Source organism: Cibotium barometz, chromosome 20 (assembly GCF_041138505.1).
Source record: "Cibotium barometz isolate CiBa-2024 chromosome 20, ASM4113850v1, whole genome shotgun sequence".
Taxonomy (NCBI): Eukaryota; Viridiplantae; Streptophyta; class Polypodiopsida; order Cyatheales; family Cibotiaceae; genus Cibotium; species Cibotium barometz.
In genome coordinates this window covers 14,790,312-14,862,400 of record NC_141065.1, presented here as the reverse complement: position 1 = coordinate 14,862,400, position 72,089 = coordinate 14,790,312, and the positions used below count along the sequence as shown (strand labels likewise).

At 39.2% G+C, this 72,089-nt stretch overlaps 1 protein-coding gene across 2 annotated transcripts; it reads right to left on the bottom strand.

Moving 5' to 3' along the window:
• Positions 1 to 29,932: 29,932 nt before the first annotated feature.
• Positions 29,933 to 51,128, bottom strand: LOC147627564 (ATP synthase small subunit 6-A, mitochondrial-like). Of its 2 annotated transcripts, XM_086814478.1 has the most exons (5): positions 50,967 to 51,128; positions 31,726 to 31,780; positions 30,453 to 30,582; positions 30,319 to 30,364; positions 29,933 to 30,190 (listed from the first exon to the last, which is right to left on the bottom strand). In XM_086814478.1, the coding sequence occupies exons 3-5, from the start codon at positions 30,568 to 30,570 to the stop codon at positions 30,187 to 30,189; spliced, it is 168 nt and encodes a 55-aa protein (XP_086670604.1). In that variant the 5' UTR covers positions 30,571 to 30,582; positions 31,726 to 31,780; positions 50,967 to 51,128; the 3' UTR covers positions 29,933 to 30,186. The 2 variants fall into 2 exon arrangements, with proteins under 2 accessions (XP_086670604.1, XP_086670603.1); XM_086814477.1 differs by lacking the exon at positions 31,726 to 31,780 and having other exon boundaries at positions 50,967 to 51,127.
• Positions 51,129 to 72,089: the final 20,961 nt, after the last annotated feature.

Here is a 72,089-nt window from a genome sequence, read left to right as displayed (position 1 = left end):
ACTGCGCTGCGAGGTGATATGCTTAGTGGCACCACTGTCAAAGTACCATACATCTGAATCTACTGCAGACATACATGTGTCATGCAAAGATGGGTCATAACTGCACTGCGCATTGAATGCCCATTCTGTATCTTGAACAACATTAGCAGATTCATTGTTAGAAGGAGAGGCATCTGCAACAACAGCCATACCAGCCTCTTTCTTTTTAGCCTCTTTCGCAGCCAGCTTAGGACACGCTTTGATGACATGATCATTTCCCTTACAGTACTTGCAAAATGTCTTCTGTTTGTCACCCTTCTTCTCATCTTTGTCTTCCTTCTTTGGTTGCGCAGCATTTGCAGATTTCTGCTTACTAGAAGAAAAGCCAGCTTTACCTTTCCCGCTTCTCTGACTAGCAACGAAAGCTTGATCTGCGACACGCATAATATTCCTGTTTTGCCTTGACTGGTCTTCTTGCAGCAAAACAGAAACTAACTCCTCAAATGATAAGGCATTGGGATTGCCTTTCATCATCAAGCGAAGAGTGGAAGCAAAACCCTGATAAGAATCTGGTAGACCATTCAAAACAGTCTGCACAAGTGAACTGTCTGACAGGATTTCATCTGCAAAAATGAGCTGCTCTTTGAAATCCTTGATCTTTGTCAAAAAGCTATCCATAGAATCACCTTCGTTCATATGCTCACTCTCCAATTGTTTTCGGAGGTAAGCAACACGAGCCTCATTTCTTGCCTGATACAATGTGGCAAGTACATCCCAAGCATCCTTAGAAGTCCTGCAGGAGCGAATATGTGGGATAATGGTACGTTTGACAGACAGCGCAATCAAGGCATGAGCCTGCGCATCTCTACCATCCCAACGAATCTGCTCTGCTGAAAGTGGTGGTTCTCGAACAGCTGCTACAGCACTTGTGCCTGCACCATCATCAACAGTACCTGTTTCTGATGTGTTTGCAGCATTCCCAGCCACAATAGGACGTGCATCAATACCCTGCACAATGTTCCATAACCCCTTTGCTACCAATACATGTCGCATCATATATGCCCACAATGGATAGTTGGTGCCATCCAACTTATCCTCAGCAGCCATCGACCTGTGCTATGTAGCACAGCCCAAAACAGACGAATGGGCACCTGTCCTGCAGATTTTAATCTTGACAGAAAATCTGCACAGTAGTACGATTTTGCCTGCGCAGTACTTGGAATGCAAAAACGGAGGGCGAAATGACTTCAGATCAAAATTCTGAAACGAACGAGCCCTACGCGCTCTCCCACGGCATATACTAACCTGCAGACGCTCGTGAAACCTCGTCGCAATCGGAGGAGATGAAGCGGCAGGTGCCGGTGATGCTGCCCGGGAGGAGGAAGCCTGCTCTGATACCAATTGTTGGAATTAGGGTTGCAGGAATGCACACACAACTTCAAGAAGATGAGGAAGCTTGAGTACAACACAGTAGTGTATTATGAGTGCCAAAAATGAAAGATAACAAGCCCTAGAAGATAATGGGCGTATATACAATGCACGGGAGAAAAAACCTCCTAGTGAGGGAAAAAGTGCCCCGGCGGTCCTAAGTGTGTTCACACACATCACTACTATAATATGGTAACAAATATCCACTACTATTAGTATTATTATTAAAATTCTATGAGTAGAGTCTTACTATTGTATTGCCATTACTATTAGGATTCTATTAGTACTTTTACTACTAGTAAGATTGTATTGGTCTATTAAAACTTTTTATGAGCTATTAGTACTATTAGTTTTATTACTAATAGTAATAATAGAAGTACTATTAGTACTAATAGTACTATTAGGATAGTATATACTAAACAATTTAATATTGATAAGTCATTCATTAGGTATGCTTTTATTAAAGTATTTCTACTATTAATGTAGGTGGCTTTTTATGTTTTTTAATATTGTTATGTTGTCTTTTCCTCTCTTACTAGATGGAACTCCATCCAACAATCTTTCTCAATGATGTTTTTCCATCCATCACGTAATGTTTGTTATGCCTTAAACTTTGTAGTAGTACACTTTATGATGTAAAACTCCACACCCTCAGAATTCCCAACTTTTGCGTTAACAACAAAATCGTCCCCAATGTTCACACCATCACTGAGAATCTCATGGTGTCCTTCTTCATAGGTGGCATCGTCAAAGATTTCATCATTCATGTGCACACTTGGTGCTACGGGCTCGATGATACGATATTCCCATTGTTGCACATATGCTTTGTTGCAACATCTTTTCCATGCACCATGTATGCAAGCACTACAAAAACATGATAAATTTCATGCTCTAATGCTAGTGTTATTAGTCATTGAAAACCTATTAACACAATGTATAGAACGTGTTTTATCAATAGTATGGCAATCCCATAAAACTAATATGTCAACCTCTATAGACTTCACCTCCCAAAACAATCTAGCCACAGATATTTCCTTTGATGGGTAGGAAGCTTGAGCTGCATTTGACAAATTTGATCGAAGAAAGTTGACCATGTAAGTAGCACACTCTAGTCACACAACATCCACTTTTAATTATTCATGTGTGAGGGATCTCTTCACAATAGCCCCTGCTCCATCCTGCTCACCCTTACCATGTCCCGAGCCAAAAAAAGTCTATGTCATCTTCAAGCTAGTCAAACCAAGATATTCGACAAAATAAAATGGTCTCTTTCCCTTGAATTGGGATGCTGCGCCGTTTGACCAAACATAGTGCTCTCATAATAGCACTCCTTGTTTCTCCAAGTGTGTATAATGAAACATAAAACAATGTTGCACAAACATAGTATCATGCTTCATATCATCAGAGATGAAGAAATGGACAGTTTTTTGAATCTCACCCTTAATTCGAATGTACGTTATGTGCAAAAGCATGCAACAATAAGAATCCAAGAGACCTACATGGACCTCCATGCAACACATACCTCTAGCCTTTAGGACCATGAATGACAAAAACTTGATATTATTATGGTTGTGTTTTTCCTCTTATACAAATAGCAACCCTCTTATATAAAAATCTAAGGCTCTATATCTTGTAATTTAATATTTTTCTTATTTACCCTCTTGACATTATGTAGTTCTCTACCCATGTTGACCACATCACTCATCCTACTCTTGTTGTGCTGTTCTTCCTTATCCTTGAGCTCAACCTTCTCAACCCAACCAACCACTATCCCCTTCCAACAACTCGTGTTGACCACACCGCTCACCCTACTCTTTCCATGCTCTCCATAGCCTTGAGCTAGCCAAACAAACCTCTATTCCCTTCCAACCCATCTCCTTATTCTCAACTTTGTTGGTTGTGTTGGTGCTTTGTTCAATTTTTTCTTCAAAACTATTTTGATTTTGAAGATAAAAATGGCTTCATTGAGCTTTTGCCTCTGATGATGAACTTCTCAGCTGATGATGCCATGTTTATTATGATAATGGAATAGCTTAGAGAGTAGGGCCATGAAGTCGTTAACATTATTTAATCTTGCAGGCCATCCACGTAATCAATACCATCCAATGGGGATCCTCATCCTATTTGAGCTAGGCCACAAGCATATCGAACACATGAAAAGCACCATAGGAGAAGACATTCATGTGGCCTACTCACCAATAGAGCTCACTAAAGAGGAACTTCAAAGTGACGATGTGTGTCGACATCTTCTTTGAAAGCTTCACCTCTAATGAGAAAGATGAAGATAAAGCAAAGGATGCTGCAAAGAATTCTAGAGACCAACTAACCTTCTCTACATCAGTAGCACCTGGTCATTCCTAGCCCCCAATTGACACAGTACCCTCGGCCCCTCCACCCTCTTTTACACCTAACTCTCCTCAAGACCCCATCATTCAACAAATTTCCCTCCCTCTTTCCTTTCCTTTTCTAATCTTGAATTCACTTCTATTTCCTCTTTGATTTTTTAAAAAACCTTTCCTTTGATACTCCTCCTCCTCCTCCTCCTTCTCTTCCCATTACACATACTAACCCCACTAAGTCACATGATGTTATGCAGCTTTTGAGTCCCAAACCTTGGGACTGCTCCAATCGGTCAATTAAATCAACAAGAGCCGCCCCAATACCTGAGGATTCATCACAGCCCTAAGACTCCTTAGTCCACAAAGAGGATTAAACCCACCACTGCTGTTGTTTTGATGCTCCCATTTCATAAAGAGAAATTATCAAAGCCCAACCCATGGGAGCGGATGACCCGAGGCATCTACCTATTGGATGCTATCACAACCTATATAAGAGCACAAATTCCCAAATCATCAACTAAGTCATGAAGAGGTTATACATATACTAGAAAGTGGACAAGTTTCCATCTACATGAGGAGGGTATCCCTACTTACACAAGGAATCATATAAGATGACAAGATTTACAACCCACACAAAGTATCCCATTCTTAAAGGGGATTAAAGACCTAGCAAATTATTGTGTCATGTGACGCGTGTCAACTCATAATACAAGCCTTGGAGAAAATTTAGCACCTTTAAGAATTAGGGGGGCATATTATAACTATCCATACTTTAAAGATTGTCTCCCCTCTCAACAACAATGAAGGTCCATATGAAGAACTTCATCAATAAATATTATTCCATAGTGCCAAATCTAGCCATTGTTATCACATGCCACTTCTTTTAGCTCAGTGCTCACACCATTGAGAAGACCCCCCTAAAAAACAATGGGAAGATTAGCCCAACGTAGTGTTTAACATGAACACTAGCCCGACTTTTAGGTAACAACTTCACTATTATGAACATGTTAAATATTTTTGTGGGCACAATATGCCGAACATCAACTTTTGGAAGGATATGCATTGTTGAAATGGACGGCTATCTAACAAGCCTCTCCTACATTCCTCCCATGACACTAGAGGAGTACGCCTACCTATGGTGATGCAAGAATCCGATCTCAGTGATAGGAAAGGAGGTTTGTTAAATAACCACTTTGATTAACATTGCCCAACTCTTTCGATTGTCCCAAACTTCTTTAGATTACATTTATATCTTTTGTATCTTGGCACAATTATTGACAAAGGGGGAAATTATTGAGCTTGAAGACAATGAGGAAGTTAATAGAATTTATTATATTATAGAAAAGGATGTAATGTAGCTAGTTAAGTAAAACCAGGGATTGTTTGTTTGATGGTCATTCTCCTTCTTTCTCCCATACTTTCTTGCTTTGTTTGAATTACTTTATTCATAACTTATTTGGAACTTGGATTTTAAAAAACACCTCTAGAGGAGAATATGTTACTTGAATTGATAAATTAAAGAGGAATATACATTATGTATACCATTTTAGTTTATTCACTATATCCTTTTTTAGTAATAGTTCAAAATCCTATTGGGGTATTTGATTCTAAATTAGGTAAAAGAGGAGAACTCGATGATATAAATTATTGAGTGATGTCAAGCCTTATGGAACCAAGTAATCTCATGCAATATTGGAATTCACTCTATTTTAGGTGACTATTCAAAGTCAGTTTATAGAATTAGACACCCCTTTTCTTATAGATTTAGAAGAACAACTTATATAGGTTATCTCTAAACATTACCTGGGTTCAGTAGGAGAAGGAAAAAAACAAGAGTATTATCGGATTGACTTTTGCTTCTATAGATTTTTGAACATGAGAAATCCTTTAAAAGGTTTTCTAGAACACCATGCTAGGTTAAAGTTATTCTCTACAACTTTAATAATGAAATTTTCTTTTTTCACTGCATGATGCTTCATGCATGCCATGCTCTCCCTCCCTCTCTTGCTTGTACCTCTTTTGGTCATCTCTCTCTCTCTCTCTCTCTCTCTCTCTCTCTCTCTCTCTCTCTCTCTCTCTCTCTCTCTCTCTCTCTCTCTCTCTCTCTCACACACACACACACACACACACACACACACAGAGCCACTCAAGAGAGCTAATTTGCTCCAAAATTTAACTATATGTTAACTAGCACAAATGAGATGCTCTGATTTACATGAATTTAAAAACTGGCACCAAAATTCGACTATTAGGCTAACTAGCATAGATAAGCACAAATGAGATGCTCTGATTTACATGAATTTAAATACAACAAGGTATGAAGAAGCTAGGTGCCTTTGGCATGCATGGGTATCACAAAAGATGATGGTCTCTCTCTCTCTCTCTCTCTCTCTCTCTCTCTCTCTCTCTCTCTCTCTCTCTCTCTCTCTCTCTCTCTCTCTCTCTCTCTCTCTCTCTCTCACACACACACACACACACACACACACAAGCACACACACATGCACACACACACACACACACACACATGCACGCAAGTGCACACACACGCACACATTCAATTTCACGCAAGCGTACACACACACACATTCAATTTCACAAGAGCAAGCTATGGGCCTGCTTTTCTTGCCATTTTCCTCTCTATAGAAACCCTAACTAGGCAGCCTTATTCTTTAATTTAGAATTGTGCAGCTCTCTCTCTCTCTCTCTCTCTCTCTCTCTCTCTCTCTCAATAGAGAAAAATCCTCTATTTCATGAGAGCAAGTTGTGGGCCTAATTTTCTTGCCATCTTCCTCTATGTAAAAACCCTAACTAGGAAGCCTTATTCTTTGCCTTAGAATTATGTAGTGCTCTCTCTCTCTCTCTCTCAAAGTAGAGAGAAGCTATATGTCTTCCTCTTGTACATTGAATGTTAGGAGACATTACTATAATATACGAGATTTTGTAGTGAAAGTTCAGGTGGGGAGAGTGCACATGGAAGTTATATGTCGGCCTTGTGTACAATAAGGCTTCTCTATGCCTTGTTGTGAGGCCATGGGGGTAGAGGCCCATAGGTGTTAGTAGGTGGTGAGATGGCACATAGGGATGGGGGTTGGATGAAGGGGTGGGCATCTTGCCACATCAATAACTTCTTGACCTTCATCTATAAAATCATTAATTAATGCCCATGTTGAGCGGGCATTAATTAATGAAATATCAAGATAGGTGAATATGCAATGAATAGCTATGCTTCCTTGGGCTAAGGAAGGGGGAATTCACTCTATAAAAAACCCATATAGCATGTCACAATGCAAGCATGTATTAGAAAATACCCCTATATTTAGTTTTTTACATTTTTATACAATTGTTTACCTCCCTTTTGTAAGTATACATATTTACCTCACTTTTGTAAGTATACCATCTTACATGTGTGTGTGTGTGTGTGTGTGTGTGTATACATATATAATGAATATTCTAAGTTGACAATAATAAATATCACCAAACTCAAGAGAGAGCTCATGAAAACGAAGTGTGTTTATGCATTATATCTTTATAACAAAGAAGAGGTTATGGATGGTGATAAGGAAGTAATGCATGAGTTTGAATAAACTATGAATGTACATACATCCATACACACACACACATATGCACAAATATATACATTCTTACATATATATATGTGTGTGTGTGTATGTACATGCGCATGCACGCGTATATATATATATATATATGTGTGTATATATATATATGTGTGTGTGTATATATATATATATATGTGTATATATATATATATATGTGTATATATATATATATATGTGTGTATATATATATGTGTGTATATATATATATGTGTGTGTGTGTGTGTGCATGCGTGCGTGCGTGCGTGCGTGTGTGTGTATGTATATGTATGTATGTATGTATGTATATATATATATATGCACGCATATATATATATATATATATATGTGCATATATATATATATATATATATATGCACGCGCATATATATATATATATATATATATGTACATATATATATATATGCATGCGTGCACGTGCGTGCATGCGTGTGTGTGTGTGTATGTATGTATATGTATGTATGTATGTATGTATGAATGTACATACATGCATACATACACACACATGCACAAATATATACATTCTTACATATGTGTGTGTGTGTGTGTGTGTGTGTGTGTGTGTATGTATATGTATGTATACATATATAATGAATATTCTAAGTTGACATTGACCAATAGCACCAAACTCAAGAGAGAGCTCATGAAAACAAAGTGTGTTTATACATTGCATCTTTGTAACAAAGAAGAGGTTATGGATGGTGATAAGTAATGCGTGAGAGTATGAATTAACTCTTGGATGAGTCCAAAGATGTGTTTCAAATGCCCGAGTTTACCACAACAAGAGATATTGATCATCGTATTAAGCTTGAACCGAATGCAAAGGTGGTTAACAAGCCCATATATAGACTCTCTAAGGTGGAAAAGGATGAAGTTGCAAGGAAAATCAAAGAACTCTTAGATACAAGATGGATTGAACCAAGTCAATCACCATTTTCTTCACCCAAACTTTTGGTGAAGAAGAAAGATGGAACATTCCGTATGTGTGTTGACTATCATGATCTCAACAAGGTCACCATCAAGAATAGGTTTCTAATATCTCATGTGAATGAAATGGAGCGACCATAAGCTAAGATTTGGAACAAATCATTATGTTGATTAACATGCAATTAGCAAGAAATCATATACAATGCCTAAGTGATTTAGCCTTTTACCAAAGGATGGAAATAGCCTCCCATAAGCCAAGGTATGGTAGCTCTAGGCTCCAATGTACTTTCCAAAAGTCATATGATCAAAAGATACAAATGAAGATCCATGAGCTCCTTTTATAGTTGATCCCATGCCCAGGCCCTAGCCAAAGTTCCTATTTTATTACAAACCATTTCTTCCCCAAAGATTTTATCCTCAAAATCTACTCTATGTATACTTGGATACATTCTCCAATATACATCAATGGAGAGTATGATAATGAGCTCATAATAGGCTGCAAATGCATCGATCAAGTAGCCAACATTCTCCTCAATGTATACACTTCTCTAATGATAACCATAAAAGTCCAATATCAATGAGGAGAAGCCTTCAAATGAACTTCTGCAAAATCTGTCTAGGAAATTCTAGCATGTATACTTCCTCATGAAATCCTTGTAAATCCAAAGAAAAGCATACCACACGTCAAAAAACACTCTCCATAGATAAAACTTGTTGTGGAACGTAAGAAAGTGGTGGCCATGTAGCCTTATCCAAGGGTAAATGCTTCCATTTGATGAGAAATTCTTCAATGCTCCTATTCCTCAATTCTCTTGTTCTCCTCCCAACAATCCTCTCCGTCTCGTATATGATATGCCCTTCTTCATCCATGGGTGAAAGGTCCTCCATCACTTGAGGTATAGGCCCCATAAATTTTTAAAGATTAGATACATGAAATACATTATGGATTCTTGTAGAAGTGGGCAAATCAAGGTTGTAGGCCAAGTCACCAACCTTCCTGAGCAAATCAAGGTTGTAGGCCAAGTCACCAACCTTCCTGATGAGCACTAAATATGGCCCATAATATCTATGAGAAAAATTTAGGTTGGTGGAACCTTTGAGAATGTTATGAAGGCTCTTTGGAAGCTTCAACAAGACATAGTCACCCTCTTGAAACTTCACATTATGTCTATGCTCATCCGCATTAACTTTCATGACATCTTAAGGCTTCTTCCTATTATCCTTGCAAAGTTGAAGAAGTCTCATCCTTTCCAATTCATCTTTGGCTAAAGGATTAACCACATTATCCTCTTGAAAAGCTAAGGATGGCATATGCACTTGATACCCATAAAGAGCTTCAAAAGGAGACATCCCAATGCTAAAACAATTGCTTGAATTATGACAAAATTCACCAAGATGCAACCATTTATCCCATGCAGCTTATATATCATGATAATAGTGTCTCAAGTACACCTCAAGCCACTTGTTAGTACACTCTATTTACCCATACATTTGAGGATGATAGGCTGTAGATAGAGTGATTTGTGTGCCCATGTTCTCATATAAAGATCTCCAAAAAGCTCCCATAAACTTGGTATCTCTATCACACACTATGTTGAGTAGAACCCATGCAAATTGAATACATGCTCCATGAATTTTTTGGCAATTTGAGATGCTCCATATGTGACCTTGGAAGCAATAAAATGGGTTGATTTGGTAAGGCAATCAACCACCACATATATTTGATTTACTCATGCTTATTCTTGGGAAGACCCATAATGAAATCCATTGATATGTGAGTCCACTTCCCATTCAGAATGGGTAAAGGATGAAGTAAACCACCTTGACATCCCTCCACATGCCTTTCTAAAATAAAATTTTGCTCACTCTCATATGTATTCAATACACCAAAATGACCCTCAAGTGGAGAAGAATGTATCTCATAAAGCACCTTTGGTATGCAGGATGTGGTAGAAACAAAATATACTCGATCCTTGTACCATAAGAGGTTGTTGTGAAGCTTGTAATGAGGAATATATTCATGATTACCTTGTTTTAATTTCCTGTAAATGTGGGCAACAACCTCATTTAGGAGGTATTCCTTTTGAATTCCCTTAATCCAATCACTATAAATCTCCATAATTGATGCCATAGTGCAAGCCCACATTTTTTACAATGCAATCATACTACATTGTCCTTGCTTTGAGTATATGGCATCTCAAAATCAAAACTTTGAAGAGTGGCTAGCCACCTCTTTTGCTTGGGAGAGAGAGTTGGTTGGGATAAGAAAAATTTCAGCACCCTATGATCACTTCTCACCTTGAAGTGGGAACCATACAAGTAGTGATGCCACTTCTTGATAGCATGAAGGATAGCAAGTATCTCTTGCTCATAAACATGCAGTGCCATCTCCTTTTCGGTAAGCTTTCTACTCTTAAAAGCAATGACTCCATGCTCTTAATATAAAATAGCCCCAGGTCCTCTTCCACTTGCATCCGCTCTCACATAGAAAGTTTTGAAAAATTTGGGAAAAACAAGAATGGGAGCTAAAGTAAGAAAGGCTTTGAGCTCATTGAACCTTTAGTTGGCAATAGAATCCCAAAAGAAAGCTTCTCTTTTAAGATTGGTGAGTGGTGCCACTATAAATGCATAATGCTCCATGAATCTTCTATAAAGAAAATAACCCCAAAAATCCTTTCAATTGAGTTGAATTACTTAGTGTTGTCTAATCTTTTACACATGCTACCTTCTTTGGATCGGCTCTTATGCCATTCTCTCCCACCAAATGCTCTAGATATTCCACTTCATTGACCATAATGAGCATCTGCTCTCTTTTGTAAATACCTTTTGCTCCCTCGTCACTTCAAACACTTGCTTCACATGAGACAGGTGCTTTTCTTTGCTCTTAGTATATATCAATATATCACTAGCACAAACTTGAACAAGAAAGGAGCCAATAATCTATTCATCAATGCTTGGAAAGTGGTCGGTGTATTTGTAAGACCAAAAGGCATAACCATAAAGTGAAACAGAGTACCCTCACGCATCACTAGTATTATAGGAAATGTAATGTGTGAGTGTTGAGATATCAAGCTCAACTAGTGCTATAGTGGACATTGATGACCCCCTTGGGTGATAGCTTCCACACTTATGCCATACTGGCACGGTTGGTGTGATTATGGTTAATATGCCGCCCAGTGGATGATAGGCTATGTGACATCCACTTTGGAGATAGCTTCCACACTTATGCCACACTGGCACGGTTGGTGTGATTATGGTTAATATGCCGCCCAGTGGATGATAGGCTATGTGACATCCACTTTGGAGTACTAGAGTTATGGCTTAGTTATAGAGCGAGCTCATATAGTCAGGTTCACACTATAGATCGACCACTTTGTATGTTGTAGGAGAGTACTTTTCCTTTATTATTTGTATGTACTTTTATCTTTTAGTTATATGGTTGTAAAGAAGAGAAGAAGATAGAAGCAAATTTAGCTATCCATCTCTCTTTTGTGTTGCACTCTCTTGTGTGGGTGTGTGTGTGTGTGTTTGCTTGCAAGGAACTCAAGCTCTCTCTCTCCTCCACATTCTCTTTAGTGAGACAATATGTAGTGTTGGTGTATATTGATCTCAAATGTAGGTAGAGATGCTTACAATGAGTTGAACATGAACTCATGCCATAATTTCATATCGTTAATCAACTTGACATGGACTCATGCTTCCTTCCATTGTCCATAGTAGCTCCCAAACATCAAAACCACAACCAACAACCACAACTCATGCCAAATATGAGCATATTTCCATCCATTTCTTCATGCATATAAGCCCAATAGCATTCCAAGGTATCCAATGAGTGTAGAAGTCTTGATGAATGCCCTCTTAACTCAATGAAACCACAATGGCGTGTAGATGGCCATGAACGATTGATTCTATAAGCATGTAAATGGCTTCAATATACAATCCAAAGCACCGATGGGACATCCATATCATGTATTGTCATTCAACACATCATTACTTATGCAATTGGCAATCCATAAGATTGAAATTCTATCCAATGATTCCACAATAAGCCTAATCTTGGCTAAATTCCCAAAATGAAAGCTAATACAAGCATTATGGCATAAGCAATACTTCCAATAGCCTTAATGAGTTTCCAATGGCAAGAGGGAAAGGCCATTTTCTGAGAAATTAGGGTTTATTGAGGGAAAGGCCATTTTCTGAGAAATTGGGGTTTATTGAAGAAATCCCTAAATGCCATTGAATCTTGAAAGAAATCAAGATTTGGTAATAGAAACTTGCCAATGGCCCTTAGGAAACATCAATGCTTAGAGTTGATGAAGATTTGCCCTCTCTTTGTGTAGATTTGTGAAGAACTTTTCTCTGGTTTGTCCACTTCAAGAGAGCTCCAAAATCTCCAAGATCGTCAAGAAATGCACCAAAAAAGTCTTCTTTGACCTCCCATGACCATTGCTAAAGTAAATCAACTCTTCTGCTCACACACATAGAATTGAGAGCTATTATTTTAGGGGATTATTAAGTATTGTATGAGCTATCCACGAACTAAATTTCAGCTCATTTTAGTGCTTAATTAAGGTGAAATTTGCCAATTTTTAGCTCGATAGAGGGGTGCCTCGTACTCTTCACACAAAGCTCTATTGGTCAAATCCATTTAGGGGCTTCATCTACCCTATTGGATGACTTGATCTGGAAAATCTTGTAGCTAATTATGATCTACGTATGGAGAATCAAACGTCTCACCAAAATCTATAATTTCTGCAAAATCGGCATCTTGGCTTCATTTCGACAAGCAAGGACACACTACCCTCGGGGTTTTGGGGGGTAAGGAACTCAGCGGTGATGTCCATTTCAGCTAATTTTGGCTTTATATAGCAGATCTCAACTGATCTTCGTGCTTGCAGTCTCTTTGATTAAAGTGTGATTACTGCTTAATTAGTGATTAGACAGTTTTTTAAAAATCTTTTACACTTATCATTTAATCACTCAAATTTGGTGAAATTTACTAAAAATCAAACTCAAATTTTACAGACAAAGCTTAAGTGTTTAATCACTACATAATCACATTATTGGACATTGCCATGGGACTTGTCCTCATTGGTAAGACCTTCCCAAGCCTCATTTGCATCAAGAGGTTTCATATGCTTACACTGACGGTGACTAGTGTCATCATTTTCATCATCTTAATGAGCCTCATTAAGAAGTTTGAACAAATCATTGAAGATATAATGGAAACTTCATCAACAAGGGCTAAACACACCAAGGAGAGCAAGTGGAGCTTCATCGAGCTAAAGCCAAAGACAAACACTTGCACGAGGAACAACCACAAAGAAGGAGCTTCAAACGAGGTTAGCTACATCAAGAAGACTATCTCCACCAACCATGTGGAAGAAGACAATCAAGAAGAAGGTGAAGATAATACTGTTGAGGCCTCACATGAGGCCAACCTTGTTGTTGATAGTGAATGGGCCTTCTAGGCCAACTTATTTGCATCCTTTTTCATTCTACTCATTATGCTTGGTTTATGTTAAACTTTTGCCATTAAGCTAATCTCTCATCATTAGTATGTCATTAGTACTTAAATCATGAGCTTCCTTGTGTACTTTGAGCCTCCATGATTTCAACAATTGGTAGTATGAAAGTAGGAATGAACTTGCCATAAAGAGCTCGAGAGACTTTTGCCTTTGAGTTATTCGAATAACAAGAACAATTTCTAAAATTTCTGCTATGAGTCCCCAAATTCAAAATCTCATCAGAATTATTTAATGCCCTCAATTTGCATCTTGAAACTCTTCTTTTGAAGATGAATAAAAGCAAGGCTAAGGAACCACCGTTGAAGGCGAAGCTAGTCGTGTACCCCTCCAAGATCAAACAGATAGGTAAGGTACACGTTAGGGATCCTAGATATCAATGTCGTGGTAGTACCAGGGTCAAAGGGAAAACTTGTAAGCTCGTCCTCATCACTGGAGATGGATAGAGTGTCTACACATGAGAGGTAAGTAGAGTCACAAACCTTGAAATCTCCAAGATCACTAAAGTCACCCCTATAGGAATGATCTATACCAATCCATGATGCCGCTATATGACCTAGATCCTAAGATAGATCTATCTCTAATAACAATGGATCTACGTAGATATCTAGATTAAATGAAAATCTCTCTAGATCCATATGCATAATCCTCTCTCTCCTATGAGGTCTCACCTCAACAAAGTCATCACTATGCTCATGTGCAATTCTTGATTACCTAAATATATGCACTAAACCCAAAGTGAATGCTGATAGGTATGCTATGAGAGCTAGGAGTAGAGATAGAATCGTTGATATCCTCGTGAATAGAAGACCTAAACGAGTAGCTAACTCATCTAGCACTAGGAACTCAAGTCTATGCTCCTCATGCACTATTGTATGCCCACCAGCATGTAAAGTGTCATCATCCCTAATCTCAAACACGCAAATGGATGCATCCCTAATCAAAAGCTGATCCCCATGATAGTCTAATACATCACTATCTCCTAATGCATCACTATGATCGAGTGAAAGGTAGGTAGACATAGGCGTATCATCAATCATAATGCTCATAATGCTCGCTGTTGCCATCCCTCCCATCAAGATCATGCAAACATAATCTAACTCACACACATCACTCTTGCTAATCTATCACTATCACATACATCATCATCATGTGCATATGTGTTAGTGGCATCATGTGCAAGTGTATCACATGTGTATGTGTGTGATATATCAATATAATCATGTGTATCTGTGTGCAATACATCAATATTATCATGGTCATTTGAATTTGAGTCATCATAGTCCACATCCTCGGGAACATAGTCATAGTGGCTCAAGAGTGTGGGGCACTCAAGCAAGGTTCCATATACGAAGACTTTTCCCATGTGAACAATGCTAAACCATCCGTGTGTCGAGGTGGCAAAGCAATGAAATATTGAAATTTCCATGACCACAACATGTGGACCATCTGTCACGTACTCCCCTCATCAAAAAATACCTCCAGTGATCAGGTATCAATGCCTCGAGCTCAAACAACCACTGATGGCATGAATAATCCGCCATATCATCCCATGAAGTCAGTGCGTGAAGGTCTAGAGGTCTTAGTCTCAAAGTGCAAAAGGTATGTGTGAAAGCGGCAAAAGATATGTGATACCAAGCACAAAATGGCAAGTCAAAGTAGCGATCCCGTAACCATGAAGATAGTGCCAGAGTTGATCTCATGCAATCAAGATCGATAATAGAATCAAAACGTTGGCGATGATGGTGTATATAGTGTCGGTCTCATAAGAGGGATAGAGGTAGTAAGAAACACCCATAGCTATGTACAAACACTCCCCACAAAGCACACAATATGTGTAAACACACTCACAAAGCATTAAGCGTGTAAACAAAGGCTTTAAAAAATCCCACTGTATTATATGAACAAGCCCATAAAAGCGCGAAGCATGTGAATTCCCCTCCAAGTGTGCTTGTGTGTGAACAAGGGCTAGCAAAACACAAATGCATGCGAACAAAGGCCAAAAATCCCCAAGTGTAGTCGGGTGCTCAATTAGAAGTGGACAAAAGAGAATATGAGTAAGGTGGAGTATGGAATGGATGGATGAAAAGATATGGAAGTGGACAAAAGAGAATATGAGTAAGGTGGAGTATGGAATGGATGGATGAAAAGATATGGTGTAAATGGTCTAGTAAACCCTAAAACTAAAGGTTCTGCTTACATTCCCCTCTCATGTTGGTGGCCAAGTTGTCTCCTTTCCTTTGTTGAGAGCTCAGTTAGCTCAGTGGTGCAACTTCTCTTTTTTTAACTCTGTGTGTTAAGCCTTAAAGGCAATGAAGGTGCACTGCACCTATGTGATTAAACCCACCTTTTGCACGACATTGATTTGTTGTTTTTTTCAAAAAGAAATTTGCACTATGCATGTGTGATGAAACCCACCTCCTCTTACACGATACTACTACAGTCGTGCTGAAACGCATTGAAGTTCGCTGTATGCTTATAAAGGGGTTTTGCACTTGTTACAATTTTTTGGTTTGTCTTTCTGTGGTTGATTTGGGATGCCTACTTACCACTATATTCGTAGCTTAGCACTTGGGTGATTCCAAATATTCCATGTGTAGGACATATGAAATTAGGGATAGCTGGAACCAAGTGTTGGATTTAATGCTTATGTGATGTCGTGTAACTTTAGTATGTGTTGTTAATGTGTAATGTGTTTGAATGGACAACTTGTGTAGGTTGGTGAGATTGACAAGCTTTGTGCTCGGAAGCCGAAACGGCGAGGACGTGATGGCAGTGATTTGAGATGAGTAATTACTGGGAAGGTTTTTCTCATTTTTGGTATTATTTTGGCTGTAGTATTTACTATGTGATATTTTGTATTAATGTTGGTTTCCCACTTTTGTTATACTTGGGTGTAGACTTATTGATTTTGTCACACGTGAATTATCGTTTGGGTTTCTTTATGCATTTTTCCTTTAGTGGTTTAGATAGGAAGAATTTATCTAAGCTTTTAGTTAAAGCAACTCCTATTTTTGTAAAGGGCAAGCCCATGCATAAGTGTGCAACTATTTTTGGCATGAGGGCTATTTTATGAATAAAGACATAAATACGCAAGAAGTAGGAGGATGCCGACACTTCTTGGGGATTGGATCCAATATTGTGTTCAAGATGCTACTCTATTTCTTGTTTTTGTTTCAATTTATACTCAACTTGTCAATTTAAATTCAATTCTATGCTTTAGTCCTTGTTGTATTTGTGATTTTATATTATTCTTCAAAAAGTATTTCAAGATCTCGTGTGAGTGGTATCAGAGCAAAAATCTAAAGGCTAAAGTAGTGAAAAACTCAAGAACCCATGGACAAAATCTTGAAGGGTTATGGGAATTTTCTGAGCCTTTGGATCAAGATTTAGATCAAGGGCTATGGTTTAATATCAAATTTGATAAAAAAAAACCACTCTTTTTGAAGAGAAACCACCCTTCTTCTTCCCAAAACCACATTCAAGAATCTTAATCCTCTCCCTAATCTATTAGTATGACCCTAATTTCAGCGAATTCACCCAAAGGGTTGCAGAAGTTTTTTTTTTGTTTTTTGTTTTTTGTTTTTTACAGTAAGCGAGTGGATTTTTTTTCTTTTTCGTTTTTCTCTGAAGCGCGTAACGTTGTTTATTGTTTCGTGGAGAGGATTATATAAGCTTTGGTTAAAGCTTTAATTTAAGGAGTTTAAAAAAAAGAGAGACAAAACCCCTTATGCGCTGGTGGCGAATTTGTGTTTTTTTTCATTAGTGTGCACTATCGTATTGGTTTAGCTGTGAAAAAGTGTGATTAAAGCTTTTAATAATCTTTGCTATGAAGCTTTAGTTAAAACTTTAAAAAGGTTTAATTTTTAGGAGTTTTAAAGAGAGAGAGCCTTATGAGCTCCTTTGTTTGGGCTATGAAGAGGGGTAGTTTAGTAAATTTAAAAAGAAAAAAGAAAAAAGAAAAAGGGCTTATGCTCTAACAGAGCGGAGAGCGGCTCTCTTATAGTTGTGAAGAGTATTATTTTAAAAAAAGACTTTAGCTTAATGTCTAAGCTTTTTAAGCCCAAAAAATCTTATTATTAGTAAAGCTTATGTTATTACAAGCTTAGCATCCCTCTTTATAGCCTACAAAAAAGGAAAGAAAAGTTTTACCAAAGCAAACACCTCAACAATTCGAGAAGATCTTCATAGTGATGCTTCCACAAGTTTAACATTAAAGTTTGGCCAAGTTAAGTTATATATAAAAAAAGAGGTAAAGTAAGCCTTGACCTTTGTTTTATTAAACTGGCCGCCTCCGAGTTTTATCCTTTATTTTATCATCTTTTGGTGTGTTTCAACCGCGTTTAATTTTGACCAAATCGAGCCAAATTAGCATAGCATAAAGAAAGAGTTTAAGTTAAATTTATGTTTCTTATTTAGTCAAAGTTTCATATTCAATATTTTAAAAGGCTTCTAGTTTATGTGATTCAAACTTTTATGATGAGAATAGTGCCTTGATTTTTAACGAAAACACTTTTGTTTTACGAGCTAATTTGATAGGAACTTGAGACGAAGTTTCTATTTCATATACTTGGCTTGGATTAAAAATCCATAAAAGGCCAATCAGTCTTTGAACTGGCCACTCCTTTTGGCTCTTAAAAACACTTTAGGGACACACATTTATCTTTTTGTGGAAAAGCTCATCGACTACTACAAGTCTCCTCCTTGGTCTTTTCTTGATGGATGGGGACCTCTCATCTTATGGACATGTGGAATTGTTTGGGATCTATCAACAAAACTTGTGGATTTGACATCACATCCTTGACCCGTAACGTTTACCTTGATGCTTTATCAAAATTATAGATTTTATTCTTCTTTAATATGGTGTCAGAAATACACATCCACATCCCTAAAACAAAAGAAGAATTTTTGATAATAGCCATTACCCGTCTTATGAATAGTTTTTCTTGTCACCTTAGCAATCTCATTTCACCAACGATTTATATTTTCAGCAGTCATTTAAATTTCCCTTTACTTTTACAATAAGATAAGCATTCTCTTCAAGAATAGGTTGACTCTATTTATGAGTTCTTAGATGGATGCCTGGGTGATTTCAACCTCATCCAATCTTACTTTCAAATATGGGCTAGTTGATATGACACAACTGAGGACAGTTGCTATCCCTGGCAAGATGGATGTTACGGTTTGTTCATTCATCCTTCTGTGGTTAATTAAGGATGCCTAATTACCACTATGTTCGTAGCATGGCACCTGGGTGATTCCAAACATTCCATGTGTAGGATGTATGAAATTAGGGATGGTTGGAACTAAGTGTTGATATTGATGAGCTTTGCGCTTGTAAGCCAGAATGGCTGGGATGTGATGGCGGTGATTTGGCGTGAGTAATTACCAGGAAATTTTTTCTCATTTTTGGTATTTTGGTCATAGTATTTACCATGTGATATTTTGTATTATTGTTCGCTGCCCACTTTTGTTATTCTTGGGTGTAGACTTATTGATTTTGTTACACGTGAATTAGCTCTTAGGGATCTTTATGCATTTTTCTTTTAGTGGCTTGGATAGGAAGAATTTATCTCAGATTTTAGTTAAAGCAACTCCTATTTTTGTAAAGGGTAAGCCCATGCATAAGCGTGCGACTATTTTTGGCATAAGGGTTATTTTATGAATAAAGACATAAATGCCCAAGAAATGGGAGGATGACGACACTTGTTGGGGGGGAGAGATTGGACCCAATACTATGTTCAAGATGATGTTAGGGGGAAGAGATTAGACCCAATACTATGTTCAAGATGATGTCTACTCTATTTCTTGTTTTTGTTTCAATTTATGCTCCTTTTGTCAATTTAAATTCAATACTATAATTTAGTCCTTGTTGTATTTGTTGTGAGTTTTGTATTATTCTTCAAAAAGTATTTCAAGATCCCTCGTTAGCACTTGAGTTGGAGTTGAACACTTTCAACTTCGCTCAAGCTGTAGTAGTTAGGCGATGTTCAATTAGTTGGAGTGGACACTCTCTGTGATGTGCTGAAGGCTTGTGTGGATGAGTACGATCCACCTGTAGTAGTGGAGGAGCTGGTTGTTATGCCGTGGAGAGTAGCTAGTATAGACGTTACTGGGAGCTGGCTATTATGCCGTAGAGAGTAGCTGCTGAACCTTAGAATTAGAGCGAGTAGCTATTGCAGTTACTGCTCATGAGAGGAAATGTTGAAGCTCAACTGAACTTGTATGTTGGAAGCTTGCTTGATTGTGAACGTTGATGCGTCTGCGCGTTGAGCCTTAAACAAGCAAAGGCGATGATGCGTCTGCTGAAAACAAAATGAAGCATTGTTGGGCTGCTGGTTGCATAGCTTGTTTTTTCTGAAAGGTGAGAAGTGATACTTGCTTCGATGATGATGCACAAACGAGGAAAGAAACGATGATGCACTACTCCTCTTGTTTTCTGTTGATGGCATCGAGAGAAGTTGCCTTGTTCGTCGCCTTAGCTAATTTGCTTCAAAAAGGGGAAAAAAAAGAAAGAATAGAAAAGCTTCACAATTCGATTGGGTAGACCACCTAAAGCAAGACTCACCTCCAAGACGCTCTCAATTCCCAACCACTGTAATGCAATGCTTTTTGCTTGCTGCTCCATGTTCCTCTCTGCTATACTGGGCCTTCAGAGAAGGAATGAATGCAACTCTGTTTGAAAGCTTGTGTTAAGCTAAGCAAGCTATCTATTGCAAAGGAATGGAAATCTTCTCTATTTGCAGTAGGAGATAGAGATAGAGATAGAGAGATAGAGATAGAGATAGATATAGATATATATATATATATATATATATATATATATATATATAGAGAGAGAGAGAGAGAGAGAGAGAGAGAGAGAAGGGGTATGTGTGTGAGTGAGAAAGAGAATGGGTAAGACTGCTTCCTCATCCTGAGAGAGAGAGAGAGAGAGAGAGAGAGACAGAGAGACAGAGAGAGAAGGGGTATGTGTGTGTGTGTGTGTGTGTGTGTGTGTGTGAGAGAGAGAGAGAGAGAGAGAAGGGATATGTGTGTGAGTGAGAAAGAGAATGGGTAAGACTGCTTCCTCATCCTCAACTGAAAGACACTCCCTAAGAGCAGCATTGATTTCCTCCTAATATGTCTTAGCTTTAGAGTTGTCTCATCCAAAACAATAGTACTTGGAGTGAGGGCAAAGATCATAGGTGCAAGGAATGAGAAAGGAGAAGAGGTTATGTTGCAGTTTTTTGCTCTCTCTCATAGATGGAAGAGTCCCCTATACAGAATCCAACTGAAGTAAAAGGGCCATAATGGCAATGGTAACACACTTAGGGTTTCATAGATTGATGGTCACACTGTAGAAAAAACTTTAAGGCTGTATCACCGACATGAAGGATCTAGTGCTCTGTTGTTGCTGCAAATCAGTGCTGAACGTCAACAATAGCATTGCATGCATGTATGTATCATGATGGTGTGTTACTGCATGCCAGAATCTCTTGTTTTCTTTAGACTTTATATGTTTGCATTTGATATTCACTTCACCTTGTACTTATCAAAGTAAGTATTGCACAGAAACTTGTTAAGTTGGCAATCATCTGTACCTAGATTTTTGACCCAAATGTTTGTTGCTACTGCTGGCATAGAACTATAATAAAATTGCATTATAGACATTTTCTTGATGAAATGTATCAAAGATATTGCCATCCATTGTGTGTGCTTTGCAAAGAGTGTTTTCTCAACATTTTTTTTATCTTCTCTTGCAATACATCAAATCTGATCAAACTTAACCAAGAATGCACAAGATTGAATTGCATACATCAATATTGCATGAAATTCTTGCATTGATTCAATCCTTTTGCTTTGCATGCACCAAGGTTACATGTAAATTTTCCTTTTTTCTTGAATTTTAGCAAGATTCACAAATCTTGCAACACTTCCATGTTATGTCTTCTCTGTGCCTTAATCTTGATAAAGATCTTATAAACTTTGCACAAAAAGCAAGAAGATTGATAGCAGAGAGTAGGGATTAGATGCTTACAATTGTTTCCAATAATATACACATAAATCTTTGTAATAAACTGGTTTCTGCATAATCTACAATACTCTGCATTGTTTCACACAAAAAATCTTTAAAAATTTATATACAACGACCTTTGAAAATTGTAAATCTTCTCCCATGACTCTGCATATCAATTTGTACTTTGCACAAGAACTAAAAAATATCTACACTGAAGCTTGGAAGACTACACAATAATCTGAAATTTCTGGACCAAATCTTGCACAACAATATGAAATTTCTGTACACTTCTCGAAACTACACCAAGATTCTGCATAGCAACCTTCTCCTTGCAATATTCTTTCAAGAACTCAAAGATTTGACAATCTAGGCTTTTAATCTGGAAGAAATAAGAGCTCAAAGGATTAATCTTTGAAAAAGTATGCTCCCTAATAAGCAAGAAATCCAAAAAATCAAGATAAAAAAGATCAAGAACTTCAAGAAATCAAGCAGTAAAGTGGATTAGGGTTCCGAAAATAGTGATTAATACCAATTCAAAAATGATTAACACAAATTTCATTGTTGCTAATCTTCTTAAATCAAAAAATTAGCAAAACTGAAAACTGTGTAAAAAATCAATTCCAAAAATTGTTAACACTAATCATGGTCAAGAAAATACATTTCTAAAAACTGAGTCAATAGTAATCTGAAAATGATTAACTCCTAATCAAAATATTAAGATCTAAGCTAAGAGCTTTGATACCAACAATGAAAGAAAGCAACATCTAGGTTAGTCTTGGATTAAGGAAAGCTTGAGATATTAGCACTAAGAAAAATGAAAAGTAAGTGTAATGATAGTCCAAAGATATCGAAAGGTTCAAAAGGTATATCAAGGGTACAATAGTCTTAGAACACATGCCTTTTATAGTCCCAAGTCCCATGTGCCGTAATCCCACATGTAAAGGAACCTTAGCCCATGTGCCTAGGCCCATCCCATGTGCATGTGCATCCTAAAAATAGTTTGTTACAAACAACATCTAGGTTATGTGCCTAGGCCCATCCCATGTGCATGTGCATCCTAAAAATAGTTTGTTACAAACAACATCTAGGCCCATCCCATGTGCATCCTAAAAATAGTTTGTTACAAACAACATCTAGGTTAGCCTAATTAGCCTAGATTAAAGAAAGATTGAGAGATTACCACTAAGAGCAATGGAAAGTAAAGAGTACTGATAATCCAAAGATATCAAAAGGTTCAAAAGGTATATCAAGGGTACAATAGTCTTAGAGCACATGCCTTTTATAGTCCCAAGGCCCATGTGCCCTAATCCCACATATAAATAAACCTAAGCCCATGTGCCTAGGCCCATCCCATGTGCACGTGTATCCTAAAAATACTTTGTTACACACTCACCAACAAATCTTAGTGCAGTGAGTGATTCTTGATCAAATCTTTTATTAATCTTGGTTATGTCTTGTAGAAGCGATGTTTCTTTGAGATAAATTACTATAAACTTCAAGAAAACAGTGAATATTACTAAAAACCTATGCAAGAAAGTAAGATTATTGAATCTTGGTGATAATAGTGTAGGATTATGCCAACAGTTATTGATTAAGTGCCATTAAGATAGTATCTTGATCAAGAAAATGACTAATAGTAAAGATTAGTACTAATCTTATGATTAGTGATGTCCCAGCAGCTCTCCTTGGGGAGCACCTGAGGCTTTTCCAAAAGAAGAAGGACGGCACTCTTCGTCTTTAGATGGATCAGAACCACTAAAGTGTTGTGTCATATCTATGCATAGAGCTATGCATAAAAACTCTACCTATATATGCATAAGATTTAATGTATATAGAGGTATATGTACAAAGCTATGCTTAGAAGCCCTATATGCATGCTTATGCATAAGAGCGTATAGCTCTATGCATACAAGCTCTTAAGCATAGATCTATGCATAAGAGCTCTATACATAGAGAGCTCTATACATAGAGAGCTCTTAAGTATAGCTCTATGCATACAAGCTCTTACGAATAAAGAGCTCTATATTCATAAGATTATGCATGAGGGCTATTCATAAGAGTTGTCCATAGAGCTTTTATACATAGGACTCAATGTATGGAGCTTAACATATAGTTGTTATGCATATAGCTATATATAGCTTTTATGCATATAGCTATATATAGCTTTTATGCATATAACTATATGCATATAAGATCTCTTATGCATAGCTCCATGTATAGAACTTTTTTATGCCTATAAATATACAAAAAAATATAAAACCTCACGCACACATGAGGTTGCTATATGGATATGAATATACTCTTACCATGCAATAAATATTGTGCAAACTCATTGGAGCAGAACCTTTAGGTGGACAACTTACATAAATACAAAGAAAAGATAAGGATAAGCCTATAGCTTATGCATATAACTATATGCATAAGCATATGCATAAACTCTATGTGCATAATATCTACATGCATAGATCTATATGCATAAACTCTATGTGCATAAGCTCCACATGCATAGATCTATGTATAGGCTCTTGCATAGAGCTCTATGCATAGGCTTATCCATATGCATATGACAATGCATAGATCTATGTATAGGCTCTTGCATAGAGCTCTATGCATAGGCTTCTCCATATCCATATGCATATGACAATGCATATGCATAAACTCTATATGCACAAACTTTATATGCACAAGCTCTACATGCATAAAGCTCTACATGCATAAAGCTCTTATGCATATGTACAGGCTCATGCATAGAGCTCTTATGCATATGTACATGCATAGAGCTCTATTCATAAGTTTATACAAAGATTTCTTATTCTTATGCATGCACATATGCATAAGATCTCTATGCATGAGCATATACATAGAGCTTATGTACTATTCAAAGATCCCTAAGAATAAAAAATCTTTGTATAAGCTCATGCATAGAGCTCTATGCATGCACGTATGCATAGAGCTCTATGCATGCACGTATGCATAAGAGCTCTGTGCATGAGCTTATACCAAGATTTCTTATTCTTAAGGATCATTGATGACTAGCTCTCTAAATAAGCTCATGATTTTTGAATAACTCTTTGCATATAGCTCTACACATGAGCTTTTGCGTAAAGGCCTTATCTATAAGAGCACTATATATGAGCTTATGTATAAAAGCCTCATATATAAGATCTCTTTGCATGAACTTATGCATAGTTCCTTATGTATACACTCATGCATATAGCTCTATATGCATGAGCTTATTCCACTACAAGGTACAAGGGACCCTAGCGACAATTTTATCGACACTATATGGGCCCTCGACTAGTGTCAATAAAAGTGTCGTATCTAACATGTCACATAACGAAACATATAAAAGGTGAAAAACTTATTAAAATAATGCCATTTATTGTGTCATTTAAGCGACACATTGGATGTAGGATTTTTTATAAATAGAGTTGTGTGGGTTCTTAAATAAGTGCCTCTCTCTCTCTCTCTCTCTCTCTCTCTCTCTCTCTCTCTCTCTCTCTCTCTCTCTCTCTCTCTCTCTCTCTCTCTCTCTCTCTCTCTCTCTCTCTCTCTCTCTCTCTCGCGCGCGCGTCGACGATTACTATGTCGATACTCGGCTTTCATTATTGATGATACGATGATGTCTGGTAGTTGACACTCATCATCGTCGATAATTCCTCTCCATGAAGGTTAGATTACCTTTCTTAATAATATTATCATGAATTTACTAGTATAAGATTAATATCCATATGTGAAAACAGTTTGTTAATATAAATGATAGAATATACAGCTTTAATAAAGGAATTAACAAAAAAGATATAAACCAAAGATCACACTGAATCTGTATATATAAAAATGATAATAAAGTATAAAATATTGATATCCGTCAATGGCTGAGTGACCAAAATAAAAAATGTATATATACAAGTCTTGTAATTACATGGATCCATGTACAAAAGATATGATGGATACGTCATCATGACAAAGTAGCTGATTATATATAAAACTCTCTAGATGGAGGAGTACAAGAAAATAATCTAGCAATAAAACATCTAGTGGTCCTCCTCGTCTGAGCTACATCAATGCCTGCAATCCTCCCTATCATCATCGCCTCTTCCACCCTGCTTGTCTAGGGACGCTTGGGGGATGGCGATGGTCTAGCCTCCTCCAATGAATCATATACAAATCAAATACTTGTTACTATTTAATTAAATACCACATTACTGAGATCAAAGGACGTAAGAAATTTTATGCTATTTGACCACATACCTATAGTACATGCACCTCTCCACATAGTGTGCACTCTATAAATAGCCACCTATATCCATGCTGAGTCGCATCTCGAATCTCATCATGGGTCACAGGACAAGCCTAATATTTAGTCTACATTTTGCAAACAACACTTGTTTATTTTATAAATATGTCTTTATTTTAGTACTAAGTATATATATACACTAGGGACAACTTTTGTAATTACAAAGCGATCAATAAAGCCACCCTTGTTGAGGTAGGTGACAACTCCTCTCCTCATCCTCTCGTCCGTTGCTCGCCTACTGTTGATGCATCCATCTCTTCTTGCTCCTGACCTCTCACATGTGTCTATGTATTACCAAAATTAAGATCAAGAGGATGTGTGTTCTTCCTTCGAGCCTCCCTCCTACATTTTTTAACAATGATAAGTTGTGAGAGTTAAACAAACTTTAAATCAAAATAAGTAATGCGATTCAATAAACAAAGTTTAAATAATGCAACTAAAAAACACACTCGAGATTAAGAAAAATTAATGAAAACTTTGTATTTCAGTCCAAAGCCTCTAGACTTTGTATTTTATGTTTGTGTGAGAGAGATGTATATAAATAAATTGTGATGATTGTGCTTCTCTTTGAATATGCAAGCCGATAGTGACTTTGATGCATCTGTGCACACACCCCCATTTGATCCAGCATCGATGGGATGAGTACCATTATATCCCGCACCAACTCCTGGCAAGCCTTGATCTTCTTTCGACTCCGATGATCAACATGGGAAGCTTTGAATCCCTATAGATTGTGAAGCATTCAACATATTGAACAAGAATGGTCGCTCTTCACATAGGAACCTTGTAATCTACGACTTGGACTAGCACTTGATGGGATCAACACTTCTCCATACAACCATCCAAATGGTCAACCTGGCTTGTTGTATTAGTTAACTACAATATTCCACCTTTCATGGCGATAAAGGAGAACTTGATTCTTAGTCTTCTGATTCCTGGTTTGGTAATTGTTTCCTTGGATTTCTTTTTCCTTTATTTATCATGGTGTATAACAGTGCAAGATTAACTTGTCTATATTCATGAACATGTTAGGAAAGTGCAGTATGAAACATGAACATCTACTTGGCACCTCTTATCAAAGAGCTTTGGCAAGTTTTCAAGATGCATGATAGATCTAGATCAGACGAGAATAAAAAATTCCTTCTATGAGCCATACTCACATGGACCATTCATGACTATCTTTAGGTATGGAGTGTAGCATTTACTTGACATATATAAAGCATTTTCTTACTTATCATTTCTTGATAATCTTGCAAAACATGGGTGGCAGGTCTTGCTACAAAAGGCCATCATGCTTGTCCTACTTGTGTACCAGAACTTGATTCGCTATATGGAGTGAGAACTTGAACAAGTGTGCATGTCCATTTTATAGGACATTTTTACCCATGGATCACTTGTTGAGGATTACTGAGGCACTAACGTTCAATGGCAAAATAGAGAATCGATCCCCACCTCAGATGATGACTCCACAAGATTGGAGTTTAGCATGGACTGCACTTGAAATTTGTAGACAAAAGAATCCAAGGGAGGAATTCATCAAAATGAAGTTCAAAAAGTCAATCTTCTATAGAGTAAAGTATTGCTAAGAATTGTTTCCCTACTAGATCCTAGGAGTTTAGCATGGATTGTGCTTGAAATTTGTAGACAAAATAATCCAAGGGAGGAAACCATCAGAATGAAGCCCAAAAAGTAGATCTTCTATAGACTAGAGTATTGGAATAAGCTGAGAATTGTTCACCTACTAGATTCTATGCACATTTTTTAGAATGTTGCAGAATCCCTTTGGAGGCATCTTACAAGCAAAAAGGACTTGCTCATAATGGTATATAGACAATTTTACATCACATGTAATGCGTAAACTCACACTATCACTCTACTTGTTTGGACAGGCATGATGTTATAGTAGTATGTGGGCTTATGGCCAACTTCTTCGGATCGTGCGAATCGATTTACAACACGTCATGATGGATTTTGGCATTGTTGCCTCATTTCAACAGCAAAGTTGCACTAGTAGTATGGATACAAATCTCGTCGATGTGGTCCCTTGGCTATGTTGGTATGCCATAAGCTATAAAAGGTTCATATGAACCTTAAGGATGATTGGGCATCCTATGCAATCCGTTCTCTCCATGTAGATGTATAAAAGGGAAAAGACCAATTAGAGTTAGCAATCAGTAGCCATCAACAAGTAGCGGTTCAATTAACACATTCACTCCATAAGGTAAAGCTTGAAGTGCAAACAAAAGAAGAGCTTCTTCAAAAGGCTTTGGTCAAGCTTGAAGATATGACAAGACAAGCCCATGACTCCAACAAGTACTCCACTCTCTTACATGCAAGAGAAACTCGTGAGGAGGCTATCATAGCTCTTCTCACTAAAAAGGATGCACATATTGCAGGATTGGAGTAGCAATTGACTCAACAACAGAAGCCGTAAACAGAAGAACCAAATGACAAGGTGAAGTAGCTGGTGGAGTGTACATCATAGCTGGCCTCATTTCCAGTGAGACTTCGAGGGTCCCTCCACACACTCTTAACTTGTTTTTCTCATCAATAACCCTCTCCTTCTTGTAGTATGACATAAATGTTAGTGAGGACTTAATAAGAGGGGATATATACCTCATCTAGCAAAACTCGAACAGGTTTGCAGACCCAACAATTATCATGGTCATTTTGTATAATGATATATATCTTACTAACTATATAGCTATGTACACTTATGCTCTGCACCCCATAGTACTTAATTATGGCATCGAGTCCTCATGAGCTCCATCATTCTTGATAAAGTTGTGAGAAAAGCTAGCCAATGATCAAGTTTATTTTAGTTAGGTTTTATGTTTTGGCACCCAAGTGAATAAGAACCACTTGTACATAAGACACTTCATCATAAAGAAATGCCATAATTTCCCATTGTACTAAGTTCTTACCTTCTCCTTGATCTTGCTCTTTTGTGTGTGTGTGTGTGTGTGTGAGAGAGAGAGAGAGAGAGAGAGAGAGAGAAGAGAGAAGAGAGAAGAAGCTTTTTTTAATCCTTGCACGTCTTTCTATGCTTGGTATGAGCATAGAGAGTGAGAGGTAAGTCCTTGCAAGGAGGTGCAACAAACCTCTTGTTGAAAGCAAAAGAAAGGCTTGGAAGCTTGGAGCTAACAACCACCACTAGAGCTTGGAGCTAGCAACCACTAGTGGAGCTTGGAGGTCAAAGAGATCCTACGCTCAGAAGCAAGGTAAGAGTTCCACAACGATGGTTGCCTATTTCAACACTTGCAAAGATTTCTTGAAGGGATAGAAACAGACCATAACACTATTAGGTTTGAAAAAGTTATGCATCATGTACCATGCCATAGTTCATGGTCAAACCATATAACAATACTATTTCCTCCAAGACTTCTTTTTAGGAGCTTTTTCATAATCATGTACCATAAACCATGGTCAACCCATATAAACGTATTATTCTTGCAAGACTCCTATTTACCAGCTTTTTCACATCGACATTTGAAATAAAGACAATGTTAGTTCATCACCGGAGATACATATGGGATGCCTCTCTTCCCCTTGTAACTGCATACATTCTTAGCAACTACCACGACGGGCTATGGCATCGATGATGTTCAAATTTCAAATGTCATCATTCCAAAGGAACATCCAACCATTATTATGTTAGAAAATAAGTGATGAAGGCTGTACTTAGAAATGAGGGGCAGTATGCACCTTAGAGATGAAATGTTCCTAAGGTTGTAAGAAATTACACTAATAAATGTTAGGAAGCATATAGACCTCAATGGTAGGTTTCCATGAAGAAGGCGCCTACTTCAAGTGGACAAGAGGAGTGCACAAAAGTGAATGAGCCTCAAATTAAAAGAAGAATCAAGGGAGATGATTTAGGGCATATTGATCAACTCTCTTGCATTATCATTATCTTGTCATTAGTGCTAAAATATAATCAATTTGAAGGATATCATGAATCCAAAATATTTCCTAGTCACAAAATATGCCCACAAAAGCTTATTCACAGTTTGAAAAGTTTAGAGAGTCCATATCCGGTGTTTATACGTGGTCAACAAAAACGACTTCCATCTGAGCTTCAGCTGCAAAGAAGACGAGGATGTGAATAATCAGATGTTTATCATGCCTGCTAACATTCACATCATCCTTAAGAAATGAAAATGTTAAAACTCCGATAATCTGGCAACTACAAAGACTGCTAAAAACTAACCTGCGATGGTGTTCCTTAACAAAAGGAGAATTTTTTGCATCTTCAGCTGTAACATGCACAGAATATGATGTAAAAACTCCATGTACAAATAAGGCTACAAATGATTCATCAAAGGGAAGAAGGGGGGATCACACGTGTTAACGACAGTGAGAGCTTTAAAATAAGGGACAGCGTGACCCCGAATCCAAGTACAAATGGCCAATTGCGGCGTGCCTCCTTAAGGGCCACCCTGCCGAAGGATTCTCCTGCCATTTTGTTGTTTACCTGAAAGATAATAGAAACATAACTACAGGCAAATAATCACTTGACGGTTAATTAATATGAACTGCCCAATAAACTCTCGTACGATATCTCAAGCACAAGCACTGACGTACAGATACGCTAGCATCTTTATATGAGCAACACTCAAGGCTTTAACAAGATGGGCATTCTAATCTCCTCCAGTGGAATCATCTCTTCATTCCAAAACATCAACCCGTAAATATCAATTTATGTGACTTCAGACTATAAGTCAGCAAACAAAGGCACAAGCAAAAGCAGTACAAATACAGGGGAAGTGATTGCTGATTACAAGGTTATCTCGTACTGAACGAGGGTACACAAGTGCACACTAAGCATGACTGGCCATGGACCCAAACCACTAATCCTGATCCCACATTACCCCAGCCATCTGACCCTTCATGCTTGCAGTTACTTGTTGCAGAAAACCTGTACAAATCCTGGCCAGTCTATCCACACCACACTTGTGACTCAGACCACCTTCTTCCATTTCAGGACGATACATATGTTCTTTCAGAGTTGTCACACCTGCACCTTTCATGCCCCCACGCATACAAATAATGGCCTGGCCTGCTGCCCAATTGGTCAATACTAAGGTTTAAAAACCTTAGTTCTTCAGCATGAAAGGCAGCAGGGTTGCCCCCGAAGTCTGCCCTTATTCCCAATAATCTAGGCATTGGGAGGGTGGGGTTTGGTGGTCTTGGGCTTCCCATCATTTCTGCATTCTGCACAAGCAAGATAACATGGTCAAATGAAACGAATGTTTGAATCAAGCCCAAGCAGGAATGCCCCTTTCTTGTGGTGAGTGACCTTATTGGCAAACTCGATGACAGGCTGCAAATTCTATCACAAGCTCACAACTCATCATATAGTCTTTGGAGATAGTGTGGCGGTGGGAACCGCCTTTTAAAGTCGACTACAAACCGGTCCCCCTCATAAGTGGCCATGCCATCCTCAGTGTGGGCTTTGGGACGAGGATTACCACCACACAATGGTATTGCCAGTGAGGTGACAGTTAAGCCAATGCAACCTTTCCCTTATCTGACCTACCAACTGCAGCAAAGTAAGCATCAAATTGGTGAATTCATGAATGTAATACAGCAGGGTCAAGTTTACCCTCATACTTACTGAAGCTGAAATTTTCGGGAAAAGGATTCACCAGGTTCAGAGCGGTCTTTTTTTCCTGCATCGGTCATTAAAGAAAGAACATCTGCTGCTAGTACGGACTACAAACCAACTACATCAATCGTTAAAAAAAGAACATCCGCCTCTAATATGAACTACAAACCAGCTCTCATAAGGAACGATATGTACAATCCCTCAAACAAGGTGCAACAGAAAAAAGGGGGACTCCCTCTGACTGGCTGCTCTTAGAGGGAGTCTACATCACGTGGGGGGACATTGGGGACTCTAGTGCCATGATGGCTGCTCTGAGCCCATAGTGACGAATGGGCTCATCTGCACCTGTGGAGAAACGCTGTGCGCCTTTTCTGCATCTTGTCAGAATTGCCAATAAGGCACTCCCATCTCCTTCGAAGAGAGTGTATGATGCCCATTCATTTGTTTTGAATAGTCTCCGAGGGGGTAAGAGAGCCGTTGCGGCATCTGGCTCGCCAAATATGCCAGCCGGAGATGCTAATGACGATGTTGAATAGTCTCCGAGGAGGTCAGAGAGCCATTGTGGCATCTGGCTCGCCAAATATGCCAAGCGGAGATGCTAATGATGAGCTCCCAATGCTGGCATAATCGGGCTGGCACAGCTGAGGCTGAGATGGCCATAATCCAGAAGTATGATAGCTAGAGGCAAGGCTAGTGCCATCATCCTCATACTTTAGTGCTTCCAGTCACCCGAGCCACTGAGCCCAACATGACAAATGGCCAGTGCTCGCCTCAGAAAAAAATAGACAGAGGATCCGCCAACAAATCCGTTGTGCCTGTGGGCAGTTCCAAAGGCAGCAGGACCCCACATTGAGCACATAGGACGGGCCGCCCTACAACAGCCAACCAAGTATCAGCTCTACAAGGCTGCAGTGGGCTAGGACTGGCATAGTAGTTAGGGGGTTGTTTGAAACGGGTTTCCTAAAAGTTTCAAATGCGTTTCAAGCGGGTTTCGTAAAATCAGCCCAAAGTTTCCTACAAGTTTCCTACCTACAGGTTTTTGCATGTACAAAATTTCAAATATATACTGTATAAAATATGTAAAAATAACACTAAATGCATAGAATACATGGAAACATCAATTTGAAGCCTACAGTCTTTGAATCACAAATAACAAAAACCATATAATCATCCATCATCAATGTCAAATGATCATGATTCAAAGACCATGGTCCACTATCCATGATCCATGATCCATGATCCATGATCCAATCATCCATCATTTCATGCCACACAAAAAAAAAAAACCCATACATGACACTACATAGGTTAAAACTTGTAAGTTTGAAGTGTTCATGTCACATGAATCATGATGAATCCACAGTCATGGCCCAATGCCCATAAACTATACAAAATAAATCAGCCTTGATGAGGGAAAGCGGTACACGGAAACAAGAAAAAACTTTTTCAAAAGAGTCGCACAGATTTCAACGTTAGATTTGGGCCCCAAAAAAAAAAAGAAGTCAAAAAAATTGCTTGAAAAAAACGTGTTTCCTACAAGGAAACATTTCAGAAACGTTTCCACGTTTCCTTCCCTGTAGGAAACGCGTTTCCTAACTACTATGGCTAGGAGCCACAAGAACATTGTCCGTGGCCAGAATCTCTCCCACAGTTGCTCCCAGAAGTCTGAGAGAAAACCAGTCTCACAATCGCGCTGTGTACTTGATAAAAAGGGATACCGGGTGACTCTAATCTGCTGTGGGAGTCTCGCCTCGAAAATTTGCCGAGGTCCCACTAATGCCGAGCCAAAGGGGGCGATTTTCCCAAAGCCGCTGACGCCAAGAGGGGTTGTCCGCTTTAAGAGGATGGTATCATTGTGCCATTGTGTGCCATTGTCAGTCATGGAAACCAACTACCATCACCCCTAGTGGGGAGAAGAAATAGTCCTCGTCAAAGGTGGCACTGCTAGGTAGCAAACTGCCAAAGTCTCCCACTGTGTATGCCATCCAGGGCAATCTCTCTTGCATGGCAAAGGCCGCCAAGGGGACATCATGCCATGAGAAGAAAGCTACCAACTCTGGAGCGGCTCCTCGTCAAAGGTGGCACTGCTAGGTAGCAAACAGCCAAAGTCTCCCACTGTGTAGGCCATCCGGGGCAATCTCTCCTGCATGGGAAAGGCCGCCAAGGGGACATCATGCCATGAGAAGAAAGCTACCAACTCTGGAGCGGCTTGAGAGGCTAAGGGAGCTCGTCAACCAAGTGGAAGGGCAAGGTGAGGTTCATTCCTCCCGTGAACCCTAGACAAGCGGTCCAGCTGAAGGGAGAAAGGAGGGGTAGCTCTCAGAAACGGAGCCACTCTCTTGGTCGGGCCTAGGCATAGGCAGCCCCATGCTATGTGGGAGCGAACCCCCACACAATAATTAGAGGGGAAACGAGTAAGAGCATTCCACAACTAAGGCTAACGAAGACGCTCCTCAATGCAAGATGTAATTCCACCAATTGGTGTGGAATGTTTGGTTGAACAAAATGCTCATCGACATCAAGCACAATACAAAATGTAATTTGTTGAATTGATAAGAGACGCACAATAAGCCGGAACGGCTGGCCCCTCCCTCAAATAATGTATATTTAACTTGGGAGAATCAAGTACATAGCATCACAGGCATTTCTAACCACATTTCCATACCAATGCATATGAAAACAATATGGTTGTTGATGAAGATCTCCAAGGAGCTGCCTTCTCACACTATCCTCTCAAGTGCCCATGTTCTCTTCCAACTACTCTCTATTGTTCTACCCAAACATGGTAGAAACAATCTTCAAGAGAGCAGGTAGAACAAGAGAACACTACACAGGGTATGTGAGAACGAAGTCTTGCCCTTTCCTCTTGCTACTTGTTGCCATAATTGGTCATGTGAGCTTACCAATTGCAAGTAGAGTTGACAACAGCAGAAGTCTTCGCGATGAAAGCGTTTGAGGCTGAAATCTTCAATTTGTCGATTTCCTTCGCGACAAAAGTCTTCAAGCAAGTGCAAGAACCCTGGGAAAGCTTCCCCTATAGTTCTACTTAAAAAAGGATGGCTAAAAATTGAAATTAGGGTTTTCAACCGAAAGACCAAAAATTACAACAAACAAATAGACTGTTTTGCTAAATTTGAGCCATTGGGAGTGTGTAGGAGGAAGAATATGACCCAGAAACAATCTTGGATGCTTGAGAAACACTCTAGCAAGCTTGGATACGGAGTTGGGAGAGTAGAAATGCAGAAAATCCAGCCATCTAGACCACTTGAAGTAGGCGCCCACTTTTGAGAAGGGGGAAGAAAGACGTAGAGAGGTTTCCATCTTCAAAAGGTAAGTGCAAAGGGATGCAAGGTGGAGATGACACATGGCTGGATACTTACTTTGGACAAAGAGATAAGGCTTGGACACCTGGACATTGAGTTGTGACCGCCTCGGGACTTCAGTGAGTGTGTACACAGAACTGGCCATAATTTATAAGTGAGTTTTGGTCGCCCAAAATTTATTTAAGTGTAAATACACTCACTTATAAATTGACACTAAGTCCTAAGAGATAACTTAATGCAATTTGACCAATACTTACCACCTGTCCACATACAACGTAACCATATGTCAGCAGACAGTTTCACACGCTCGGTTCATAGGAGGGTGTTTCCTATGCCCTTACCCAAAACTACACATTGGTTAGTGTAACGTAGGGGCATGTGAAAGTGAACAAAATTGAAGAACTACTTGTAACAAACCCACTTAATCAATCACAAATAATGAAAGAAAGTAGGATTTAAAGAAAAGAGAAACAAGACCTCACTAAGAGGGAAACAAGCCCCTCGCCCTTTGCAAGGATTTATTGAATCAAACCATGGGCACAAAGTGCTTGAATCTTTACAGTAGATGAGAAGTGTATTCTCCAAATGAAGGAGTGCTTCAAATTATAGGTTTTGAGGCTTCAATGCTCTAGAATGGAGAGAGTGAGCTCCAAATGACAAGTGGCTACTTTAATTGACAAGTGTTAAGCTAAATTGACAAGTGTAGGGACACTTGTCTCATTCTAGATGCCACATGTCTTAATTTAAGAGGTGATTCTTCCATAACCTTCTATGCTCCCAACTCATAAAGAATTTGACAAAGGTGCTTTAGGAACTCTTGATCTTGCGAAAATCCAGAGGTTTTGACACGAACGGAGTTTCCATCAGAGTTTGCAAAAAAGAGCAACTTTCCTAGATTCTAGGAGTTGCATGCTTTAGGTCCAAGAAGGCTTCGTTGTAAAGATTCACATGTTCATGGTTTGTTCAAATGATTTGGGCATTGGGTTTTGTCTTCAAAATCACTCATCACTCATCTGGACGTTCTCGATAATTTGACCACCCGAGTTCTAAACCAGTCATCTGGGCATCTCGTCTATGACCACCCGACTGAAACCTTTGGGCATTCTGGCCAATGGCCAACCGTAAATAGAAATGAGAATTCTAGCTTAATTAGCCACTCAAACGATATACAAATCACAATTCATGCTCCATGAGCTATCTGATAATTACCAACTCAAATATGGAACACTTTTCAGCAAGACAATGATCAATTTAAAGAACAAAGTAGGAGGCTAGTTATATCCTCTCCCTCAAAATATGTCTTGCCCTCAAGACAATGAATTCATAAGCTATGAGTATTTCAAGATAATCCTTGAAATACTTCTCTCGCATCCATTTAGCATCCATGTGAGAATAGTTTTGAAACTTCAAGAGAAATTTTCTGGTGATGTTCCTTCCTTTCTTCCTAAACCATGTGACAAATAAACAACGGGAGAAGTACCTACCATTGGTAGAATATGCTTATAATAACACAATACTACACACTTCTATAGGTAAAGCTCCATTTGAGATCATTTATGGCAAGCTACTCTTGTTACTTTTACTTAGAACCAAAGAAGAAATTTTCTCCACTAAGCAAGATATGGATACAGCTTTTGCTCAGGTCACCAGAGCAATACAAAGGTCTCAACCCAAACAGAAGAAAGCAGCTGATAAGCATAGAAGAACTCTACTTTTAAGGAAGAAGATTGGATTTGGTTAAAGTTTGATAAAACCAAACTCAGGAAATCCAAAGAAAAAGAGCACCAAATTTCTAAATTAGCCACTAGAAACTATGGACCTTTTCGAGTCAACAAAAAGCTTAGCGATGTTTGTTACAAGTTGCAACTTCGAGATCATTGGAGGATTAATAATGCCTTCCATGTTAACCTTTTGAAACCCTATGCAAGACCACTTCCAGAGGAGCCTGTTTTGGAGGAACCATCGGAAGTGGATGAACAAGAAGAGATATTTCAACTTGGCTGATTTTGGCAAATCAAAAATGAAATCCATAGTAATATTCTCCCAAGGTTGGTTGGGAATTGGTAGTGGTTGCAGAGATCTAGCTGGTTTCCGTCGATCAAACTTGACTCTTCAACAAATCAAGCATTCCCTAATATACTGCTCAAGATCTCTTCTCATACTTGGCCAAAAGAAATACATCTCCAAGGCTTGAATTGTGGCTAAAATACCACGATGAGCCATGTAAGGAGAAGCATGACATTCCTAGACCTGAAATCCTTTGTCACACATAACCTGTCCTACATTAATAGAAATCCATCCTTGATGGCATAAGAAGTCACTATTTCACCATGCTGCAATTTGTTCCACATGCGCTGAAAATCATCATCAAAAGCATACATATTCCTCATAACAGTGAAATCTGTATAAGAGATTATGGAGACAACATGTATCAGGGGTCTTCTTAACAAAGCATTAGTTGCCTTTTTTTTCTTTTCCAAGTGTGTGCATAATCTGAAAATGAAATTGTGCCAAATAGTTGACCCATCAAAGATGCTTTTTAGAGATCTTAGGCTGAGATAGAAAATACACAAGGCTTTGATGGTCTGTTTTGATGATAAACTCACCACCCAAGAGGTAATACTTACAAATCTTCACAGCATGAATGATGGCCGTTAATTCCTTTAGAAGCTGGGGAGGATGTCACTAGCCTGGACATTTCCCAGTATGAAAGGGGTCTGGTGGACTCCAGGATGCCTAGATTATTGGAAAGCAAAAGCTTTGGGAATGGGGGATTATCCTAGAATACAAAGGACCACACTCCTAAAATTTAGGAGAGTTGCTATTTTTGGCCCGACTCCGATGGAAATTCTGTTCGCGTCATTACATCTGGAATTGAGCAGATACCAAGAGTTGGCAAAGTGCCTATGACAGAATGTCTACCAGTTGGGATATTTTTAGACATAAAGTTTATGGAAGGACCCATCTCTTAGATTGGGACATGTGGCAAGAAAGTGGACCAAAGTGAGACAAGTGGCCTGACACTTGTTAGAAAGTGAATCAAAGTGAGACAAGTGGCCTCACACTTGTCACTTCAGCTATTGTGTGGCTCTCCACTTGTCATTGTAGCCTTCTCGTGCCATTTTAGCTCATGGGAGGTCCAAATCTATAAATTGGAGCCCTCTCTCTTCATTAATAGAGGCTCTCTTGCTGCACACTAGCCTCTACCACCGTTACAGGCTGCCCTAAGGATGGCTACTCTCTTTCTCTCTCTCTTGAAGGCTGCCCATGAAGAATACCAGCTGTTGGGGACTGTCAAGGGACCAGGAAGGCCCCAATCTATGCCCACGAGCCCCTACATGGGCTGGGCAGCAGCAGGAGGCTGTCAACCAACCCTAGGGGCCTTGGCTGGCCAGTCGGCTGAGTGTGGGGAAATGCCGCACTGTTTGTGCATGGTTGCCCAACAACCTGGACACCCTCTCTCTCTCTCTCTCTCTCTCTCTCTCTCTCTCTCTCTCTCTCTACACATCTACTTTAGTCTTTCAAAAACAAGGTTGCATATTATTATTATGAATTATCTCTCCAGTGCCTGAGTAGAATTGCACACTCCTGTAGTGACTCGAGCAGGCGCTTCCATCGTGAAGAAATACTGAAGGCAAGGGTATTTAATCATTTATTATGATTTCTAGCCATTGTACTTGTTGTACCAGTCCTTGTACCAGCTATATCAGCTTTTGTACTTGCTATACCAACCACCTTACCGGCTGTACCAACCACTGTACCTGCTGTACTAGCCGTTGTACAAACTGTACCAACCATTGTACCTGCTGTACCGGCTAAATGGAGAGTTGTACTTGCTGTACCAGCTCTATTGCATGAAGACCCGTGGTTTTTGGGAAAGAATCAGTACCCACACGGAGGTATATGGATTATATTGTTGCCTCGGCATTTCTACAGCCTATGTTCCGGCTTGGTAGCCTCGTGTTGGGCTGTGTTATGGCATTTGTATATGGATAATCCGGCATCTCCCGTGGGGAGAGTAAGGCCCTCAAAGCATGTACATGATATTATTCTCCTTGGGTAATAAAATACTCCAAGGGGGGGGGGCGGCCCTTCCGACCTCTATGTGGTGTCACATGTGCAAGATCCATTTTCAGCATTTGTGGATGTTTTGTCCAGCTTTTATGTTTTATGCAAAGTGATGATGGATGTGTTAAGTCTATGGCCATGTTTAAATGTTTTAATATGCATTGATGGTATCAACAAGTGTGTCAAAGGCCCTAGTCCCCCGGGCACCCGCCGCGAGTTACACTAGCTGCAGTCCCTCACTTACGAGGTTCTCCCCTCTTGCTCGGGACATGTATACTCTCTCCTGTGTTTCCACTTTCTCTTCTTCCGCTGCACATTCTATCGCTTATGGTGGTGGTGGTGGCAAAAGTGCTTTTGGTATGCCTGGTATGGGAGGTGGTATGATGGGCATGGGGTCTAATGGTATGGGCAATTCTTTTATCAAACCACATCCCTATGATAATCTTGTTCCAGGCGAGAAGCCAAAAGATTATAAAGAGGGTGGTGCTGCAGTAAAGTTTGATACTTTTAGTGGTGCAAAGGATCGTTTGAAGGCTCTCACCTTCATTCAAGGTTTGATGTGGCATTTTCTAGTGGTAACTTCACAGAGGCATCTAAGGTACGAAAGGCAGCTTCTTTCCTAAAGGGAAATGCTCTTCAATGGTGGTCGACACTTCTTCATCAAGGTATAGCACCAAGCACTTGGGTGGAGTTCAAGCAAATCTTCTCCTCTTTATGGTTGACACCGACTTTTGAGGTGGACGTTACGACCATAGTCACATGGGACGGAAGGGACGAGGGCTTGGAACGGAGGGACGCCGAAACGGGACGGAACGGCGACAAGGACGGCAGGGGGAAGCGTTACTCACAAGGGACGGGGACGGGGACGCCTTCAGGAAACAGGGACGGCCTGTGGGGGGACGGTAGGGACGCTTCGCCGTTTATGGCTATTGTCCATTTTTCTGTTCGTTTCTAGCCGTTTGGGGACGCTTCGCCGTTTCTAGCCGTTTATGGCTATTGTCTTGGCCTTAGGTTTGGGGCCTTGAGGCTTGGGCCTTGGCCCTTGCCTCTCTAAAACTCTCTTGCCCTTGAGGCTTGCCTCTCTCTCTTGCCTATCTAATATCTATATAAGAACAAGCCTCTACAAGGCTACAAGCACACACACACCCCTTCAACTTTCAAGGCTTCAAGGCTTCAAAGTTCAAGCAACTCTCTCTCTCTCTCAACTTTCAAGCCTCAAGCCACACTCTATGAGACTTGAGTGTATCTGCTCTCTCTAGTCTCTCTCCCTCAACTTTCAAGTTTCTTCTAGCTTACCATTTTAGTGTAAATTTGTGCTCATTTTGATGTACTTCCAAAGTAGAATAATTGTAGAGTAGAAAAACTTTTTAAAAAAGTATTTTTTGAGTGCCGTTCCCTCCCTCGTCCCCCGTCCCGTCCCCGTCCCCGTCCCCGTCCCCGTCCCTTTGACTATGGTTATGACGGCTTGGCATCGATTAGATTCCAGAGATTGTAGCAATCTAGAAGAATATAACAAGAAATTTTGGGATGCTTACCCAAGGAGCTTCGTGACTATTGCATTAAAACAAAGGTCACCAATATGACTCAGATGATAGAAAATGCTTAGACTAGATATGCCATGCTTACTGGTCAGATGTCAGGATTTAAGGATCAACGTCTCTTCTCAAAGAAAGCATTTAAAGAGGCAAAGGAGTCAAAGGACAACAAAGACACTGAACCACGAGAGAAGGGGCAATCCAAGAAGAGGAAATTTCAGCCCTTACCTCAAAGAACAAATGAAGAAAAGAAAGAACTTATAGCTGCCAACAAATGTTTCTCTTGTGGAGAAGAGGGACATCGGTACTATAGGTGTCCGAAGAGAGCACTTAAAAACGCAGATGAATCACATGAAGAGCCTAAAGCAAAGATACAGAAACCGTCTGCTGGACTGGTACCTGACTTGATAGGGTTGAAGCAAGGGGACGCATCTTCAGAGTTGTGCAGAGCATGCGGAAGACTTCGAGATCACGAGGTTTTGATCTTTTTCGATCCTGGGGCTTGTGCAAACTTCATCACCCCCGAGCTTGCAGCAAAGTTGGGCATCAAACGAGAAGAGATGGGTGTGTTGCATGAGGCTACTTTGGCTTGTCCTGGACATTCGGTTGAGGTTACACCGATCATTGGGAATCTGTGTCTCAGTGTGCAGTCTTACACGGACAGAGAGGATGATTTCTACATTATGCCGTTGGGGGGTTGTGATGTTTTGTTGGGTATGCCTTGGTGCCATAAAGTTAAAGCGGTGGTAGATACTTTCAATAGGAAAATCACTCACTCACAAGAATAAGGAACACACTCTTGATGTAAAGCTTAAAGGAGAATCTATTCCTGTTGTATCGGCCTCGGCCATTTCTCGTTTAATAAAGAAACATCTTTTTGTTTACTTAGTGTTTGTTAAAGAGAACCAGGATACCACAGATTCCAACCTGTCTGAGTTGGACAAGGAAAGAATGGATTTTCTCAAAAGTTTTCAAGATTGTTTTTCAGATACTTTGCCAGGGGAGTTGCCGCCTGCTACGCCTGAGGATCATGCGATTGATTTGATTCCTGGAAGTTCACCACCGAATAAGCCACCCTATAGGGTGAGTGCAACCCAACAAGAAGAGATAATGAGCCAAGTGCGTGATCTGTCGGACAAAGGGTTGATTCAGCTGAGCTCTTCGCCTTATTGTTCACCAGTGCCAAAAGAAAGATGGTTCTTGGCGGATGTGCACTGATTACAGGGCACTGAATAAGATTACCATCAAGAACAGATTCCCTATACCACGAATCGATGATATCTTGGACCGATTAAAAGGAGCAGCTTACTTCAGTCACATTGATATGAAGAGTGGATACCATCGAATTCGCATCAGACCAGAAGATGTGCACAAGACAGCCTTCAAGATAGCTTTTGGACTTTATGAGTTTTTGGTCATGCCTTTTGGTCTTACGAATGCTCCAACGACTTTCAACAGAATGATGGATCGAATTTTCCGACCACACCGTGCTTTTGTGGGCACCTTCTTTGATGATATGATTGTGTTTTCTCATTCAGAGAAGGAGCATCGGGAGCATTTGACCAAAGTGTTTGAGGAACTCAAAAAGCATAGGTTGGTTTCAATGGAAAGAAGAGTGAATTTTTCATGCAAGAGATTCACTTTCTTGGGCACATAGTGTCTAAGGATGGCGTCAGGATGGATCCAGCGAAAATTGAAGCAATAAAGAATGGGCCGGATTTACAGTCTATACATGATGTGAGAAGTTTCCTAGGACTTTGTTCCTATTACAGGAGGTTTATCCGATTCTTTGCAAAAATTGTTTCAACTTTACATCACCTGACCAAAAAGGATGTAAAATTTTGATGGACAGAGAAGGAAGTGGAAGCCTTCAACAAACTTAAGGAAAAGCTTACCACTGGTCCAATTTTGGTTCTACCACATCTACATAAGCCTTTTTTGGTACAGTGTGATGCATGTGGGAATAGCATTGGAGTTGTTCTTATGCAGGATGGACATGTTATTGCTTATGAAAGTAGAACTTTGTCACCAGCAGAAAGGAATCTACAAGTATATGAGAAGGAGCTTCTTGCGGTTATTCATGCTCTTTCTACTTGGAAGCATTACCTTCTTGGGGCTGATTTCATTGTTCAGAGTGATCATCAGACTTTACGATACTTCATTACTCAAACGAAGCTCTCACAGAAGCATATGAGATGGGCTAACTTTTTGTCCATGTTTCACTTTCAGATTGTTCATGTGGATGGCAAAAAAAATGTGGTTGCGGATGCCTTGTCTAGGAAACCACATGTGGCTGCCGTCTCTATTATCTTAATGAACTTGATGATATGCGAGAACAGTATGCTCATGACGCAGATTTTGAGCGGATTTTTGATCGTTTGAGTGAAGGAGAGCGAGTTGATCATTATTCTCTCAAAGAAGGATTTTTTATGATGCATGACAAATTGTGTGTCACATCTCAGTTGAGGCAGAAGGTTTTGACAGAATGCCATGCTCCGCCTTATGCAGGCCATCATGGTATTGAGGCTACAGTGAAAGCTTTGGAGGCATTCTTTTATTGGCCTAGTATGCGCAAGGATGCTGATGATTTTGTTCGTGATTGCATCATTTGTCAGAAGGTGAAGTATGACCGTCAAAAGACACCTGGGTTACTTCATCCTTTGCCTAATCCAGATAGACCATGGGAGAGTATTGCTATGGATTTTATCTTTGATCTCCCTAGGACAAAGAGTGGGAATGATGGCACCTGGACTATCGTGGATCGTTTCAACAAGCAGGCCCATTTCATTCCAGTCAAGAAGAAGATTAATGCATAGCAAATCGTGAGGATATTTTTGACAAATATCTTCAAGTACCATGGGATGCCCACATCTATTTTGTTAGTGACCGAGATCCTCGAATGACGAGTTTATTTTGGAGAGTATTGTTCGAGAACATGAAGACTTCGTTGAAGTTCTGATCGTCTTTTCATCCACAAACAGATGGGCAATCAAGAATTGCCAACTCAGTTGTTTTGGATCTTCTAAAGTGTTATGTTTCAGATCATAAGGAGCAGTGGGAAAAGTATCTTCCTTTGGTAGAGTTTGCTTACAACAACACCATTCACACTTCAACAAGTAAGGCACCTTTCGAGATTGTGGAAGGCGGGAAGAAAGTACCTCCGATCCTGCATACAAAAGATAAGATCTTCGAGGCAGATCATTTTGTGGAGAATATGGATGAGGTTGAAGGTCAAGTTGGCTCTTCAAAGAACTCAAGAAAAACAGAGGAAAGCAGCAAACCTTCACCGTCGATCATTGGTTTTTGATTTGGGTGATTGGGTGCTTTTAAGATTTGAGAAGGCTAGACTCAGGAAATGAAGAGTAAACAGCACTTATATCCTAAACTGAGTATGCGGTACTATGGGCCTTTTCACGTGATTGAGAAGATGAGTGATGTTTCTTATCGCCTTCAGATACCGGATCATTGGAGGATTCATAATGCATTCCATGTGAGTCTTCTTAATCCTTTCAGAGGTGAGGTGCCTACAGATCAAGTTGATGAGACACAACCAGAAGTCGAAGAACTAGATGAGATTCTTCAACCGAAACAAATTTTGGCACATAAAGAAAGAAAAGTCACAGGAAAAGTTTCGCGTCGATATTTGGTGAAGTTTGTGAACTATTCACCTATGGATTCGAAGTGGATGGAGAAGGGTCACTTGGCAGATTTACCGAGGATACTAAAACTTTACCTCGAGGCTTTTGGTTTGGAGCCTATCTTAGAAAGTGCTTAAACAAGTTCAGCTGTGGATTTTGGAGTACAACCTGTTACTCAAGAGGGGGGTGACTCCGCTCCCTTGTCACAGAGTTCACTTGGATGAGACCTAGAAGTCGCTTGGTGTTCTCATCAGCACACCCGAGATACTGAACTGACAGTATATCTGCCTATGGGATTTCTATGATATATGTGTACTAGTCACATGGTTTGATTCATGGATATTCGGATCTTTTGAGAGAATGGGGACGCCTATTCTAGACTTTCATTTGATATGCATGTATATAGATACTTGCCTTGATGCATCAGTGTTTACTCATGTTCATGATGTACTGCTGATCGTGGGTCCTGTGGGATGGCCATGAGCGGAGCAGGTAATGCATAAAGGGGGACATGACTATTCACGAGGTGGATGCTTTTGATTTATGTTATTCAGATGTTCTGTTTCAATAGGCAAGACATAGCTTTCTCATTGGTCTCTTAGGTTCCATTCCAGTTTGGCAAATCCTTTGATTGCACAATCGAGGACTATTGCTTTGTTTTAAGAGGGGGGTATGTTACAGGACTGACTATTTTACCTCTGTTCTTAAAGCACTGTGATTATGTTTAACATTCACTGATCATGTTTTACTCTGTATGTGCATGTGTAAGTTTGTACACGTGTGTGGGTGCAGATACATGTTTATGTGTGTGAGTACATGTGTGTGCATGCTCATATGTTTGTACATGTGCATGTATGTGTTTTTGGGTATTTCTCTGGTGCATGTATGTGTTTTTGGATATTTCTCTTACTATGTTGCAGGTGCAGCAACTGAGACTTCTTCTCTTTTGTTGGGCACTCAAGGCAACCTGTGGGGCAGCATAGAGGTGGCCAAGGGAGACAGCTGTATAGCAAGCCCTGCGCAGCAATAGCCAGTCAACAGCCAGCGCAACCCGTCCAGGTGACGTGGCCCTGCCATGTGGCAGAAGGGCTGACGTGGCAGAGGCGGCTAGACTGCAAGCGATGCTAGATGGCGCGTTGGCTGATTAAGTTGTGCTCACCGCCCGTCAAGTTTCTGAAGGCCAGTTTCACTTAGACTCTTTATTTTTAGAGTCTTTTACAAAAAGCAAGTACGAGAAAACAGACGATTTCATTGCTTTGGGAACTTGTACATGGGATATCATGGGAATAGAGTTTCCTTCAACCACCACATCAAAAGATACATTCTTGCCTTTGAAAGGGAACCTAAACTTGCTTCAGCCCCAATCAATGGCTAGATCAACCCTCCTATGCCAAGGCATACCAAGTACAACATCACAATGGCTTAAATTTCCCATAACAAAATCCTCATAATCTACATACTCTCCTATCTCAATCCTAAGTTTCCCGATGATTGCTCTCCTTAGGCAATTTGAGAGCTTTAATGATCCGAGAATGGATATAACAGTGAGTAGCACCAGTATCAAAGTGGATAAGAACACGCTGATTGGCAACCTTGCCTCAAGCCAAACAGCTTAGTCTTCTCTAATGAGTATCATCCAGTTGCACGAGTTCTTCAGGGAGAGTATTCACTTGAGGTGATTTTTGCAGTTGATTCTCCTGTGCGAGTGCCCAAGGGGGTGCCCACTACTTTTGGGCCTCGGACACATTTTATTAAATGCCCACTCACTTACTCCCAATGTGAACCTGCAAAGGTTATAACACTACAAAGAGGTTTTAATGAAATAAACAAACGTTTCGGGCATACTTGCCACCTGTTCACAGACCACAAAACATGTCTGAATACAAGGCACTCGCACGGTGCACAGGAAGGCGTCCCACGCCCATGAACTAGACATTCATAGCAGGCAAACACATGAATAAGGGTCAACGTGAGCATGTGTGCATGTGCACTTGATTTATGGACAAATCTCCCGATCATGAAAAATGTACATTACTGGCATTCAAGGCACGAATCTGGTACATCGGAAAGCGCGAAATTAGACCCAGAACACTCGGGTCCACAGACTAGCCACATTTGGGTACGAGAAACTAGGAGAAACCATATAAATGGCAAATGATGACATCTGCACTCTTCCCTGCCTGGATGCATCATGCAATGACATAAAGTAAGATTGCCCTCTGGAATAGGCAATGACACCATGAATGGATCTAGGCCGACTGTCACTCCACCCATCTGCAAATAAGTGTGATGCCATTCCTGTCCCAAGAGGACCTAACAATCTCTGTAGTTGCAGCAATTGTACCCTTCTCCTTCGCTAGTAAGGTGGTTCTCAATGGCTCTTATGATGTAGGTGGATCCATACTCTGCAATCTTGCCCACCATGTCCTTGAAGTAGATGCTACGAGCAACCTGAAAGACAATGGCATTGTGGTAGAAGAAGCACGCAACACTATCATCCAGCTCCTCCTCCTTCTTTGGGTCCCATCTACTCTGAAGTGTACTCTGCCTTGAGCGAACACTATCCCTCACCCCCACTGTTGGTGATGGTGCTCGAAATGGACTTGCAGTGGGTCCAAAAAATGATGGCATTCGACCAAATGAAGATCTAGTGGTTGTAGAGGCTTGTCCGGAAGTGCCCACATATGTGGAAGGATCTACTCCCGCCCCTGCTCTCCGAGCTGATGATGATGGCCGTGTTGCTTCGTCGTTCCGATGAAGCTCCTGGAACGATGAAGCTGCTCTCGTCTTTCACTAGTGATGTTAGTACAGAATGCAATGTCTTGCCCATGCTGATGAAGCAGGTGTGTCCGAATACGAGTTGCACTACCTGTCTTCGTAAAGAGACAATATTTGCATGTCCAATTTTTCACACCTCCTATTTTGTAGGCACCCTCCACCAGTCCCTCATCCCACCAAGACCACTCTGTAGATTTGGATTTCTTTGAGGTGGACTGAGACTGATCCGTGGAGGCCATGGGTGCAAAGACTGTAAAGAAGGAATGAGGAACATGGGTCACTGCAATGGTCAATTAGGACAAGGTGCCACAAGGTTCCGAAAAAAGAAAGTACACAATAGAGCAGACAGAGTTAGGTGAAAAATAAATTATTTATTCATTCAACATTAGCAATATTTTTTGGCAATACAAGTTACAACACGCGACTTTCTATATGGGATTATTGTCCTAATCCTTAGGTGTGGCAAGTGCCTCAGCATCAACTAGGGCCACAGCAGGTGCTTCTAGAGGCTCCAGGTTTCGCCATATGGGTACTCGTCTTCGAGTGTGTCTTGGGACTCCTTGCAGTAGCAAGCAATCTTCATCATCCCAAAACCACATGGGAGGGCAACGACATCGTCGAGTGACGAGTCCTCTTAGAGATTGCCTCCTGCAATGTCGGGCTCTCTCGAAGAGGCAAAGGATATTGACAATGAGCTACCTCGATATCTTGTTGCTCAGCCACGCATGAATGACAACCACAACGCCACTTATAGAATGCCATTAGTGCTATCTATTCAATGCAACATAATAAGGAGAGAGAGATTAATTAAAAACAAGGTCCATTTATTCTAAAAGGGCCTGTTATATAAGAAAAAAACCGTGCAATTTAATTAAGATGCTTCACATTTAGTTTATATGGACTTGCTTCAATGATCATTTAATAAACTTCAATGGTCATTTAAAAAAAACAAGGTCAATTTACAAATATAAAAAAACACTTAATGATTAAATGTTATTGAGTCCTCCATGACGAGCATATAGAGGAGCATGGCACTCATCCAAAACCTTTTGCCTCATGTAAGATTAGTAATTACCTATCATAAGGTAACCTTCTTTGATCACAAAGGGGGGCGTGTGCATGATCAGCCATCAAATCAGCCCAAATAGTGGCAAAATCAGCATCCATATGGTACAAATCACGCATGGTAGACAAGTCCCCATGAGAGGCAACTCCTACATACGGGCTTTCGTGACAATGCATCCACCACTACATTCTTCTTTCTTGGAGTGTGCAAGATTTGAAAATAAAACATGGAGAGGAAATTGGCCATCCTCGTATGCTTCTCTCACAATTTAGTTTGGGTAAGAAAATACCTCAAACTGTGGTGATATGTCTTCATAGTGAAATCAACTCCAAGAAGGTAATCTTTTCATATGGTAACAACATGAATTACAGCCAAGAGCTCTTTCGCATAAATGCCAAGTCAAAGCTCTACATCATGCAATCTACGGTTCTCATAAACCACAGCATGTCCCTCTTGATCGAGGCGGTCGCCGACAGTCTTCTCCCTAGGGTCTAGCATCACCCACTCTGCTCTACCAAACACAATGGTGCAAGAGTCCATCACCTATGGGAAAATATGACAACCAATAGAAATGCATGCACCGCACTAATTGCCCAAGGGTTCACTAGCACGGGTAGTTGCATAAGAATCTTGTCGCAATCTAGTCCTACCTACTGTCAACTGTAGCATGAGAACATCGAGATCTCTCCCTACTAGATTCCTCTGAAGCTCTTCACACACCACCTTCTTTCGCCTTTTGCAGAAGGCGCCGCATAATCCTTGGATATTCCATGAAGAGATTGTGGGCCCTAGAGGAGAGAAAGTTGGTTGTTGCAAACGTTTATCTAGGAGGAGTTTAAACTTTAAATAAGCCATGTACAAAAAGTTATTGCGTGAAAATGAGCTTGGCTTACCTAGAATAAACGAGAAATGAAGAGTAAACCAACACATTGCTTCTTATAGAAAAACCATTCTTAAGCTCAAAAGCATAGATGATGTGCAAAGAATAAGGGATTTTATCAACAACTTGGACACTAATTATTAGCTTCATGTTCGTCTTCTAAAACGAAGAACAAGGGAACATCACTATCGAGAGCCAACTCCTAGGTAATTGGTATCACTTGATTACGTGCACACTAGATTTGAGGATATTGTATCTACTATCTACCCCTTCACAAAGCAATGTATCCACTTTTTTAAATAAAAGAATACCCAAACAGGAGAGACTAGCCCATACATTGGCTCACAAGACAATGTCTATGGACGAAGCACACATACGTTATTGAAAATCAATGCTCCATCTTTGTCATTATTACTCTACGAGTAATGGGTTGCTCTATTTTGTGGCTTGCCACTTTGTATTTAAGCAAGCATGGACGCTCGACAATGCCTAGTTTAGACGTATAGGTGGCCGGACGGTTAGGAGACACATTATGTATCATGCCAAATAGGATGCATGTAAGTGTGGGCAATTAGACCTCACGCATGGGTAGCAGGAGATCTTCCCGCCGAGACACTTTGTCATTCAAGCTATCGAGCCCAAACGAGCGCCCAGACGATCTCGAAATGGGCCTAGAAGCTGTGCCAAGACCACGGTTACGATCTTATGTATAGTCTAATATTACCTAATCGGGTGATGTGGCCCGTTCCGTCGAATTGGACCGGTCATAGGGTGGCCCACCTACACTACGACCGCCCTTGGACACTATATATAGACGGATTCAAGAGCCTCCCCTGTCATATTAAGATCATCACTTTGAGATCTATCTTCACTCTGTTGTGCATCCTTGCTAGTGCATGAATCCTCTATCTCAGAGCCTACCTAAACCGTCATCAAAGCTCCATACCAAAGCGCACGAGTGGACAGACACTATCAACTTGTACTTCAGTTTGCAACAGTAATTACATATTGTTCTCCATCTCTCTTGCTTTAAGTTCTTTGCCTTATAATAGATTATGCTATTTCTGTGACCACACAAGTTGCAATTTCTTACCTACGCACACTCCACGTATGCATATCATATTTGCATCATCTTGTTGTTAATTAAGTAAATTATTAAGATCTTCATGGCAAGAACACTCGTTGGGCTACAATGATGTAAGAGTTTGATTTCAAACTAAGGAATCGTTGGCAAGAAGGCTTGCTGGGCTACAGCGCTGTTAGAGTTTGACTTCAAACTAAGGAATCGTGAAGAAAAGTCAAAACACTTGTTTGGTAGCTCAACAAGAAATAATTTTCCTTTTTGAGGATTGGAAAAAATATTCCTAATTAAGACTTTTTATTCACTACTCATTTCCCTTGCACATCTGAACACTACATATGTGGGGGGTTATATGAAAAAGTATAAATACTAGGAAAAAAAATCAGTTGGTTTCTGTTGCAGCAAAAAATGGGGCTGCAGCAGAAACCCTACTTCTTGGCAAATTACAATACACAAAAATAAAAGCTTCCCAGAAGGGACCCAAACCTTCCAGGCATGCAACAAATAGAAAACAAAATCCCCGAGGTTTTCCAAGGCCTCAGCAAAAAACCGACTCCTTCAAATAACCCTAACCCCTACAGTAAATCAAATCCATGGCATGATATGAAAGGAAACACGAACAGAAATAATCTTTTACTAATGAAGCAGCATTCTGCACCATGATTTTATGCCAAACAGAAACACAAGCCCTGATCTATGGCAAGCACCTATGCATTAGGGTGTCCAGAAAGCAAACACAAAACCTAGCCACTTTGAGCATAGATAAGAATCCAAAAAGCCTTACGCCTTCTGCCAAAAAAAACCCTAATTCTTGGCAAAGTCTAACCTTGTGCAGAAAGTGCAAGCAGGCACAAAATTCAAACAATCGATGGGACACATACCCGTAGGCCTTGGATGGCCAGCAGAAGAGGGAAATTGGTAGGTCGCTGCTGAAACGCCCGCGATCGCCAAGAAATCTGCGGGAAGCGTGTACACCAACCACAACTCCGATCTTGAGTTTACTTAACCCCAGCTCCTCATTTAAATTTTTGTGGCCCCCGCCCGCCCCCCCCGCCCCCACACACACACACACACACATTCTATGTGCTATATGGAGGGAGAGTGAGGACACAATGTTCAATTTATCCAATCCTTTTAGTCAAAGAGAGTGTGAAATGCATGCAAAAGTAACAAATGTTCAATTTCCTATTTAAGGAAAATTTAAAAGGGTTTTTTCATTTTAAAAAATACTCTTTAACCTTATTAACCTTATAGGTGAAGAATAGGACCACGGAATATTTTGAAATAATTATTAAATTTTTTTTTTGAAAGACCATTGCAAGGGGGGATTATTGTCTTGAGTGACCCCTTCAAAGGGCACACTTGGCATTGCATGCACCTCTCCTCCACATTTGCATGTTTGATGCATCCACCACATGATAGATTGCTAATTTCCAACTTCAAATTTTCCATTGCAAAGTTCAAGCTCAAATCAATTGGGGTCTTAAATTGAAATGTGTTGAGGCTAAACTATTCTCCAATACGTGTGCCCCCTCCCCCCTCTTCCCCCCAAAAAAAGTGCCATCTCTTTTCCCCCTGCTTTCACAAAGGAGTCATCACAAAGGCTATGCCGCCTAAACTTACAATGTTTATGCTACACCACTTGTGACTACTTGAAAAATACCATGGTAACAAATTCAAAGTTTGTGTAAGCATAAACCCTCAAATACATACCCTCGTTTGTTTTGACCTAAAACCCTCTTACCCATATATGTTATTTGTCCAAGCTCCTTGAATGAAGCATACACATCAACTATAATGATCACCCTAACTCCTTGAGTTTACTCTACCTCCAACTCCTTGCCATGTTTAAATTGATTAGGTAATAGTCCAATATTTGGCTTTTATCAGATTAGGATCAAGGAAGAAAATATTTCTAAAACTGCTTTCAATACCCGCTATGGCCATTATGAATTTACAGTAATGCCATTTGGGTTAACCAATGCCTCAGCTACCTTCAACCGCCTGATGCAAGATATATTTTAACCCTACTTGGATGAATTTGTTCTCATCTTCTTTGATGACATTCTGATCTATTCCAAGTCAGTGGAGGAGCATGTACATGTAGTGCTACAAACATTGCATGAACATAACTCTATGCCAAGAAGAGTAAGTGTATCTTCTTCACTCCTCAAATTGAATATCTAAGGTTCATTGTCTCCCTAGATGGCATCTCAGTAGACCCCGCCGAAGTCAACAATATATTAGAATGGGAACCCCCTAGCTCAGTCAGAGCAATCCGTGGATTTCTAGGTATCATAGGATGGTACAAAATCTTTATTAAGGATTATTCAATGATAGTTGCACCCTTGACTGACCTCCTACTAAAAAAGGAGTGTAGAATAGTGTGGTTACCAATTCACCAAGCCAGTTTTGACTAGCTTAAAGCCATCCTCACTTCAGTGCTTTGAAGCTCCATAATTTCACCAAGGCATTTGAAGTTGTCATCTCACTGATGCTTACCATGTTAGCTAGAGGGGCTGGTCACCCCTCATATATATTTTCCCCTATTTTATCCCCATTTTTATGGTGACATCAAATTCTGCCCTCGGAAGGATAATGCTATAGTAGATTCCCTCACCAGCCCTTCCTAAGTGTAATTTCTATGCCAAATGACCCTATCCTGGAGAAGGTGAAATATGCCTCACTTCATGGCCCTGATTACCAAAAGCTGGTGAACTTATTTCAAAAGGAAGGACCCACAGTAAAGGAGAAGGCCTTGATCAAGGATTACGCTACTAACAATGATGAGTGTCTCTACTTCATGCATAGGTTATTTATCCTTAAATATCTTACTCTAAAGAAGATGATCATGCACGAAGCTCATGTAGCCCTGTATAGCAGGACATTCAGGCTATGCAAAAACTATGAATGCCTTAAGGAGAAGCTAATTTTGGCCAAGAATGAAGAGAGATGTCCTTCAATGTATCAGGCAATGCCTTTATTGTCAAAGGATTAAAGCTGAGAGAATTTAAATGCCCATAAAGCTTCAACCTTTGGACATTCCTCAGATGAAGTGGGAGTGCATCAATATGGATTTTGTCACAAGTCTTTCCACAATACAAGGAGGGTATGATTCCATTTTGGTGTTTATGGATATGCTTACCAAAGTAGCCCATATCATCCTAGTAAAGAAAACATTTAAATATTTTGATATTGCTTGCCTAATCATCAAGGAGATCTTTAGGTTTCATGGATTGCCAAAGAGAATAGTTAGTGACCATGACTTTGACTTCACTTCAACGTTCTGGACATCCCTATTTCAAGGTATAGGAATGAAACTTTGTTTTAGAGTATGGCTTACCATCTAGAAGCAGATGGCTAGACTGAGAGAGTTAATCAAGTTATAGAAGACATCCTTAGAGCTTATTATGGGTGTGAATGATTAAAGTGGATTCACCTTCCTTTAGTAGAGTTTTTTACAATACATCTTATCACTGCAGCATAGGCATGTCACCATTCAAAGCCCTTTATGGTCAGGATTGTCTGTCCCCTTTGAATTTCTCTAACCCCACCTTAAAGGTTGATGCTTATAGGAAGATGCTTGAGGAAATGGAAGAGCAAACCAAAACCATCTGGACATTAAGGTTGCTCAAGACCAGCAATAACACTATGCAGATACCAAGAGATTTGAAATAACCTTTAGAGAAGGAGACAAGGTCTTCTATGAGTACGAGACAAGGTCTTCTATGAGTACGAGTCAAGTGAAGTTCTTTATCCCTTGGGAAGTATAAAAAGCTTAGCCTTAGATATTGTGGACCTAGTGGTGCACGTACCCCTCCCTTGCCACCTCTTCCCCCCACGTACACCCCTTCAAGACCCCTCTTGGACACCTACTGCCCATGTAGCTAGCCTAGATGGCACCCCCACTTGGATGCATTTGCCTCCCTGGCTGGCACTCTCTCCAGATGGCGCCCCCACTTGGACGCACTTGCCCCCTACTGGCACTCCTTTTGTGTGCATACACCCCTTCCCCGCACCTATATAAACCCCCCTCCCCTCCCCTTTGGGAGGTAGCACACATGTAGAGACTAGGCTCTAACTCTAGGACATGTCCCCCCATGTGAATAGACTTAAAAGTCACCCTCTTAGCCTCTCCTAGGTAGCCAAGGCTAGTTGTACCCAAGCCTCACTCTCTCTTCCCTTGAGAGAGAGTGAGGTAGCCAAGGCTAGTTGTACCCAAGCCTCACTCTCTCTTCCCTTGAGAGCCCTATGGCTAAGGACACTCTCTCTAAAATCCCTCCCCATGTGAAGAGACTCAAAGCTGAGATTAGGCTTTATTCTTAGCTAAGCTTTAGGAATTTAGGCAAGCTTTTAGAAGCCCAAATGGTATTTGTTTTCAAATCCGTTTGATCATCATCTTGACACCACCGCTCAATCCAGCAGCCATACGACACCTCAATCCAGCAGCCATACCACACCTCAATCCACTAGCCATACGACACCTCAATCAATACCCTCATATAGTGAGACACCTTAATCGGTACCTTTATATATAGTGCGACACCTTAATCGGTACCCTCGCACGTCTCATGTAGTGCGACACCTCAATCGGTACCCTCGCACTTCTCGTTTGCTATACTCAGATGCTATCCACGTTAGTTAAACAATTAATTGAACACATCAATTAATCTCAACGTCATCTTGAGATATAGACAACCCATAAGTATTCAAATAACAATCACACACGTTTGCCAGGCGTAAGTATCTCGAGAATCACCCCTCCATACGAACCAGCTGAAACAAACAGTGGAGGCCCAAAAGCATACCATACATGGGTGTCCCCGATATATAGTTGCATAAACGCATGAGAGGATGGCTTCATGATTGGTGTGGAAGACGAGATCTACACATAGTGCATATGCAATGAACCAATCAAATGAATGTATGTAAGACGAGTCTAAGTGTCCCATACCACATAGGCGTGTTGTACATACACACATAGGATGGTAAAAAGATAGAAGACATAAATGTGTCTAGAGTAAGTATATGAAACCAATCTGATGTCCCATACCATTAGATTAATTCCATAAATCACTTCCTTAAAAATAGAAGTTTGAGGCGGAGGGGCCAGTTCCCTCTAAACTTAAATTTCGACACAAATATTCTCTATCTATAAATTTTATTTAAGTTACTGGACTTGAACTAATCTTAATGTTTAATTTATGGTTAGGTTCTTAGGTTGGAAAAATATTATAGAAATACTTATGAAAAAGTTGTATAAAAGGAAGTGAATAAATACATATACATATCTCCATCCATTGAGGTGTAATTGAAATAATGTGTCAAAAACAACATTAACACTCGAAAGAGATGTGAATCGTTATTACTTCTATGGATAGGATATATATATAAAGTTATTAAATAGAATCTCATGAGAAGCTTAACATCATAAGAATGAAAATTAAATTGGTTATGGATATAAGGATAGGGAAATACTAACCTTGAGTTGGAAAGGTTGTTTGAGAGGGGATGTGAGATTATAAATGAAGAATGGATAAAATTAATAAAACAAGAATGACTAGTAATGATTCTAAACCATCTTGATTAAGTGAACAAGTCTAGATGATGAAAGATTAATTTACTTTTGATGAGAAAAATGAGAAACAATGCGAACGGATTGAAATATAATTATTCTTCCAAATGTAACTAGGGTTATATTTAATCATGACTTTATAAGAAATAAAACTTATAATAGTATGGTTTGAGATTCTACGCACAATTATTTTAAGCATGATCGTTATTGTAAGAATAGCAATGAGAAACTTACTTGGAAGGTGTTCAAATCAGTGTCTGGAAGATAAAGCATACGTAGAATTATTCACTAAGTTATGAAGGATAACAACTTACTTGCAAATGTCGAAAAAATTTACTATAAAATACATCATTAAAAGGACATAAATATTGCAAGGATATGTGACATTTTAATTATGAAAAATGGAGAAACTTACTTGTGAGTGTTGAAGTCATTCTGAAAAAGAAATATTATTGTACATGCTATATGGTACCAAACAATTTTAAAAGAAGTTATAGGATTCATACATCTCGAATTAGTTAGTGTTAATTTTTAACACACAATGCAATTAATGAATGGGTTGAATACACACTCATATGATGTTGGGAAAGCACATCTACATGGTAAAATGTTAGATAAACAAATGTAGATATGTCTGATGCAATTAATAATCATAGATAAGAAAAATTACCTCAAGGTGTGATGAGTTGAGAATAAATAATAAAAATGGTGTTCAAATATCACAACAATAAAATTATGATAACTCTTGAAGTTTTCGCACATTGTTGTAGATATCGTGAAAATATTGTAATCTTTGCATCACAAATACAATTAGATTGGAACAAAGAATTTAGGGTCTCTTCTAAACCTCGAAGAAAGGCCTTGGAGCAACTTCGGCATTTTGTGAAAGAATTAAAAATAATATATAATCATGGGAGATTTAAGTTAGATAAAAGATAAGAAATAAAAACACTTGAAAGCCCTTGAATTTAATTTAAAGGGATCGTAATATGAAACTTTAAGGCTTTAAAACTCTGATTATAAATACATACATATATACTTCAAACAATGAAAAGAGGAGATAGAAGCTTAATAGAAAGCTTTTATCAAAACCTTAACCAAACTTTATCAAAGCTTTAACTAAAGGCTCCATTTCAAGTTTGTAGACGGCCATGCACGGCACACAACACCACCAAAAAATAAATAAAGAAGAATTCTGTCGAATGATTAAGAGAAAAAGATTTATTATTTCCAAACCTTTTAGCAAGGAGTGAGAGTAAGGGTAGGTATTTGAAGCTTGTAAAAGCTTTCAAGTCTAAGATGAGGGTTGAAAAGCTTATATTGTAAGCTTTATGATATAAAGCCTCGATATATCTAGGGTTTAGACAGCTACTTTATGGAACGAACTATATAACTATATTATAGATTTAAAATTTAAGTTTTTTAGAAGGATGATTACTTTAATTTTAGTTTCAAGGTAACTCTACTAAAGGTTATAAGTAACTAGTGTGTAAGGGACATGGAGTCCTCATGTATATTTAAATATTAACCTTTAATTTCAACTGCGCCTCTCCATATTCATGCATCGACGGTCATCAGCCTACAATTGAGAATGGGTATATATATATATATATATATATATATATATTAGCTTTGATTTTATTAACCCAAAACAAGTCACTAAGGAAATGAACAATGCGCAGTGCTGTGTAAATTATTTTTTAGGTCATGCGTCCCACTGCCCGATAGAAGGGGCTATATATATATATATATATATATATATATATATATATATATATATATATATATATATATATATATATATAAGGCTTGATTATTAAGCCTTTAAACAAGGCTTAAACTCTTAGAATGGGCCGCAGTTAAAGATGCAGGGGAGAAGAGAGCTTGAGCTCTTGCAAGCACACACACACACGCTCACACAAACCTTATAAGAGAACACACAAGGCTAAAAATCTTCTTCTTCTTCTTCACAACAAAAGAGGTCTACAAAGAAGATAAAGTGACAAACACACATAATAGAGTATATACAAGCGGTCCATAAGAGGAGTGGGTAAGTGTGGACCAGTCGATGTAGTCCAGCTGTAGAATCTCTAGTGTGTGAAGATATGTCGGTGCCAACTACCAAACCCGCCAGTGATGTAAATCATCCACACTAAGCTTGTCATTTTGATCTAATGGCACCAAGATTGACTTACAATCAACCATCCCATACTTGGATAACATGTCCATTACATATTGGCGCTGGACAGCCAAATACCCTCAGGTGTGCGAATGACCTCAATTCCCAAAAAGTAGCGCAGATCTCCCAAATCCTTCATCTCAAACTTCCTTTTGAGAAGACTTTTCACATGCTTAATCTCATCCAAGTTGTCACCCCCAACAATAAGATCATCTACATATATGGGTGATGATCATAATACCCTTATCACTCTTGCGCACATACAAAGAGTTATCTACATCTACATATATGGGTGATGATCATAATACCCTTATCACTCTTGCGCACATCTATATCCCGTTTTCTCAAGGGAATACCTAATAAACACACATTTTTCTGCCTTTAGATCTAGCTTGGTACTCATCTGGCACATGCACATATGCAATATATCCAAAAACTTTCAAGTGAGACAAATTAGGTTTCCTTCTAGTAAACTTCTCCTTTGGCGTTTCATCATGTATGGTTGTAGTAGGAGTCCTGTTCATGATATAAACTACTGTAGACACAGTCTCAGCCCAATAGTTATGTGGCATATTCTTCTCTACTATCAATGCTTGTGCTATCTCTGTAATGTGCATGTTTTTTTGCTCAACAACTCTATTTTTCTGTGGAGTGTATTTGCATGTAAATTGTCTTTGAATGCCATTTTATCGTAAGAATTCAGAGAACTTATTGGAGAAGTATTCTCTCCCTCCTTCTACCTTAGGCACTTCACATGCTGTCCTGTCTGTTTTTCAGCCCCTCTGAAATTCTGAAAATGAGTGAACACTTCACTCTTCTCCTTCATGAAATACACCCACACTTTCCTCGTGTGGTCATCAATGAATGTTACGTAGTATCTGCAGCCACCCATAGACATAGTCTCCATTTGACCCCATACATCTAAATGCGCAACATCTAGTACATTCCTGCTCACATTTATGTCATGTGAAAATACATGCTTTGTTTGCTTTCCAAATTTACATGCTTCACATACTTTCTGCATACCTTCAGCCTTGTCACAATTTCTTTAGTCTGCATAGACTTCATTCTTTGCACATTTACATGCCCAATTCTCTTATGCTAAATGTCTGTATCTACAACATGTCCTGAACCATTTGCAAACATTGCAGCACTCACTTCAGGCATATTTACATTCAATGCAAACATTGCATCACTCACTTCAGGCATATTTACATTCAATGTAAACATTCTACCCACTCTGTTGCCTTTTGCAACCAATATACACTTATCTTTAAAGTCTTCTACATAACAGGCCATCAAGGTTAAATTGGACGTGCAAACCCTGCTCAATCATCTGGCCAACAGAAACTAGATTCTTTGTAATGTTCAAAACATGAAGTACCGTTTGTAAGGTACTTCACCTTACTAGACAATAGCACATCTCCAACATGGGCAATCGAATGAGCAGTGTCATCCCCTGTTTCAACAAAACTTGATCTTTCAAGACTCTTCATTTCCTTGAACCACTCACCATGACTTGTCATATGGTTCGAAGCACCTCAATCAACATACCGGTAATACAACATCCTTACATGCTACTACATCATTTCCAGACAAAACATTAACCACATGTTGCATAACAAACAACCTCTCATTATCCTCATTATTTCTGCTAGAGGATGCATAGTTGTTTTGCTGCACTTGTCATTTCGCATGTCACTATGTTTCTTATAGCACTTTCCCTGCACATGTCTAGGATTATTGCAATAAAAACAACCTCATGTTTTATTATGCTGTCTTTGCCAATTAGCACGACCTCTTTGACTCCCCTTACCTCGAAACTGGCCTCTTCCACCTGTGTGTTGTTGTTTTGCGAATCCTGGGATTGTTGCTCTGCTATGCTAACCATAATTCTGATTACCTGTTTGGCCCCACCACCTTGGCCACGTCCACGACCTCTACCTTGTCCTCTACCTGAATGTGTGTAGAAGGTATGCTATGAATCCTGGGATTGTTGCTCTGCTGTGCTGACCATAATTGTGATTACCTGTTTGGCCCCACCACCTTGGCCACGTCCATGACCTCTACCTTGTCCTCTACTTGAACGTGTGTATAAGGTATGCTGCTTTGAACTGTTTTTGTTTTGTGAAGACTGTTGATCTTCACCCAAATTCTTCTCTTCAATAATCAGCATTGACACCAAATCTATGAAGTTGTGAATGTTCTCCCGAGTTCGAATAGACATCTTGAACGCCTTGTATCGTGGCCTGAGATCACGCAGACACACTTCCACCTTATCATCATCATCAACAGAAACATGAATTGATACAAGGGATTCCACAATTCTCTTGATCTTCAAGGCATAATCATTCACAGATATATATTTTTTCTTCTCCATAGTATGAAGCTCATTCTTCAACTGAATCTTTCGTGCTTTGGTGTTAGTTTCATACAGCTTACCAAGGTGTCCAATGCTTCCTTAGGTGACTTGGCATCCTGTAGATGCCCAATCATGGTGTCATGTATACTAATAGAAAGCCAATCCATGACTTTTCTTGCTCTTTGATTCCAATCCTTGAACTCTTTTACATCTGCAGCAGTTAGATTAATCTCCGGTATCTTTGGTGCCTCCTCATGTTCACCTTCAATGTAGTCCCGAGAACCCTTTCCCATTAGGAAATTTGTCAATCTCTACCTCCAAGCATGGAAGTTGTTCTTGTCAAGATTCTCTACAACAATCTAGTTTATTCCATCATTCGACATCTTGTCTGTAACACAAATTTACCAAAAACTCCACTCTTGTTTGACCTGCACAAATTGTTGTATTCTCTGGCGGTACTATATTGCACCCAAATTATCACAAAGACCAATGACCTCAATTTACATACATACACCCAATTGCACCCAAACTATCACAAAAACTAGTGACCTCAATTTACATACATACACCCAATTGCAACTTTAAGACCTCTTTGCAGTACACACAGTCGGTGCCCTCCCAAAGATAATATAGTTGCCCTATAGCTCTGCTCTCGCGAAGAAAGCTCCTCAATCGGAGTTCGTTTGTCGGTGCCTCCCGATGAAGAAAGCTCCTCAATCGGAGTTCGTTTGTCGGTGCCTCCCGATGAAAAGATGCAAGGGAGAAGAGAGCTTGAGCGCTTGCAAGTACACACACACTCACACATACCCTAGAAGAGAACACACAAGGTGAGAGATTGAAAATCTTCTTCTTCATAACAAAAGAGGTCTACAAAGAAGACAAAGTGTCTAACACACATAATAGAATATATACAACTTGTCCATAATGTGAACACGCTAAGAGGAGTAGGTAGGTTTGGACTAGTTGGTGTAGTTCAGTTGTAGAATCTCTGGCAAAGATATGTTGGTGCTGCCAGCTATACCAAACCCACCAGTGATGTAAATGTCGAATGGTCATGCAGGTGCCTCGTGAGTGTCAGCTCATGTTGAGCTTGACATCTCAAAATTAAGTAAGGCCAATAAACGAAATTATGAGTAAGTAATCTTGCTCTAGAATACTTTATGGTTCTTTTTTCTTGTTGACAAGGGTCGTAGTAAAGAAGATCATTGTGGATTTGTTTACTGGTTTCATTGCTAATCTATAGATACATCTTCTTCCCTTCTTAGCTAACTATGCTCTTACTTGCATAGTTGGTGGGCAGAGGCAGTAGTAAGCCTAAGAGTCGGCCCAAGGTAATCCCCCCCTATGTCGTTGTTTGGGAATTGGATTTCCGCCCCGGAAGGGTGGACATGGTGGCTCAGTTCGGTTTGGTTTTAGCTTGGATATGTCTATGGACATGGATATGGAAGCTTGGATCTGGCTGTTAATCCAATTTTTGCGTCTCTTGTAAATATTTTTGTTGTAAGTACTATTTTGATATAAATATTGTTGTAAGTACTATTTTGATGTAAATATTGTTGCTTTTAGTTTTTTGTACTAAGATTTACTTAAAGAACATTGTGAAACTACTTTAATTAAAGAACCCACTTTTTTATGTGTTTCATAGTGTGGTAGGACCTAATTAGATAACAAAAATGAATTGGGTTAGTGGGTGGATGGATGCCCTGACAGTGTCATCCTATGGATGGGTGGGGCTGATGAGAGTCAGGTAACTTTCCAATAGATTTATTTATTACGATCCATAGCAAGAATAGGGCATCGAACAAGTTCCATTTCAGGGGAACAAAGCCAGCACCCATGCCTCATAAAGAGAAGAGGAAAAAAATGTTGGCTTCTATGAACCAAGTGCAGACTTGTTCCCTCCTTTATCACGCACATTAAGTGCCATTCAACTAGAGGAATAGATTCCTATTAGAATGACTACATTTCCCTTGTGAGATAGGGTTAGGTCCCTCTTCTTGATTGTATCCTTGTATTTCCCAAAGATCGAGGTGTCATCAATCGGAGATAAGGGGACTTAGCTGCCTATTAAAAGGACCCCCTTGGCCCAGCTAGGGCAGGGACTCTTACGAATTTGGAGTGTATTTAGATTAAAAAAAGTGCATGCTTGAACATCTTGGTTAGCATAAAAGTTTTAAGTGATGTTCTCAAATGGTTTCTCATTCAACAACTTTAGTGTCTCCTCAAATTTTCATCCCATAGATAATAACCAGAAGCTCTTTTTTTGTGGTAGGATACCTCATATGTGTCTTTAAAAGCTTCTTGCTTTCAAAGGGACTCCCATCCTAGAACACCCATCTTGGAACAGGGCAGCACCTATTGCATAATCAGTAACATCCATTTCAACCAGATAGGATCCATGATATGCAACATAGGGGCTGAGGTGACTAGCTCCTTTAAAGCACTATACACTATCTAGCTTATCATTCTAAACCACCGGAGGATTTAACTTGCCCTTCTTGCTTACCCTCCAACTTAAGCCTTTCAGGGCTAGCAAAAATGACCATCAAAGACAAAGAAGAGTTCACAATAGTGATGTTCATTAGGTGATGTAAAGAACAAGGGCAAATAGCAAGGTCAGAAGCAATGGGTTTGTAGGAAACAAAAAACAAATGCAATAAAGTTAATTTCTAGTATAGGGCTAGATAAATGAATGTTATTGGATTGTTATTATAGATCCAAGATTCAAGGCAAGGAGGAACACACGTGGGGCCTAAAGAATGTGACTTTTGGTTCTGTGCAGATGATGTTTGTCACTCTAGGAGTTCTATGAGGATAATAATTGGAATTCCATAACAACTCCTAGTGAATGGGATGGTGCAAGAGGTATAACAATGGAAAATTCATAGATAAGGGATTTTTAATATAGGTCTTGAACGCTTAATATACACATGGTTTTCATATAGTGAACCCCTCGTGTCTTCGTTTAAGAGGATATCTCAATTTGAGATAATCAAAAGAGTAGCTTGAGGAGGTGTTGATGAGGGGGTGAGGGCCAAGCTAACTTGAACCGTTACCAATTATTGGAGTGGAGACAAAGGTAGAAACACACAAAAATGCAGTAAGCAAGGAGAGAGATAGAGAAACTCACAACACTCAAAGTAGATTGATGAGAATGAGCGAAGTACAAGAGAACTGACATAATAAGGCCACTTGTACACTTACTCATAAAAGTGTGTACACACGCTTGAGGAAAAAAACTCCTAAGAAAGGAAAAAAAATTCCCGGCCTATTATTATCCTACATCACTACCATATAAATAACTACATAAAGTTAGGAAAAATGAGACCTCTCTTTTCTCCAATTTGACTAATGGGATGTGTTAATTTCTTTTATAGTTTTGTTCACATTCTCTACTATTTTATTAAACTCATAAAGCATACCTTGGATCATCAACTTTGTTCTCATTTATATTCCATCTATTGATAAACCAATATGATCTAGGATTTGAAGCATCAAAAGTTTGATCATTAATTAAAAAATTATAGATATCTTCCATTGTTGTTATGATGAATATACCATTTTCCTCCATAAAGCATCATTTTTTATAAGCTCCATTCCTCTACCTTGGTATGGCCATATCCAGTTAGAATCCAATTAGAAGATGGATAATATTTTCCCATGTTGATCATTTTGTGAGTTATAGTACAAAAATTATTGCCTAAAGGGTGCTTTAAGTTGAACTTTTGCCATCTTTACAAGAACATCAACATGGTAGATTTGCATGATGTAGCAGCACACAATCCAAACATGAATCATGAGCATAAATGGGGGTGATCATTTGCACCAGGAAGGTGTCAATGGGAGGTGCATGCAAACTTAGGGTCTCTTTTATAAGGACGTTTGTTGCAACATCATGCGCATCTTGTAATGTGGGGGACATTTAATGCTTGTGTAGAGATAAAGGGTGAAAATCATCAAGAATCTCGGGGGGTTCACTATATGTAAACTCTCTATATCACGTGCGTTCAAGGCCTAATTTAAAAACCCCTTATCTCTAAATTTTTCATGAATAAAACACACCCTTTTTCTATTCAATTTGTAAATATTCCCTTTAAATGGTACCCTTCTGTATGTAAAAAATGTGTAAAAAATGGATTAAAAAAAAACCTTCTACTGAACCCACGTGGTACGCTTACATATTTATGAGTAACCCCCCTGAGTTGAGAATCTAGATCAGAATGGGAGGCAATGTTTACTATGGAAAATATTTTGGATATCATTTTAATCATCATCATATCATATGTAGGTTGTCATGTCCCCCCTGGGCAGTAGGACTTGAGTCCTTTACATTGAGCCATGCTTTTTATGAACCTCTGAGCCATGCTTTTAGTCTCTGAGCCATGCTTTTAGTCTTTGAGCCATGTTCATGAGCCTTTGAGCTAGTTGGTAGGGTCCATGTCTAGTCGTTACTTATGTTAGAGTATGGGACTATTGAAGGATTATTAAAGGTTATGCATGTAGCCACCATCACTCTCAAGGGTGGTTTACTTTTTTATTTTTTAAATAAATAAAACTTATTTTTTATTTAAAAACATCATTAAAAAAACTTTTTTAGTACTTTACTTTTATAATTTCACAAATTAACTTACAATTTTAGAAAAAATGACTTTTTCTTGAAAGAAAAAAGAGGCATTATAACATAAATTCCATAAAAAAATACAATGACAAAAAGTATCTGTTGTTTGGCTATTATGTACAAAAACTATGACATTTTCTTTATACTTTAAAATATTCACTGTTTACTTTCATAGATAAACAAGAGAATTACTAAGTAACTCCATAAAATATGAGTTTAACATTTTCAAGGCTTACAATGTCACTCCGACAATGAGCCGATTTTCCCCTTCTTCCTTATTTCATCTCTCCAATTATCTCTAAATCATATCTTCCATTCAATGAACCATTTACAATGGTGTGATACCAATGAATTTGAATCATATATTCCATTCAATGGATCATTTACAATGGTGTGATACCAATGCACTTGAATCATATATTCCGTTCAATGGATCATTTATAATGGTGTGATGCCAATGCACTTAAATTATATATTCCATTCAATGGATCATTTACAATGGTGTCTGTAGTAGATACCCACCAATGCACTTGAATTGCATTTACTATGTCATTATCCTTTAAGACCTTCACGATCTTTGTAGTCTAGAATGGGTAATCTTTCTAATCATTTGAAACAAGCACTATAATCATGGTTCCCTCACACATTTTATTAGCATTTCCATCCCACGTTTATTGCTCTTGTCGTTAATTCTTTGAAGACTTTCTTGAACCAAGATACATTTCTCTTGTTTCTCCTAAATGGAGGGTCGTATAATAGAACTAGTTTCTCCATGACCATTTGCATGGTTTCTCTAGAATAGAGGGTTGTGTAGTAGTACTAGTTTCTTTTTGAACCATCTGTATTATTTCCTTTGGAATGGAGGGTTGCATGGTAGTACTAGTGTCTTCATGAACCATCTGCATTATTTCCTATGGAATGGAGGGTTGCATGGTAGCACTATGAACCATATGCATTGTTTCCTCTTGAATGGAGGGTTGCATGGTAGTACTAGTTTGCTCATGAATTATCTATATGATTCCTTTGGAATGGAGGGCTGCATAATAATACTAGTTTCTCCATGAAGCATCTATATAATTCCTCTAGAATGGAGGGTTGCATAATAGTACTAGTTTCTCCATGAAGCATCTATATAATTCCTCTAGAATGGAGGGTTGCATAATAGTACTAGTTTCTCCATGAAGCATCTATATAATTCCTCTAGAATGGAGGGTTGCATAATAGTACTAGTTTCTCCATGAAGCATCAACATGATTTCCTCTAAAATGGAGGGTTCCATAATGTAGTAGTTTCTCCATGAAACATATGCGTGATTTCATAATTGTAGATGATTCATGGAGAAACTAGTACTAGTTTCTCTAAAATGGAGGGTTCCATAATAGTAGTAGTTTCTCCATGAAACATATGCATGATTTCCTTTGGAATGGAGGGTTGCATAGTAGTACTAGTTTCTCCATGAATCATCTACAATGGAGGGCTGCATAGCAATAGTTTCAAGCAAATTTTTTTTTGTCTTGCATATCAAGGACTAACTTTCAAAATAGACCCTTTACACAACAAAAGGCTTGGTAGGTGTGTCTCACTAAATCTCCCAACAATAATTAGCCTTGTGTGTTTGCATTTCTTTACTTTTAACACAAAGCCCTGTTGTGTCTTCATTATCTTCATTTTTTACATTCTAGCAATCTTCTGTGGTATATATCCTTCTTGCTTGGAGATTCTTACCCCATGAAAATTTTGTTGGGAGCACTTCAACTTCATCGTCTTCTTGATGGGTGGTGAGTGTTTTATTGTGCTTAGACCAACCTTTATGACATCTAAATTAGAGTCAGATAAATTTAAATTAGAGTCAGATAACGAAGTCTAATGCATATAAGGACAATCTAAATTAGAGTCAGATAATGAAGTCAAATGCATATAAGGACAATCTACATTTGAGACACATTCAGTACTCAATTCTAACCAAGTCACAACCTTGTGAATGGGCATGCTACACAATGTAGTTAACACTAGGAAAATGAAGGTGGCTCTTAGTAAGTTTCAAGGTCAAGGTTTTAATGAAATGATTGATTAAAAGTGGCTCTAAGTAATGTTAAAGGCCACGGTTGTTTATAATAATTTTATTTTAAAATATTTAAATTAATTTCCTTAATTACTAACCCTTATTTATTTAAAAGGAGAGATGTCATTTTTCACGTACTCGAGAAGAAAATTCAAGACTAGAGCACTCTAGAGAGCACTCTAGAGAGCTTGTTTACTTTTGGTTGCTTTTACGAACTCCTAAAAGTGCACCACTTACTCAACCGTCCTCTCCAAAGTGTTAAGTACATTAGAAAAAATTCTTTTTTTATCTTTTAGAAATTTAAATGTTAATAAATAAGGCATATTGTTAGAGTTTGTCTCTTTTACTTTTAAATAATTACAAAATAAAAAGCTTTTTTTAAAAAGGTCAACCATTTAATCTTGAACTAGTTTATTCAATTTTGCTTTTTTGTGTGTTTTGTTTCCAAATTTATAAAAATTGGTATGTTTGTGCATTTGGCCTACAGTTTTTCCCTCTTTGCCTCCAAAAAGGTTTGTATTTCATGTGTTTTCCCTTTATGGCTATATCGGACAATGTTTGTGGTTCTCTCTTATGCTACCCTACAATATGCTTTACATTCTAGTGTTGTCAAGCCAAGTTTTCTTTTTATGTTTTTTCCTTCATGATTGCTCGACATGGTTGGGGCTTCTCTTTGTCTTGTGCTGCTCCTTTTTTTCATGGCTAAGCTTCTTTACTTTGCTTCAAAGCTTTGAGCATTTGAAAACCACCATACAATCTTTGGATTTTAGAATACCACCATCCAGTCTTTTGGATTCCAGCATCTAAAACTAAGTTAAATGTTGCTTCATTATGGATGCTAGAACCCAATGAGAACCCAACTACATAACCTCTTGGGTTAAAGAAGCATGCAATACCGTTTGCACTACCAATGAGTCTTGCTTTTCCATGGTAGGTTTTTCCATGCTAGGCAAGAAACATCTTAACTTCAAGCCACAAGGAGAAAATTCATGGCACATGGCAGCAAGGAGGTAAAAGGGTAGCCAAAATAATAATAATTCATAATCCTCTTTGGGAGGATGAAGCAAGGCATAAGAATAAGATCTGACTTGGTATACTTGGAGATAATATAAAAATCATCAATCCTTCGAGTGTGTGCCTATTACTAGAGCAAAGGATGTTAGTCATCCACACAAGAATTTTGTAGATCTTCCTTTTGTTGTAATATGCATGATTGATATTATTCACAATAAACATAAAACTTATATATTCTTTGTGATCCAAAAGAAGAAAGGAACACTATAGTCTCTATTACTAGGGGTGATTTTTTTTAATTGATGAAGTTTCACCTTGAAGCGTGCAAGAACATCTAGATGATGGGATCAAAATAGGGAAGGTACTACATACTCATTATTTAAAGGAAAGTGTAATGTTGTGTCAAGATATTTTTTAGTATACACGTGTTTTATATGTAAAATACATTTTCATTGTAGTTATTGTATGCAAGCCTCAAGGAGGTGATGGAAAATGTGTTTAGTGAAATGAGATCAAGAAGAATCTAAGGATGAAGTGAGTGATGAAGATGTTGATAGTGTCAATGAATATAAATTAAGAATTTTTTGCAATGCCAAGTTCTCTCCTCAAACCAAGTAAGTCTCGACAACCACAAAAGAGTTAGTTCCATCAAGTTGTGGTGCTCTGCTTGGAGTTGGTTTTAGTGACACTTGATTGAATGCCATGTGGAGAAGAATGGAAAAAAACAACTTAGTTAATAGATTTCCATTGGACTTATCATTGCAAAACATTGAATGCCCTCTTTTAGATGTAAACAAAAACACCATTAATAGATTTCCATTGGAATTACTATTGCAAAACATTGAATGCCCTCTTTTAGATGTAAACACAAACACCAAGCCTTTAATAAGGGAATTGAATGAAACTTGGGTACATAATCCCAAAATCACCATGAAAGAAATGCTCACTTCATGGGATTTAGAGATAAGTGAAATGGAGTGACCATAAGCTGAGGTTTGGGACAAATCATTATGTTGATTAACATGAAATTAGCAAGAAATCGTAAATAATGCTTAAATGATTTAGCCTTTCATCAAAGGATGGAAATAACCTTCCATAGGCTAAAGTATGGTAGCTCTAGGCTCCAATGTACATAATTCCAAAAGTCATATGATCAAAAGCTGTCAAAAGGATACCACATTAGCCCATGTGCCTCCCCTTTTATACTTGAGCCCATGACCACATGTGGTCCTAGACCTAATCTAAAGTTGTTGCTTCATTATAAACCATTCCCTTCTTTAATGATTTCATCCTTGAAATCAAAGGGTGGTCATACAAAAATCAAACATAAAGGCTATATATAAAAGCCAAAAAGTCATGCCCAAGGCATAGTGTCAATGTCACGACAAAATTGAATACAATAGTCATATGACCCCCCTAGGGTCAAATGGAAAGGATGAGGGACCCGTTGATGATGATGTTAACTATGTTATCTAGGATCGAATGAAAAAGGTAGGAAATCACGGTTGATGATGAAGCTATCCGAGTACCATCCAAGATCAAATGGAAAAGATATGAGTGTCATGCCAAAGATAAGGTAATCCAAAAAATTGCATCCGCCTGGATAAAAGAGTAATCCAAGCCACGTAGACTCCAAAGCAATGGTCCTTGAACCACCTGGATCGAATGGAAAATGCAGAGAGCCAATGTTTGATGATGTGGCTGGTCAATCCTCTTGGGTTAAACATATATGGCGCACATCACAAATCTTCGATGTAACTGTAGTAGCTCCTGGGTTGAAGGGAAAACTCATAAGTCCATTCTCATGACCATAATGCAAATTTGACATCCGTGGTGTCCACCGAATGTAACCATCACTCATGGTCGAAATGTGGAATGGTCCTAGCACAAAAGAATCATCGTGTAGGCCAAGACAAAAGTGTGTCATAGGTGCATCTAAGTGTCGTGCCACATAATCATCCACCATACATCTCAAGTGGCATAGAACGCACCCAAAGATGAATTCCCGACTCCGAAGAACATAAGATCATGTACACCCATGGGAGCCAAATGAACTTATCTTGAGGTCAGCCTCATGTATATCAAATGGGAACCCATGCCATCATCCCCCATAGCTCCACTCAAAAAGTCTAAGGCATGATTCATTGCATCTATACGTGCATAAGTGTGATCCGACCTATGAACTATATCCTCATGTGGAAAACACTCTAGGTGTGTGTGAAACCCTAAGACAAGAGTAGGGTCACTTTAAAGGTCATCACTAAATATTGACAAAGTATCTACACATGAAAGATAAGTGGTATCCTCCATAAGATCACTATCCCTAAAATCTCCAAGGTCACTAAGGTCATCTCCATATGTATAGATAATATCCATCAATGGTGTCCCTATACGACATAGATCCCATGATAAATCAATCGAGGAAAAGAAGAAGGGCAAGAAAGGGAAGACGGTGGAGGAGAAAAGTAGTAAGAAGCTAAATGAGTACTTCGCCGATATTGGCAAGTCAATACTTACACGGAGACTGGAAGAGCAGCAAGAAACAGTAATCGTGGGGGATGCTCTCATCTTGAACAGGCATAGCAGGAGGCTAAAGACACACATAATGAATGCAGGCACAACCCCTGGAGGCATAAGATGATCTTCTTGCACAGTTTCTAGAATCCTTTGACACAGATTGGGAGCAGGGATGTCTCAATTACTTATAGAAGTACATGGAAGATGGCCTTAAGGAGATCACCAAGCTGCAGGTTGTGGTCAAGGAACATGACAGAATCATCCAGACACCATGAAGAACTAGCAGGAGCCTCTACAGGAAGAATTAAATAGAAGGAGGAGAGAAGCAAGAAAGGTGGAAGAAATGCAAAATCAACTATTGAAACTCAGAAAGAGGAAGAAGAAACAAAAAGGAAAATGGCAATAATAAAAGGAGCACTGGCCAAGAATGAGGAGGCCAACAGGTAGCTAAAGGAGGATATGGATATAGGGAAAAGGAGAGACATGATAGGGAGGAGAGACAAATCCTCTTAATCAAAGAATAATACATCAAAATCATAAGAGAGGTGCAGGCCAGACAGATAGAGACAAAGTGGAACTAGTCAAGGAGGTAGAAGCGTGACTTGTAGTCCTGGACACCGAGGAAGAACCAGAAGTGTATGAAATAGACGCATAAAAAATGGAACAATGGGAAGGACACACCATGGAGGACTTAAAGGAGGTGTGGGGTGGATATTTGGAAAGACTAGCAATGGCAATGCAGCCCCCGCCACCTACCTGTAGGCAAATAGTCTCTTTCTAGAGGCAAGACAAAAATCCAGAGGGACATTTCAGAAATTTGAATGTAGGAAAGATAATACAAGAGCCCTGGAGATTTTTACCCACAACCAAAAGGAGACAAGGAGGTAGGATCAGACAGCAGGCAGGAAAAGAGTTGCAAGATCAAAATGAGTAGCTTAGACTAGAAGTAGAGACATGGAAAAAGAAGTTCACTCAACTGAAAGGGAATGGGAAGAAGATGCAAGAGAAACCTGAGGTGAAAGGAAAGGAGCTAGTACTATACAAGGGATCATCTATGGACATAATCCCCCCGATGATGAGCTACGAGAGTATACCTGGGCAGCTACTACAAAAAGGCTGGAAGAAAGAGCTAAAGATAAGGCTGCCCTCAGAGCACAGATTGAAGAGTTGGTGGCAGAGCTCGTGGGCAGAGTACAAGGAGCAACAAAGGCAGGATGAGTTGACAATAAAATCCCTCAAGAAGGAGATTTAGTCCACAACCCCTACTAAGAAAACAAGAGGAAAATGAGGAAAAGTGACGGTCAATGAGCTGAATGTTGCCCTGATGGACAGCCCATACCGATCTAAAGAAAAGACAAGATCAACTAGATGCCCAAAGAGAACACACATGGAAGAGCTAAAGGCATCCAAATCTGAACTCAAGAAAAGACAGGAGCAGGTGGAGACCATAAGGAAGGTCCACATTGCTGAAATACAGAACAAAGACAAAATGATTGAATATTTACAAGAGTGAGCAAAAAGGGAGAAAAAGGAAAAAGAAGAACTGTTGCATAGGCTCTAGGTAGAGAGAACACAAAAGAACATAGATGTCTAGAGGGAAATGGCCCTAGCACAAATGAAAAGTCTGATTCAAGTTGCTAAGCAGGCAGGAGTAGTAAAACCGTCTAATTGGGAGGA

What these genes read in the sequence shown, in the direction of transcription:
- LOC147627564 (XM_086814478.1), bottom strand. Translation starts at nt 30,570, where the DNA reads ATGGCAGGAGAATCCTTCGGCAGGGTGGCCCTTAAGGAGGCACGCCGC. An exon ending in GCTCTCACTGTCGTTAACAC is followed by an intron (nt 30,365 to 30,452) that starts GTGTGATCCCCC and finishes TGCATGTTACAG; the next exon opens with CTGAAGATGCAAAAAATTCT.